The 72,089-nt window shown below is 32.7% G+C and overlaps 1 protein-coding gene and 1 pseudogene across 1 annotated transcript; both read right to left on the minus strand.

Moving 5' to 3' along the window:
* Positions 1-6,600: 6,600 nt before the first annotated feature.
* On the minus strand, positions 6,601-18,709 carry LOC114184646 (receptor-like protein 14). The gene is made up of 8 exons (XM_028071961.2): positions 18,239-18,709; positions 16,578-16,727; positions 16,411-16,491; positions 16,130-16,285; positions 15,954-16,028; positions 9,102-9,263; positions 8,906-8,980; positions 6,601-8,652 (listed from the first exon to the last, which is right to left on the minus strand). The coding sequence occupies exons 1-8, from the start codon at positions 18,702-18,704 to the stop codon at positions 6,695-6,697; spliced, it is 3,123 nt and encodes a 1,040-aa protein (XP_027927762.2). The 5' UTR covers positions 18,705-18,709; the 3' UTR covers positions 6,601-6,694.
* A 15,788-nt stretch (positions 18,710-34,497) lies between these two features.
* On the minus strand, positions 34,498-35,327 carry LOC146886436 (putative UDP-rhamnose:rhamnosyltransferase 1 pseudogene; annotated as a pseudogene).
* Positions 35,328-72,089: the final 36,762 nt, after the last annotated feature.

A 72,089-nucleotide genomic window follows, 5' to 3' on the forward strand; every position in this document is an offset into this window, starting at 1 on the left:
AATATTTTTAAAAAATTTAAATTGTAGATAATATATTTTAGGAATGGATAATGATACAATGCCTCAGTTTTTTGACCCGAATTTTACCCGCCTATGTGGCATGGGTTATTTTAATGATTTTTAAATATGAAAAGAGAACTGACGCGTGAGGTTATGAATGGTTTGTAGGTCACGCGCTCGCATAGGAAAACGGAGAAAAAACAAGTGAAGACTGTAGTTCTGGAAAAACAGAGAGTGCTGTTTTGGGAAAGGAAAAGAGATGCGGGCTTTGTGGCTGTTGCAGCTTCCTCCACAATCGCTGCTAATCGCTCCTGCAACTTCTTCCACAATTGCAAGCCCTAATTTTGGTGTTGTTCTTCTCCAAATCAAAGGTCACTTTGGTATGTTTTACTTCCCCGATTTCAATCCCGTATTTTTGTGTTGTTCTTCCCTAAATGAAACCCTATTGTCGTATGTTCTTGTTCCCCGATTGAAATGCCATTTTTATGTGTTGTTGTTCCCCAAATCGATGCTCTCTCAATCCTAAATGTTGTTGTGGAGTGTTAATTCGAAATGTGAACGGGTTTGTGTAAGCAAAAATGCTTCGAATGTACGAATGCTTTTGAAGAAGAAGAGTTTTGGCAGTCAAGGTCGGGTGGTACTTTCTATTATTTTTTCGTGCAATGTTTTTGGTTTAAGTTCTTTTAGCAATTTATTGATGTTGTTTGTTTGAAATTAAATTTCAAATTGTGCATGATCTTTGTCTTTCTAAGGAAGAAGTAGGTGTGTTAGTTGTGAAAGAAGCTTTATCAAAAGGTGATGGTGAGTGTGACAAAAGAAAGAGGAAAGAGTGTGTCTCTAGTGGAACCAAAAAAAAGGAGCAGCTTATGAGTTTAATTGAGCAGCAAGAACATGATATTCGTGAACTTGGTGGAGCCATTGTTAAGTTAAAATCAAGTTTGGATAGAGGAAAAATAAAAGAACTGAAGATGAATTTGTTTCTCCTATTAATTTGAATGAAGCGCATGTTCCAAGTGAAGCTGTAGAAGACAAAGATGTAACCAATAGCGATATGTATGTGCGTATAAGGAATGATCCATGGTAATGGTTCAAAAGTCGTGTAATCCAAACATCGTTCGCAGTTTATAGTCGAAAGAAGAAAAGGATACCAAAATAGTTGTTGGAGTTGCAGCAATATCTATGTATTTTGTTTTGTTTGATGGAAATGAAATATCATTTTCATTTGTGTAATTATAAGAATGTATAATTGTAATTCAAACGTATGAAACATGTAGTTGTGAACAATTTCTTTTGTTGTATTTTTGTACTATTATGGTGCAGTTAATGAATAATGACTTTTCGAGTCTTTATGGTGATTTGTACTGAATTTATTTAGCAAATAAATTTGGTAAGTCTGTGGCATAGAAACCACATATCAGAGAGACACTTATTGAATTTTAAGAAGACATGTCTTGTGGGAGATGTTAATAGGTTCTAGTTGAGATCTGAGTTATATTTGTATTGTAACAAGACACTTATGGAAGTAATTTTTAGATGCTTCACATGACTTGTGAATCATTGTTCAGTTGTTGTTACAGTATTAAGATAAAGAATTTATGTATTTGAAAAGTAAAAAATAAATAAAAAGTCTTGGTGGTCAACGAAATTTTTGCCATGTTCTTTGTACATAAATTACATATGAAAAAGACAGTTATTGTATTATAAAAAGACACTTATGGAAGTCATTTTTAGGTGGTTCGTATGACTTAGGAATTATTGTTTAATTGTTGTTACAGTATTAAGAACAAGAATTGATGTATTTCAAATAAAAAAAGCTAAATAAAAAAGTCTTGATCAATGAAATTTTTGACATGTGCTTTGTACATAAAGTACATATGAAAAAGGCAATTATGGTATTGTAAAAAGACACTTATGGAAGTCATTTTTAGGTGGTTCATATGACTTAGGAATTATTGTTTAATTGTTGTTACAGTATTAAGATCAACAATTGATGTATTTCAAATTAAAAAAAAAACTAAATAAAAAAGTCTTGGTCAACGAAATTTTTGACATGTTCTTTGTACATAAAGCACATATGAAAAGGACAATTATGGTATTGTAAAAAAACACTTATGGAAGTCAGTTTTAGGTGGTTCGTGTGACTTAGGAATGATTGTTTAATTGTTGTTACAGTATTAAGATCAACAATTGATGTATTTCAATTTAAAAGAAAAACTAAATAAAAAAGTCTTGGTCAATGAAATTTTTGACATGTTTTGTGTACATAAAGCACATATGAAAAAGGCAGTTATGGTATTGTAAAAAAATACTTATGGAAGTCATTTTTAGGTGGTTCATATGACTTGGGAATGCTTGTTTAATTGTTGTTACAGTATTAAGATCAACAATTGATGTATTTCAAATTAAAAAAAAAACTAAATAAAAAAGTCTTGGTCAATGAAAATTTTGACATGTTCTTTGTACATAAAACACATATGAAAAAGGCAGTTATGGTATTGTAAAAAAACACTTATGGAACTCATTTGTAGATGGTTCATATAAGTTGGGAATCATTGTTTAGTTGTTGTTACAGTATTAAGATCAAGAATTTATATATTTAAAATTTTAAGAAAAAATGAAAAATTCTTCTTGGTCAACGAAATTTTTGACGTGTTCTTTTTACATAAAGCACATATGAAAAAGGCAGTTATTGTATTATAAAAAAACACTTATGAAATTTATTTTTAGGTGGTTCATATGACTTGAGAATGATAGGCTGAATTATTGTGGCACCATAGTGGAGTGATTTAACAAACAAAAGCAATGGAATCCAAGAAAAGCAAATACTGCACAATATCTTGTTTTGCACTAACATGTTGTCTGTTCAAAAAATGTTCATAAACAACACACATATTGAATCCAAGAAAAGCAAATACTGCACAATATCCTGTTTTGCACTAACATGTTGCCTGTTCAAAAAATGTCCATAAACAACACACATATTGAATCTAATAAAAGCAAATACTGCACAAAATACATAATTTTGGTTTTTTGTTCATTGCGAAAAAGATCAAATGTCATTGACAGACAACAACCACATAACTTAGAATGTGTTTGTCAATGTGATCGGACTTCAATCATGACAGCGTCCTATCCACCAAAAAATGTGTTATGCATTCAACTTACAACCTCCATAAAGGAATATAATTTGTTACGTTGTGGTTGATGTAATAGAGTAAATAATTAACGAAATTGATATTATATTACTATATCATAATTGTGACGATGTTGCAGACATTTGAGTGTGTAACTCATTGGTTTGAAGTGAGGTTAATAAGGACATGAAACCTGAATTGGGAACACTTAAATTATGCATCATATTTAAAGAATAGTTAGCCAAATTTAGTGGAAGTAATACCCACATTAAACCACATACACAATGTTCAACCACATTCGCAAATTACTGTCAAAAATTAAACAATGACTTCAAGTGCAGAAAAATCATTCAACTATGGAATCAAAACCATACATTCACCTACATTCTACCAATAACCATTTCGGAACTAACCGCCTTCAAACAGGGGTTTTGGACGATAACCTACCGGCCAAAGATTCCTTGTGTGAATGGCCTTCAATGAACCAAGAACTACGCCACCAAGACTGTGGCCAAGTAATGCGCCAACGGTACCCACCAATTTTCAGCGAACCAACCGCGTCCGACAACCCAAACCACTCTCGAGAAGTCCGTTCTCCGCTTCGACTGCTACCCACACCAAATATCAACAACAACAACCTTTGTGGAAGAAGAGGCTTTTGGGGAAGAAAAAACTTTTGAGAAACAAAAAACTCCATGTTTGTGTAAGCTTGTGGAAGAAGAACGTTGCAGAAGAAGAAGAACGAGGGAAAATCGAACCAACTCAGTTTATTTTTTTAAAATGTTTCCCCAATTTCACACCGTGCACACCATTCAATTAGGTACCTTTCAGATAGAGTTGACTAACGCCGTTAATCAACGTGCCATGTGTCAATCTGTGGTTTTTTTGATTTTTTTAAAAAAAAATTTAATTTTTTTTTAATTTTTAATTTTTTTTAATTTGTTTTTTAAAAAAATTAAAAATGTCACGTGTCAAGTCCCTGTGTGTGACACGTGGCATTGTCAGTGCCACGTGGCATTGTAATGCCACGTGTCAGTGTCACTATCAGATGCCATTGTGATGATTTCGATTTAGTCCCATTTATGTTTTTTCATTTCAATTTAGTACCTACTTATGTGTATTTGATTCAATTTTGACCTAATAATTTTTAATAATTAAAATATTTTTTAATAAAATTAAAAGTAATTAAGTATAAAATTTTTAAAAAAATTAAGTATTTGATATTTATATTAAAATTTAGTGGTAAAAGTCATTTTATTAAGTCATTTTTAATAAAAAAAATAGCATAACATTCATACAAATAATAAATTTGGTCTGAAATTGAGAGAAACATTATAAATATTAGTACTTAATTTTGTAAAATTATTTATACTTAATTATTTTTAATCTTATAAAAAATGGATTACAAAAATATTTTAATTATTAAAAAAAAATTGAGACAAAATTGAATTAGATACACACATACTTAGGTACTAAATTGAAACAAAAAGACATATGTGTGGACTAAATCGAAATCAACACAATGACATCTAATAGTGACACTGACACGTGGCATTACAATGTCACGTGACACTGACAATGCCACGTGTCACACACAGGGACTTGACACGTGGCATTTTTATTTTTTTTAAAAAAAATTAAAAAAAAATTAAAAAATTAAAAAAAAATTAAAATTTTTTTAAACAAAAATAAAAAAAAACCACAGATTGACACGTGGCACGTTGACTAACGGCGTTAGTCAACTCTGTCTGAAAGGGACCTAATTGAAGCAATTTTCAAAAGTTGGGATGCAATTGACACTTTTTTAAAAGCGGGTACCAATTTGACACACTAGTACCAAACTGGGTACCTTACGATTAATTAAACCTAAATTTTATGTGTCACACTTATTTATGATTTTTTTTTCAGAGACTAATGTGAAATACAATACATTTTAAGAAATCAAATAGCGATTTACTTATTTAATAAGTAGGTTATTTTGAAGTCATTAGCAATTATAAAATACTAAGAATTTCCTTTTTCTAAGTATAAAAACCTTACAAGGTTAAAATACTTCGTTGGTCTTCGTTTTTGTCTAAAATCTCAATTTGATTTTCGTATTTTTATTAGTTTCAATTAAGTTAACATTTCTGTAAATTAATAACAATCAGTTCCTTTCTGTTAATATAGAACTAACATCGTTAAATAGGTGTCACGTGTCAGCTCCTCATTTTTTTTGAATTTTTTTAAAATTTTAAATTTTTTTAAAATTTTTTAAATTTTGTTTAAAAAATATATTTATGCCACATGTCACATTTGTAGTGTATCACGTGTCAATCTAATATGACAACACGTGTCAAATTATTGTATGAATCTCAATTTGGTCCTCATATTTGTTAATTTGATTTGATTTCAGTCCTAATTTTTTTTTTAATTCTTAATTTCATGTGCTCCAAATTTAATTTTTATATAAATGTAATGATGATATTTTTATTACAAGTGATATTTCTATTACATATTTTTAACAATATTTAATTTATTTAAATTTATATTTTACATTAAAATTTATTTAAATTTTATTTTAAAATTATAAATATATAGATTAATAAATTTATATTCGAAATTTTTGTATAAAATTATATATATCGACAATTTTTTAGATTTGGCTTAAAAATAATAATTTTATAAATTCAAATGTAAAATTTTAAAACAATTTTATAACAAACTAAAATAAATATATTTAAAATTTTAATATTAAATACAATTAATATTATTAAAATATTTAATATAAATATCAATTTTAATAAAAATAATCATAACATTATATAAAAGTAAAATTTAGTCTAAATTTGGAGCGCTTGAAATTGAAAATTTTAAAAAAAATTTGAGACTGAAATCAAATTAAATTAACAAATATGATAACCAAATTGAGATTCATACAATAATTGACACGTGTCACCATATTAGATTGACACGTGACACATGGCATAAATATATTTTTCAAAAAAACTTAAAAATAAAAAAAAATTAAAATTTAAAAATTTAAAAATTCAAAAAAACGAGGAGCTGACACGTGACACATACTTAATGGTGTTATGGTGTTAGTTCTATAATTGTTACTAATTTACAAAGATGTGAACCTAATTGAGACTAATAAAAAATACAAGAATAAAATTGAGATTTTGGTACAAAAAGAGGACCAACGGAGTATTTTAACCAACCTTACAATATCAATCTTAGTATTTTAAAGGCAAAATAAAGGATAACTAACAAAAGTCAAAAATCCAAATTCTTACCACAATTTAAAAAGAGGCAAAGACTTATCTTTATTTGCTAATAATGGTTTTCTTTTGTTTTAACAATCTTGAAATCAGAGGAACTTAATGAAACTCGCAAACTTAATGCAAGTGAGTTCTTCTATAAAAAAATGAAAAGTGGGCAAAGTTCTCACAGGAAAATATTATATTGTTGTTGTGTGATATATAAAACAACCACATGAAAACATCATAATAGACATTACCAGAATTTCAGGAAGTTAAAGAAAAGTCGAAAACAAACTACAATCTTCTCAAGCAGTATTGTTAAAATTGTAAACCATGAAGAAATTGACCAAAACATTTCTGAAGGCACACTTGGGCAAAATAAAACCACACTCTCCGCCAATGAGGATTCATCCAAAGGAGTGTCACCAACGCTGCGAGTGCCATGACATAAAATGTAGCAAAACTCCAATAGAAGGCATTGAAATCAATTTCAGAGTCTTCTTCTTCATCATCATGCAATAGAGTTGGAAGTGGTGGTGGTTTTGAACTGTCACTTTTACAGTTAGTCCAAGTAAGATATGGATTTCCTTTGTAGCTACTCCCATCAAAGGTACAAAACTGTCCCTTGTCAAGTGCTTTGCCTGATAAATTGTTGTAGGAAACATTGAAGACAGCCAAATAGTGCAAGTCCTGTAACTGAAAAGGGATTTGTCCACTTAGGTTGTTATATGAAATATCTAAACTCTCTATGTTTTCAAGCTTCTGGAAGCTCTCTGGGATGAGACCACTTAGATGGTTGTGAGATAAGTTGAGAGAATGAAGGCCATGCAGATCTCCTAATTGGTGTGGAATCTCTCCTGTCAATTCATTACATGACAAATCTAATTCTGACAATAATTGAAATCTATCACTTCTGTAGGAAAGATACAAATTTTTTGTTATGAGTTGCATTACTGCAAGATCAGGTCTAGGGCCAAACTTAGCCCTATCAGTAATATAAAAGGGAGTGGTAACATTTCCGAACGACATATTACTGAAGCAAGCAGGTATGGACCCACTGAAATTATTTTTGGAAAGGTCTAAGATATTGATAAGTTTTAATTGGCATATTTGACTGGAAATTTGGCCTTGCAAGTGATTACCTGCCAATAAAAGAAATTTTAAAGACCAAAGCTTGTATACACTATCAGGAATTGTTCCAGTAAACTTGTTTTCACTAAAATCAATGGCTGTTGCTTTAGAGCGGTTGCTCATGAATAATTCAGGTATCATGCCTGTAAAATTGTTTCCCTGCAGGAACAAGTATGCTGGCATTTTGAAGCAAGAGGGCAGGGAACCAGAGAACTTATTGTGAGATATGTCTAACATAAACAACTCATGTTGGCACCATTCATCTGTTATTGCTCCTTCAATGTTGTTCCTTGATGCAGTTAAGCCCGTAAGCCTAAGCTTTCTGATCGCACTCAATAGTGTTCCATTGAGTTGGTTATTGTCCATCATCAATGTTTGTAATGAGAAGCATCTGTTAAGAATGTGGTCAGGTACATTGCCAGAAAAGTTATTGCTCCCTAGAAACAATTCCACTAAGCTTGACATCTCTCCTATTGAAGCTGGAATAGGACCATCAAACTTATTGTTTGAGACATCCAAAGTCTCCAAACGGGGGAAGAAGAATCCAACGTTGTAGGGGAGATTGCCTAGCAATTTGTTGTTCGATATGGAAAACACTTTTGTTTGATCCATGCGATGATTTTGATCAAAGGGTAGTTCTAAAGGTCCAGTAAAAGAATTATGAAATAAATAGACCTCTTGTAAATTTGGGTTGTTCATGAGCAACAAGCTAGGAAACTTACCAACCAGGTTATTTCCTGATAGATCAAGGATTCTCAATCTACTTTGATTTGAAAGGAAAGTTGGAATTTTTGTTGGCAAATTTAACTCACAATCGCAAATTTGCAGTACTTCCAACTGAAATGATGCAACCCAAGGCGGATTTTCAGTTTCCACTTTCATATTGCCAATTAGTAATTCCTTAAGCTTTGAATGGTTGGCCAAAATGTTGAATTGGAATATACCCTCAAATCTATTGAATGCAATGCCAAGATGCTCGATAGATCTTAGTTGAGCAATAAAGGGTGTCACATTCCCACTCAAGAAGTTGAAGGTGAAATCAACGTAGCGAAGTGATGTCAAATTGCCAAGGCATGTATCCAAAGTTCCTCTTAAATTATTTAATGACAGATCAAGCATTTGAAGTTGCTTCATTTTACATAAACCTACATTCAAACATGTCAGGTTATGTTATTTAAAAGAAAAAAAAAAAACTAAGCATTCTTTACTATGTCCTTAAATTTATTTATTTTTACCACAACTACCTTAAATTATGAGTGATTTTTTACTGATTGATAATGCAACAAGTATATTTACTCAACTCTCATAATAATATTACACTTAAAGTATATGCTACCTAACTTACATAGATTGTGATGAACAAACAGAAAAAGAATCACATAGATGATACATGCTCACCTTGATTTGGTAAAATTCCATTAATATCTGCGTTACGTAGTCCAAGAAGTTCCAGTTTGCTTAGATCAGACAAAACTTCAGAAAAGAATAAAAGAGATTATTTAGGCACATTATTAGCTTATATATACTCTTAATTCATACTTCAAATGCAGCAATCAAAGTTAAAGAATTAAATAACCAAGTAGACTGAACATACCTTTTTCATCAAGATCCCCTTTGATTGGATTAAAACCTAGGTTCAAAGATCTGAGAGCGGGGAAAGCAGCTAAGGACTTAAATATTCCCTTGTCAAAATTATTGTCAGCTAAGTTCAATGTCTTCAACTTCTTTAATACATAGAACTCAATGCTATGGACATCTGAAATATTGTCTTAGTTTATTATAGGTATTAATTAAATTACATGACTATTGCAACTAGTAAAAGAAATGCAGTAAATTGTGTGTCCCTAAAGCAATAGTTTTTGAAATGTCTCCATATTTTCTATTGGTTTATGTGAACTAGCAATATAAATTGCTCTCTATATTGGTTTGCAAATAAATGGCCATTTTCTAATCAGCTTCCGTCCACATCCCGTTACCTATGATCAATGGATCACCCTACGGTTTGTTAAACTAAAAACAACGGTAAGCAAATAAAATTATGCATAAACTGTAGTTTCTAAATATAATTACGTTTGACTTAGCATTTGTATGGTACAAAACTATGGTTTTGATGGCTAAAAAGGCTAAATCTCTGTAACTTTTATGTACATTTATAGTTCAAGTTAATTTTATTTTAGCATTGTAAACAAATACTCAAACATGTCTATGGTTCTTTAGGAATGTTCATTGGGTTGAGTTACCCGATGATCCAACACAATTAGATTCGATTTATTTATGATCTTGAAAAACTTAACCTTTACCTAAATTAACATACTCTTACACAAGTTAAGTTACTCAAACTAACTTACTTTTATACGAGTTAGGTAATGGGTTTAGTAAAAATGATTTTAAACTCAACTCAAGATTCACTATTATACTTGTTTTACAATCGTAACTATCTACTACAAGAATGCGAGAATTTAGCTGCCAAAATGTGGCGTCGGCTAAATGTGCAAAGAGATTGGCGTTGACTTATACATCACAAGACAGACGTGAGAACAATTCAACAAATTGCGTGGGCTCAACGAACGCTATATGAGAAAATATGAAAATAAAAAAAAATTAAATATTCATCCAATTCAAAGGTAAATAAATTTAATTTAAAATTAAATATTTAATTATTATGGACGGATTAGCCGACCTAAAACTTTTGAAATGATAGTATTGTCGTATAGCCGACTCAATATGGCGCGAGATTTACATTTGAAACATATATGTTAAGTAAAGGTAGGAAAAATTCATTTCCCCCTTTCTCCCACTCTGCAAAGAACGCAGCTGGAACCCTGTCTCTCTCTTCCTTCTCTTGTGAAACACTATTGCAAAAACACAACTCCCCTTCCCCTTTGGAATTTCAAAGCTGGACGGCGATTGTGGGCACAAAGCCGACGAAAACTACAGTGGTGATTCCGATGAAGGGAAGCCATGTCTTCATATTGCGAAGGCTCCCAATTTCGTGCCCCATTAGTGCCATCCCAACTGGATTGGTGACTTCACCTGGTAAGGATTTATACCCATGCTTCCATTTATCATTGATATGAACTGAGAAACCCTAATGGGTGGTGAAATTTTTGTTGATGAGGACCCGAATGTTGATGTTGTTGTGTGGGTGGGCATGTTGGTTTGAGGTGAAGCTCCTTTGGTGGAACTGAATCCTTGAATCCAAAGGTGAGTTGTGTGATTTAGTATATTGGTAATTTGTATATTGTTTGATTTTAATGTGGTTTTATGATTCCAAAGGGGAAAGCGACAAGGTGTTCACATAGTTATGGAGTATAAGAGTGATTCCGAAGGCACAGTTATTTGGATGGAGGCTACTTTTGGATAAATTACTAACAAAGGATAAATTATCAATGAAGGAAGTCCAATTACAACACTCTTTGTGTGAGTTATGCCTAGATTGGGAAGAGAGTGCATCACACCTATTTTTCTCTTGTACAATGTCTCAAAAGGTGTGGAAAATGTGTGATAGCTGGATAAGGGTGAGCTCAGTGCATCACAACCAAGCTAGGATACACTTTCATATGAGTAGCTTGAACACTAGGCAAAACACAATGTGGAAAGGAATGGGGCTGGCTATAGTTGGGGAAATTTGGAGACATAGGAATGAGGTGATCTTTAAGCAAAAAAAAGTTGACACTGAAGAGATTTTTAGTCTTGCTCAAGTTAACGCTTAGGCTTGGTTGAAACATAAAATTCCTTCGGTAAAGTTTTCATATAGTGACTGGAACTTCGCTCCTATTGTGTGTTTAAAATCTCTATGATATGATTCTTTCTGTGTTTAAGTTGTCAAGTGAGCATGAAAAGGATTCCCATGTCTAAAGCAATGAGCTCTTCATCAGTGATTATGCACACTTCTTTGGTTACTCCGTAACAACCAAGAGAACATAGTTTCGGGAGCTCAACGAACCATGCATACCTGGTTTTGTATTCACTCTCTGTGTAATCTTGTAGACTGGCTGGGGAAGGTGCGATATGGGTGGCTAATCTTAAGATTCCTACCCAGTTTGACGTTAGGAAGGCATAGCTCTAGCAGTGAAAGTCCAATTAATTGTTTTGCCAGATTATTGTAGAAGCATAGTATGTTGTTGGCTCCTACTCAAACTCTATTTCCTTTCCAAGAATGTTGCTTAGATGTTGTTCGATTGCCCCTATGATATATATTTTATGCCAATGTCTAGGGGTGTCTTAGCTTTTGTACGTGAAAGTTTTATCATTGTTTTGACAGGTTTTGGAGATGCACTGCATCTTTCTCTCATCTTTTTGTAAATGGGTTAGAGCACCCCTCAAGTGCTCTATTATTAATTTAATTTAATTCTTTGCCGATAAAAAAAAAATGTGGTTTTATGATTGGATCAATTGATTTTGTTATTGGAACCGATGGGTCTTTGAACCAGTGTGTTAATGAATTGGTTGAAGCAGATTTTGGGATATGTCTCCAAACGGAATTTCCATTTTTTCAAAATTACAAGCATTTGCGTGGGCTAAGTTGACGCAAAATCGACGCTATCATGTGTGAGCTTGACCCATGCATCTTAAAATAATATATTTTTTCCTTCGTGTCGATCTAGTGGACAATAAGCACATAGTTACTATTTGTCATTCTTTGGCCCATGCAAAGAGCCTTTGCATTGGTGGCTTTAGTGTTCCTCACTTCACCGTTGGGAGACCGACGCCATCTTTATATTTTCATGGGCTTTGGCCTTGTAGCATCCCATTTTGGTCGATGCTATTTGTCAATATTCTTGTAGTGATCATAACCTAACATTCTCAAGCCGACATTGTGTTATCCTCATCGTCAATTGCCTCTAACATTCACCTTTACTACATCTTAATCCTAATGTCAAGCAAATAATCATAAACGCTTTGGTATTCTTGTCTTTTCCATTCACTTCTGTCATTTGGCTCTGCCACATCTCAACCTAACATCAAATAAATAGACCTAAACATTGTTTCTATGCTTTTTCTTCTTCACATCAACCAAGGGAAGCGCCTTGAGGCTAGCAGGCTTCAGGGTTAGACGACTTCAGGGTTAGACGAGGAGGTGCCTTGAGGCTTGCAGACACGTATGAGTCAAAGTATGTATAGTGTGGTAGCATTAGATGTTGTGAGCAATAGACACTATGGTCCATTGAGTTGTTTTAGTGCATGATGGTCACGTGGCGAAGGTGGTTTGCTGATGCGAGGGTTGTAGTGGAGTACTGAGTCATGGATAAGAGGACAAGTGGTCATGAGAGAGTTTGGAAACTAAATACGTGCAACTCTATGATCGATATGTTTTTGAAGACTCATGGTTAAGTAAAATATCTCTAACACTAAGTTGCATTACTCAATAATTATACTTTTCTCTAGAATATGGTCCTTGTAATTCTCTCTAGAGCTTATGGTGGAGCGCTCGTGTTTGTGGTGAGAAGGGTTTCATCTAAACCAATTGGAAGTGGAATTGTTAGTGGTTTTGAGTGTGGGAATTGCTTGCATGTAGTCAAAACATGCTTGCTTGTGTTTTCTTGTGGGGAAAACGAGTCTTTAGGTGTTAGAGATCTCATGGTGTATGCTCAAACTTTTACCTGAGGTTTTTCTTTGTGTAGACTAAGCTGGTGCAGTTGTACTCGTGTGGTCATGGTTATAGAGAAGTTGAGTCCTTATGAGGTATGATAATGGTAAGTTGTCTTGTTTGATTGATTGTTTGCTAATTGATTCTTGTGTGATTGTTCTATAATGAGATGTATTCCTTGAAACATGATGTTGATGATGATATGAAGCACATGCTTTAGGAAGTATAATAATGCTTATATTTGTTATATGCATATTGATGGAATGCATGTTGGATGAGGTGTGGTTGTTATGGTTCTGGACATACGTGTGTGACATGCTCTTGATCTTGGGTAATAGTGGTGGCTTTGGGTGGTTCACTCAAAACTCCTTGGTGGTGAGTGTAAGACCCAAGAAAAATAATTATATTTTCAAGAGTGGTAATTGGAAGTGAGGAGTATTATTTAAATTAATAAATAAATAATTTTATATAAGTGAAGTGTAGCATAGTTGGTTAAGTCTTAGTTATGGGTTGTTAGTCATGTGTTTGATTCTTGATGTGTGTATTTTGAGTGTTTATATTTTAAATATTATTTTTATAATTATTTTGGAAGTGTTTATGAGTGCAATTAGGGATGACAACGGGGTGGGGCAGGGACAGGTTTAAATATCCCATACCCATCCCTATCGAAAAAATTCATTCCCAGATCAAAATCCAACAGGTATTAATTTTAATTTTTATAAAATAATAAAAAATTACGATAAATGAAACATAATATTATCAAATATTCAATATTAAGAAAAAAGTTGTTTCTTCGATATCAAATATTTAGAAAGAAATTATAATTGTATACATTTCAAATTAGAATATGAAACAAAATGTCATGAGAATCAAAACATTTATTAAATTTGCAAACATTAGTGAAACATAGTTGATAAAATTTAAAAATATATAAAAGAAAAACAAATATTCAAATTAAAATATATTTTAAATATATGTTTACTTCAATTTTTTTAATTCTAATGAATCTTTTTTTTTATGCTAATAAAAGTTGTAATATATCATCAAAATTATGTAAAGAACAAAGATTAAACTAATAATAAAATTTTAGTATATATCTTATATCTTTTGAACTTCAATATATGTTGGATGGTGATAAAAAGAAATTCATGGCAATTACATTATATATTTATATTATAGTAAACAAAATTTATTTATACAATTATAGTGAAAAAATTACAGTATGATAATGAGTTAGAAAAAAAATTATATAAAATACATCAAAATAGTATTCTACATGATAAAAGTAAACAACAAATAAAAATATTAAAAAATTATCAAATGGGTGTCTTAGATACAATTGAATTATTTTCACTTTATTTTAAATAGTTTTTTTGATGGAGTAATTGAAATATCTTGATTTTCAATTCTCTTGTTTTGTTAAAACAAATTAATTTCCCTTTTAATGTAAAATTCTATTTTAAAAATATTTGGCTCGACCTTTGGATCAGAGCTCATTCGGCTCGACCTTCAACCTAGGTTTGGTTGTCTCGACCTTCGACGCAAGACAACTCGTCTGCACCTTGACCATAATTGACTCCACCCATCGTTCATCCCAGACTGAATTGGTTCGTCTTACAACGTCAAAAGTTGAGCTATGGCGGTTTGAGATTAATGGTCAAACTAAGTTTACTAGGGCAGAAGGTTAAGCCGAGTTGACTTGGGTGGAGTTGGCCCTAGCCAAAGGTCGAGATTAGACGACCCTAGCCAAAGGTTGAAACTAGTGGGTCTTGGCCAGAGATTGACACTAGTCAGCCCTAATCGAAGGTCGAGAAGAGTTGGTATGACCAAAGGTCGAGACAAGTTGGCCTTGGCCGAATATCAAGATGAGTCAAAGTTAGACGAAGGTTGAGAAGTTCGATACAATGTTGGTTTGTGTTGATGGTCAAGCATATCATACATGAATCGAAACGGAGATCCAAGTCGACCTGAGCAAAAGATCAAGCTGAGTCAACATAACTAAAGCTCAAGATGAATCAACCTTGGCTGAAGGTCGAGACAAGTCGATCATGTTCGATGTTCGAGATAGGTCACCACAAGCTGAAGGTCGAGTTGAGTAGGCCCACACTAAAGGGTACATTGAGTAGGCCCAAGCCGAAGGTCATGTCAAGTCACTCGAGACCAATGGGTCCAAGCTAAAGGTTGAGACATGTCAGTTTTGGCCAAAACTCAACCTAAGTCGAGATTAATCAACCCTGGTTGAAGTTTGAGATGATTTAGGACTAGCAAAACGTCAAGTCGAGTAGGCACATGTCGAAGGTTAAGCTGAGTAGGTCCAGGTCGAAAGTGGAGTCATGTAACCTAGAACGAAGGTCAAGCTCAACCAACCCGAACTGAAAGGTCGAGCTGAATCGAGTTAAGTTGAATGTCAAGTTGAATAGGCCAGACAAAAGGTCGAGAAAAGTTGCTTCGGACCATAAATAGAGACGAGTCAACTTTAGCAGAAGGTCGAATCAAGTCGACCCAGGTTCATAGTTGAGCCGAGTAAACCCGGATTTGATGTTGAGACTACTTGACCCGTGTTGAAGGTCAATACGAATTGACTTTTTGGACCTGCGCAAACTTCTTTCATTCTAACCAATAAAAAATTCCATTGGAATTTCAATTTCATTCTTTTTTTAATAAATTTCAAATTTTATTACCTTAATTATTTGAAAAAAATTTCAATTTCAATTTTCTTTTAATTTGTTCATCCAAACAAATTATTTCACTTTAAAAATTTTAAAATTCTTCTTGCTTTATCAAATACAAAATCAACTCAATGACTATCAAATCATCTGCAAATAACACCCTTAGCAGCAACAAACACGTACATACCTTCGGTTGGAACGTGGCTAACAAGACGATTCCCACTCAAATCCAGCATTTCCAAGTTTGGTAAAAGTGTCAATTCTTGGAAGAAGAAGAAAAAATAAAACAAATCTGAATACGCAAAGGTCTCAAAATGCTGAACATGCATTGATTAATAATTGCTTGCATTCAGAGTTTCGTACCTTTCATAGGAAAGGGGCCACCTATAAAATTAGCGGCCATTGTTAAATTCTTGATGGATGGGATAACACCCACCAATTCCATTATGCTCTCATTCAGATAATTGAAACTCAGATCTAATGTTCCCAACTTTTTCAATCTTGACATGCTTTGATAATCTGAAAGCTTTCAAAATTCACTTTAACGATAGATGAATAATAAATATAAGATACTAATATTATATCCTTTTTAAACCAGTTTCAATTTCATTAACTCATGTCCGCAACATAACACACACATGTACCTTGAGATGCGAGAAAGCTGCCATTGCCAATAAGATTCATGCTCAAATCCAACACTTCCAAGTTTGGTAAAAGTGACAATTCTTAGAAGAAACAAAAACATAGCAATTAGAATGTGCATAATCTCCAAGTGCGAAACATATAAGTACTTACATAGTTGCATCCATACCTTTCATAAAGGGTCCACGAATAGAATTACCACAAAGATTTAAATTCTTGATAGATGGAAGAGTACCCACAAGTTCCATTATGCTCTCATTGAAAGAATTGAAACTCAGATCTAATGTCTCTAACTTCTTTAACGTTAAATTGCCACCATCTGAAAGATATATATTCATCATTCACTATATTACTTCATCTTTGAGTTAAATAGGCTTAACTAATTAAGGGTCTAAGTTTTATTTTGTATTTGTTATAAACTTACTTTTTAGTTTTGTTCTAACCCTTTTGAACTTCAAAACATTAACATATATAAACATAAAGCTGTTAATTACGGGACTAAGCACATATTTATCTTACCATATAGTCACATGACAATTAACATTTTGTCATACAAGTTAAGAAAAACAATGGATCCATGACAATAAAGTTTTTTTGTGATTCAATTTTAATAAAATATATGTTTATTTATTTTTAGCTTTTATAAACATACTATTGTGAATCTAATATTTAAGAAGAGAAAAATTTTAAAAATGAAAAATAATTAAATATTTCATTCAAAAAATAAAAACGTCTACCGATACAATTTTTTAAGTTAAAATGTTCGTGAATATGAAATGGAGTGGGTATTAGCTTTGAAAATATATATTATAACAATTCTCACTAATTGTTTTGAGCAGAAATATCACGATTTTAACATTATATGAAACTGCGAAAGATGCCAATAAAGGATAGATATTTTGTTTCACAATTTGAGATTTAGGGAAGAAATGTTTAGATTGAAATGAACTTTCCTCAAATAGGCTTTAACTTATTTAAAATAATTAAGACTGACTTTTGCCTTCGATTTGTTCCGTTTCTTTTGAATGTTTAATATTTTTAATCTAAATTAACCTTATAAATTTTACTCATTTTTATTTATATTTATATAGTATATTATATTATATATATTTGATTAGTACGAGATTTTCAATTCATTTTCTCATTCTAAATACTAAATATATCAAACATGAATTAAATATTTATCGGTGATATATAGTAATTATTCAATAATTGTTTGCTATTTAAGTTAAATAAATCTTATTACAATAGATTCTCATATATCTTTAAAAAATTAATATTTAAACTTGACTCAATATGACAAACAAATTTATAAAATCAATGGTTATGACAGTTTCATTAATAAAAAATAAGTCATATGTAAATTTTTTTAATGAATATTTGTTGGTAATATCTATAAGTAAATTTTGTGTGAATTATTCATCGATAAAATTAGGTGTCAGTAATCTTTCGATAATGGATTACCGTGTGTCTACTTTTTTTTAGTGAACGTTGCACAATTATTATGGGATATAACTAATACTAATGATTGCTGAGATTTTCAAGTAAACACATGAAGTCGATACATAGAAGAAGTGAAGCTAAGAAGTTTTAAACCATGAGTTAACTCATATAAGACACTTTGCCTTTATGTCTAACAAAAAAAAAAACTTCAAACAATATATTAAAAACTTATATTCAAGTCCCTTATTAAGGAGTAGTTGAATACTCATCTCATCTCCCAAATTATATACCAACTCTTGTCAAGTATAGTTAAAGAATCCAACAACAATTACTTAAAAACAAAGAGCATAAAAGTAAATAAACACGCAAGATATAAGATCTCATTACCTTGATTCCGAAAGAATCCCAGAAAACAATTATTGGACAAAGCAAGACTTCTCAGTTCCCTCATGGGAAGGAACAATGAGCAGTTTAAGATGCGTGTTGGCTTTAAACAATATGGTCGCATTATCGGCAAATATGGTCCCATTTCACCAAATGGAAATTCAGCAGGTAGTATTTCACTTTCATTAGTTCTATGAAGATTTCCAAGTGCGAGATGAATGATGTGGCCAGAAGATGAACTGCATGTCACTCTTTCCCAGGAACAACAATTGCTCTTTGGGTCATTCAACCACGAAGGTAGCGCATATGACTCACTCGCATAACTAGCTTTGAAATCTAACAGTGCACTCTTCTCTTTTTCGAAACAACCATTTGTGCCTAACACATGACTCAAAACTACCATTGCTCCCAAGAACACCAACCACGCTTTCTTCCCACAAAACTCCATATGGAACACTGACTTCAACATTACTGCTTTACTATTTCTAATATCGTTTGCATATATAGCTTTTACCCTCTTAACATTTTGTGCAACTTGGAACTCGACATCTGGTTGCTACTCAACCATTGAATAAATTTAGCCAGATAAGCCCTAGAAAGATTCATGAGTGGATGGAAGTCTACTGCATGTCTCAAAAACCTGTCCGAGTGCCTGATTACCAATATAATCGTGTCTCCAAATTACTTTGAAAGATAAGTATTTGACCTTAAAGTTGTTTGTTCTTGACGATACTGTTACGTTTCAATACCGGTACCTCATGTCATGACGAAAATATATCAAATTAGATTCTAAATTGTTTGACTTCTGTTAACATATCCATATGATTACATTCGAACAATTTTTCTGCCGCTGGCGAGGTGGACCGGGTCTCAAGAGGGTCACACTCTAAAGTATGTGACTATGCAAAATTATTACACTACAACAAAATATCAAATTAATTTTGAAATATTAGTGTTCACTAACAGTACATCAATTCTGATTTATAACCAGAGGGGTTAAAATAACCTCAAGTAATTTATTTATAGGGTAAAGGTTTTTTAAATCCTTGAGAAGTGTTAGAGGTTTTTTAAATGAACCCCGGAAATTTGATTTCTTTCTACTTTTTCATAATTTTCGTTTTCTCACTTTTTTGGTGAAGTCCATTCTATTCTTTTCACGCGTGACCGAACACAATCATATTTTCTCAATACTTCATCTTTCAATCTCAGATAAAAAATTTATTTTCTTGTCTCTTAATAATCTCAGTAAAAAATCTTTAGTTTGCCCTCTCTCAATCGTAACTTCTCAAATGGAGCTTCCAATTTCTCTGCTTTTCCCTTTTCGAATGTTCATAGGTCAATTGCAACTTTGAATTGGTTATGGATTTCGATTTATTTTTCACTTTCATGTTAATTTCTTACTTTCCCTCTTTCATCCAAATCTATCTTGCGTTGTGTTTAGTGGCTTTAGTTTGTGGGTTGTAAGTTTGGTAGTTCGTGTTACTTCACAACTACCTCATGTGTCAGCAATTTCTTCACAGGTTTGCTACTTTACCTAATATAAAGTTATTACAACAATTGAACACTAGTTGTTCTGCGTAGTGAGGAGTACCAATGTGGTTTTAAGGCAATGAGGTTTCTTACAATGGAAGGGTAGTTGATGTTGGACATGAGATCAAAACTCGAATCCTCAAGACAACTGCAATTGTGAGATGCTAAGCGTTCTTCTTAATAGGGGTAGAGCGATTCAACGATAATTTTAGTTTGCATCACTTTTTAGGTAACTTAGTTCTTTTCACCTCACAATTTGCGGGCCCTACAATTTATAAATATCATGATTAGTGAATAAATTGTGTGCATGATGGAATAGATGAGTTATCTCAAGAGAAGGATCAAATGAGATCTTTAGAGGGTATTTGTACTTCCACAAGGCACCCAACAAGAAGGAGTTTCATAAAGAAACATGCAGCAAAGTCATAGATTTATCGTGCTCATTGATTAACAGAACAACATGACAAGTGGAATCATTATGCTCTATCAAGTAAATGTGACCTCCTTCTATTCTATTAGTTGATTAAGAAGGTTGTTTTTGTTGACTTCTGGTGTACAAGAAAATTTTGTACTACATTGAGAGAGAAGAGAAGAGAAGCAACTAAATGGAAATAAATGAACTATAAGGGATTGTATACTTTATGCTTTGGATTTATGAATGGCTAAAATTGTAAATTTTGTTTTTTTTTATCTTTTTATAAATGTTATAGGAAAATTATAAATACATAAAAATTAAAACCTTTTCCTTTTATGATTTTACATTTATTTTAGGATTTATGTATTATTCAAAAACATGTAACAAAACATAAGATGGGTTTGAAACCCTATGACAAAATATTGAAAGTTGATTGTTGACATATGGTTCTAACAATATGTGATTTTGTAAGCCTCCAATAAGTTGTGCTAATACCAGGGGTTGCTAAAAACCCCCAGTAATTTCTTATCTATTTTGGCTCTTGTAGGGAAAAAGGGAACCCCGAATAAAGTCATTAGTGGGGGTTAAAACTTCCAGAAACGCCAAAAATAACTCTGCTAAAAATAATTATTTTTCTTGCGTAATATGTGATTTTAGTTGAATGGTTTCTTGATTTTCACGCAATACAAAAAGTTAAGTTCCTTTTAAAAAAAAGTTAGAAAAGAAATATAAAATTACTTATAAATGATTTAGTTAATAGAGTCACAACAATCAATTCTATGTTGACATTAATTATTTTTAATTTTTTTTAGTAAATAAATATTTGTATTATCATATTAACATTGATCTAATTTTTTTTATCAACAAAAATTGATATATAAATAAAAGAATGAGACATCACAGATACCTCAACCCATGTACAATATTAATAAAAACATAAGAGATGAGAATTTGAAACCTATGAATACTAGATCAACATATAAATAAAAGAAATAATACTTAAGTCCCCTACTAGACAAATCAAGAATTGAGATGCATATCTATTTATACAATTATATCATGGGGTCAACTCCAACCAAGATAGAATTAACATTCTTGATGTAATATCCAATAAATTTACAAAACAAATTGAGGCCAATTAAACTTCCCCAGAGCATCTTTCTCGGTAAAGTCAACAAGAGATGGTTTCTTTTTTAGTGTAAATTATTTTTTATGATTCCAAGACATAGTCACACTAATGCAGTTTAGGCCGATTCAATCGCCCTATATGTCTCAATTCTAACGTAAATGAGGCATATTAAAACACGGTGGCCTTTTTGCAATTTAATTGAACTTTAATGCCTCAGTTGTGATAATTCCCAAGGAAGAATCCATTTTATGCTTCAGATCATTCACAACTAAAGCCTAATGTCTCCCAAATTTTCAAAATTCCCGCTATTTTGAATTATTTTAAGAGTTTTATGCTTCAGTTCCCCTAAAACAAAAGAGAAAAAAAACATAGTTTGCTTCCATTTCCGGCCACCCAATGCCATTAAGTTGGTCTAATTTACAAAAATGACATTGTTTTTTTAATTATTTTATGAGTTGAACGGTCTCGATTCTGGAAGAACCGAGGCAGAATAGGAGAATATGCTTCGGGTGTTATTATAACCGAGGCATATTAAGGTTTAGGCCTCGGTTTTCAAAATAACTGAGGCAATAAGATCTCTCTAAGGTAAAAAAAATCCCAAATCAGATGCAGAATTGACCATTGTTCAGCATCTTCTTCCTTCTTCCTCGCAATGAGAGAATGTCATTGTAGAGTCACCTACACCTTTCGTCCTTCCACCACTAGTACGCCATTGAACGAGCCATTGCAGCGTCGCGCCTAATGCCGCCATTCTGCCCAACCCCTTTGCACGATATATTTTTGCATTTTACTTCATTTTTGTTTTGCATCTATTCTTAAGTTTTCAATTTTAAATTTGTGATTATGTTGATTTATGATGAATTTGGGTTTGTATTTTGTTAGAAATTGAGTTTGTATTTTTTTTTCTTGTAAAGAGGAGATTGTTGTTAATGGAAAATACTTTGCTATTAAAAATGGGATTGATGATAATAAAATATGCAAAATAGTTTGCTTTCTTTTTGAAATTATGCAAAATTATGATATATGTAAAATTATGAACTTTGCTTGCTTTTCCAAATTTCATAAGTTAGTTTAGATTCTAGTATTGAGTACACATTGATGAGTCATTATTTTCCCTTATTTCATTATCTTGTTGTGCCCACCTTGATGGTTGTTTAGTGCTTAATTGTCTTTTGTTAGTGCATTTTCTTCAATTGGGCTTCATTGAGCCATTATTCCAAATTTTGAGTAATTTGACATTAATTGGTCTAAGTTTTATTTCTAATTATTTTTAGGTACTCTATGAAGAAAATTTTGGAGCTTTAATGCTAATCATAAGGTTAAAAGAGAGTGGACATGTAATTTCCACATCATTGTCACGTCTGCGCTATGTCAATGAGCCTGTCCACTTCATTGGGCCAACACTTTTAGCCCATAGAGACATTTTTGTAATTCTGCTAACTAGAATCACATTTTTGTAAATTTGTGCATTTGTGGTGATGTGACCACGTGAAGGGTTTAGGGTTTTGTAACCAGCACATTCATTTTTCATTTTCATCTCCTTTTTGCATTTTTGGAGAGGTTGGAATAGCCACTGATGGCAGCCACCCTATTTTCACGTTTTGGTGTATTTGGATAACACCCATGTTAGGGTTTTACATTCTGGTTTGATAATTTACATTGTAATTCAATTTTTCCTTATTTATGATGTCTTTTGATTATGGTTTATGCAATAACTCGAGTTCCATGGAGAACTAATTTGGAGTATTGATTCTTTGATGATAATGTGATGAAATCTTGAGATTTTGTGCATATTTTTCGTTGTTTATGTTGCTCTTCATCATTTTAATCGGTGGTTTGTTACTAGATACAAATTTTGAGCATGCTTAATGTTTGAGTTTTTGTTCTTGCATTGAAACAGACTTGAATTCGTGCTTAATGATTTTAGGTGTTGTTTCTAGATGCTCTCACATATGCTTAATTAGTGGGTACTGTTAAATGATGTGATGAAATCGTATTAATCCTCGCTTAGTGGTTTAATTATGAGTTCACAAGAGTTTTTGGACAGTGCATGTAATTTTGGTGATCTATGATAGGTGAATTTACATTCGAATCAGAGAATTAATGCGTTTTTATCAAATCTACAATTATGTATTAACTTTTTGTTGAAATTATGAATCTGCCAACCCCTCCCCCTGTCTTTGTGTTGAATTGCATATGAAAAACTCTTTGAATGAAAGGTTTGGTCATTGGGAGACGACCTGGGGTTATCACCTAAGTGCTACATTTAACTATTCTATTTGGTCGGGTACGATTAGAGTTTACTTTAAACTTTTGTTAGTGTTTGTTTAGATGGTTGCATTTGTGATACCTCTGTGTTCGACTATTGTTGCATTATTGTGGGATTATGGGTACGTTTGTATTCTCCTCCATTTCACTCACATATCACGCTCCTAGGGTCTTAATTTTACTAAGCCTATATTTTTTAATATATTATTTATTTATTGCATGTTAGATACATGGACTGAATTACATGCTAAAGTAAATGTATGTTGTTGTGTGTTTATTTAATTATATGCTTAAATTAAATTGATTTTTTTTGTTTGATCTGAGATTGTTGTTGCATGGAGTTAGACTTAGTTTCCCATTTGAAATTGAATACAAAAATGATTTACTTATCTCCAAGTTTTTTTTTTCGAAAGAATATGTACTTTTTTTAAAAGGAGAAAGTACTTATAATTTAAATGTATTCAATCTTGAATTGCCCGGTTTGACAGTTTAAGAAAATTAATAATTTTTTAGTAGTTTATTAGAGCATATATATTTTAATTTACATATCTTAATTTTCATGAATATTTGTCATATGTGTTTTGTATTGATCTTCAGGTGCATATTTGATTGTGGTTGATAATCACTTTCATTTCATGTAACCTAAAGACCAATGCGAAATTTTGACAAAACTTCGTGAAATTTTGGACATATTTATTAAAGTTAATATGTATCAATAAACTAAAGACAATGGATCTTCTTGATTGGGATAGAGTTACACCTTGAGTACAAAAGTGAGGTGATCATTCAATTAAAGATTACTAAATTGTTAATACAATCTCAGTATATATATATATATATATATATATATATATATATATATATGGATCGACATTGGATTAATTCACCACGCATCAATGTTGAATATGAGAAAGTAATAGAAGAATTTATACAATGTTGCACAACGTAATTAGGGTAGAAGTGATGATGGAGTGAAGTTTAATTGTTCGTGTGTAAACTATTTGAATGAGAGAAAGTTGAATGCAACAAAAATTAAGGAACATCTTATCTGTGATGGTTTCCTTCGAAGTTATACACATGTAAAATTAAGAATCACTTTGTGCTAAGTTATGATCTTCCATAGTTGTCCTTTAAAAAATAACATTAACATTGACTATGACAGGTAGAAGCAAAAAATATGAGTTATTCGACTTCAGAAGTACCAGGGGATGACGCAGACGACGCTCATCCATGTGACCTATATGTTCTGCATAGTATAGAGAGGACACTAGTGGCTCGTGGAACAATATTTGAGGTAGCCATTGTTCTTCATGGTGTGGAGCTAACGGGCGATGGGGTTAAGGTCATGGTAGAAGAAGTTCTTGTACCAGATGGTTTAGTTCTTGTGCCAATAGATAAGGTATATACTGTGGCACAAGCATTTCAGTCTTTCCACGTCTGGCCTAGAGATTTGGTTAGTTCTATTTCAGACCCCTCGGTATGGACTATTAAACCACCATACAATACTCAACTTTTAAGTTTACATGTTATTTATGGTCATAATCAAATTATTTTATCTATGAAATAATATTCGCTTGAGGTGGAAAGTCCTAAACCTATGAAGATTCCAATACCTTTGGACGATCCTATTGCTACATTACACCAGCTTGCTGACATCATAAGAAATAAGCTGATTGCGGTTCCATGAGATTCTGATGTATCGAGGAGACACATTGACATCCCATTGGACTTGCATAAGTAAGATGTTTTAAAGCTTGCGTCGGGGAGCAAAGAACTGAATATTACCCTTATTTAGTTATGGATGATGTTTTAAATCAAGACACAATGCCTTATCAGATTTAATACTTTTTTTTTTTAATTTTTAAAACTATTTTACCTCGGTTCTAACTACGACCGAGGCATAATGGCCTCTCAAATTTATTATTTTACAATTTTTATTGTTATTCTGCCTCAATTCTTCTCCCAACCGAGGTAATAGGTCCTTTAGCTTTTTATTTTTTATTTTTAAACGGTATTATACTTGTGTTCTATAGAACCAAAACATTTTGCCTCAATTTTCAATCGAGGTAGAAATAACTACCACTTTTTATCTTGTCCTGAAATACTTTGGTTGCGGAACCAAGGCCAGATAACCAAAATAATCGCAACCAAAATCCTTTACTACACTAGCACCTCCTTTACAATATGATTTCCTATAACGTCGATCTAATGTTGGGTGCTAATAGAGTTGGCATAACTAGCTCTATGACGACACTAACTATTTTAAATTTTTTTAATAAAGTTTAAAATATTTATGTTAGTGTTAGACAGTCATTTTAACTAAGTCAACCTCAACACATATAAATATTAAAAAATAAAAGTTAGTATTTATTTGTTCACACTAATCTTATTTATTTGTAGTATTTACATTCATTTAAGTTATTATCCACTAAGCCTGATACTAGTTTTATTCATATTATTATTATTATTATTATTATTATTATTATTATTATTATTTATTTATTTAAGTTAGTATTTGTTAGATCGACACTAAAATAATATATCTTTTATATTTTTTTCTCTTAGCTTATGCTATATTATATTTCAATCTATGTATTTTCATGACAATGAATATGAATCTTGGATTATTTTTAATTTAGAGACCTAGATTTAAATATGATGAATTTTCTCACTCACAATTTTCCTGTCTCACATTTTATATAAATCTTCATAGACTTATCTCCTTTATCCATCACACTCATCTCATCAACTCACACTCGTCTTTGTCATCTATATTTGTTTCCTTCGTTCACACACACCTCATTTCCAATCTCATTCATCTCTCTCATTCACATTCACCTTTTTTATCCATACTCATCTCCTTCATTTACCACAATTTTTTTTCTATATTTTGTTTGTATTTCATTTTGTCAAATATGCGAAAGTTATACCAAGAGCTTTCTTAAATTAGTGTCATTAGCATCCGCTAAATCAACACGAATTAAATAGATTTTAAAATTGAAAACCATTAACGTTTAACCAATGTAAACTGCTTTAATTAAAAATTAATTTAAAGATGATTGATGAATTAATGTCAACCTTTAAAAGGTGGGGTTAATGAATAATTTGATGCTATTGAATAATTAGCATAAGCTTTTACTTATTTTTTTTAATAGTTTTAGATCACTAAATATCTATCGTTTCACTTAATCTTTATATAGCTGTTTTCAATAAAAAAAAACATTAGAATTTTATTCAACTAGAAGAAATACGATATATGGATTGTTTTTGCTTAAATTAACCATCTTAACATTTTTAATTTGACCATAATGAAATGTATAAAACAACCTAGACTTCAATAAAACAATAAATTTCAACGAACCAACATGATTTTTTAAGTTCATGAAAATTTTATTTTGTGTCTCCCTTTTTATAAATGGATTTGAAAAGAAATGTACAAACAAATATAAATTGGTTTAAAAAAATAACATAAATTAAGAGCAAGAAGAACACATGAAAAATTTACTAAAGATCCAACTAATAAGAAAACACTGAAAAATAATCATTCAATAACATAAACAAAGAAAACCAAATGTAAATAGGAAGAAATAATAATTACGAATGTGCACTATACTACAAAAAAATATATTTATTAGTAGCAATTGTTTTCAGGGGTTAAATGTATCGCTAGAAACATTTTGAATTTCTGTTAGTTTCTTTTAACCGCAAGAAATATTTTCAATTTCTATCGGTTTCTTCTGAGCGTAGAATTGCTTTATATTTATTATTACTATAATCTCCTTTCAATGTCGTGGTTCATTCCTTCCTTTTTTTGCTTTTAGTGTCCTTCTCGCTTCTGGTTCGTTTTTACTTCACACACTCTTGTTTTCATGTCACGCTCAAAGTTACCCTTTCTTATGAATTTTAACGTAGATCTAGGTTTCAAATCGATGAAGGTGGATGTGGTGAATGTGAAACCCGATCAATTTCTGATCTCGATTGCAATAAACGAAATGTCCAAGATCAGATCGTCGACACTTAATTTCTTTCCATGACGACCACCGCCTTCTCGGTGAGGAACTCGTTGTCATGTTTTAGGTTACCCAAGGTGGACTTTCACTTGAAGATTTCGATTAAGGACGAGCCATTACAAGACGGCTGCTTATGGCGGCATAGTTGTCAAGGATTAACATCTTTTCTCTAATAAACGAGCATTTTGGTGCAGCGTTGCAGTATGAATTTGATAAGGACTTCTCGAACGAGCATTCTGGTACATTCTAGCTCTCATTGTTAGGAACGAACCCATTGTCTTAAGGTTTTGGGTTGAGAGTGGTGTCAGTGTCTTATATGGTTGGGCTCAGGTCTCATTGGTGTTGATCTCCACAAGTGAAACCCCCTTTGTAAAACCTAATAAGTGGTATCAGCTTTCATTGGAGGGGTACCAATGTGGTTGTAAAACCTAATAAGTGGTATCAGCTTCCATTGGAGGGGTACCAATGTGGTTGTAAAACCTAATAAGTGGTATCAGCTTCCGTTGGAGGGGTACCAATGTGGTTGAAGGGACTCACTCCCACATTGACCAGAATTGAGAAAGTAGAGCACCATATAAGCATTGACCAGAATTGAGAAAGTAGAGCACCATATAAGGATCAAGGCCCATAAACCCATTGCCTTAAGGTTGGTTGGGCTCAGGTCTCATTGGTGTTGATCTCCCCAAGTGAAACCCCCTCTGTAAAACCTAATACTCACATGTGCTCTTTATTTTCCATATTACTACTTTATTTTTCAATTTATAGTAGTTTTGGAATTGGTATGATATATATGCACCTATATATGTTTTATCTAGTACTTCTAAGGTGATTTTGGGTGCCTTATTCTGTCATCTAGTAATGCAACTTTAAAATACTGATTTATTTTTCCTTAATCAATAGGATCAGAGGTTATCTCTTGCTTTGATTTTGTTATATGAGTTTAATAAAGGGCTTTTTTATAACGTGCAACTTTTTTTATTGTGTCCATAGACTCCATCAACACTTCTCTTATTTTAATAGAAATAATCAAAGTAGTTCCATCAGTTACCTATCACTAAGGCTTAATCCAAAATGAAAACGAGCCGTGAGAAGTTCAATTGATTAAGAACATTGTTCTGTGATAAAATAGAATCGTAGAATTGGAAGAAAAGATAACATTATCTTAGCTGGCACAAATATGTGATTCTGAAGTTACCAACGACCCTTTTTGCCAATGGTTACTTTTATATTCTCATTTTGTTTTATATTCTCAATGCATGATGTGTTAAGTCCTTATTGGTTATAATGACTTAACTATAATATATAAACTATAATATAGTATATTCTTATTATTAAAGAGAATTGGTAGAGCACACAATCCTTTTATTTCTATTTTTAAAACTTTTCCTGCACTTTTGCTAATATGAAGGGTCTTAGATCCCCTGGTTTTTGTAAGTACCTCGTTGAGATGCACTCTAAGCTTAGAAATCAATTTCTAATCGTTTAGTAAAAATGATATAGTCTTCCATGTTATTTGAGTCTTTATTCTTTGATTAGTGTTCCCATTAGTAAAATTCCTAATCCTAACCCTGGATCATAAATGTTATAAACAGGCATACACAAATGAATTGGAGAATAAAGTCTCGTGTCTAGAAGAGAAAAATGGAATGATGAGGAAACAACAAGTTAGTTTCTGTTTTGTTTGAAGGTCTACTTTAATTACTCTGTTTAGATAAAATGATTTTAGAAAAGTAAGTTAAGGTATGGATGAGATATAGCTAAACACTATTATGGAGTGCTACATGGCCAAGGGAGGTTGAAACTCTGGCAAGGCAGTTTCTGCGCAATCCGTACAAGGTTAATGCAATAGTTATTTCACTCTTATTTTTTCTATTATCTATATTTATGGATATCTAAATTTGTATTTTCTATTTCTTCAATGAAAATAATAATTTTGTGTTATGAATTGACTTAATTAGATGTTATTTGGTTGATTATTAATCAGTGCATTATCATGATCTTATAGGTAATTATCAGGTCACTGAACCATAATACTTTATTAATTATTAAGTATGTTGTGGACTCACCAAACCAAAATAATTATTAATTAATTATTAGTTATCGTACATTTTCTTCTCTTCATCCCTATATTTAAAAGAAAAATTGAACTTTGTCTCCATGGTCAAAAAGAGGGAATACTTTAAAAGCTCTTTTGCTTTTGTTGTTCCTGTGACAGAAAATACGGCCGTGATGAAACACTATAGACTTCACTAGTCATGCTTTGGCACTTCATAGAGATGATCACTACTTGGCTGAGCCAGCATTGGACACTATGAAAAGAATGAAGGTAAAATTATTAGGTTATCACCACGCTCTCAATAGTGGATTTGTCTTATTTGAAAGTTTCTTCTATTCCATTTGGTTCCCATTAGAATTTTTATGGTTGAATTATGCCTAAATGACTTTGTAAGACAATATCAAAGTCTATCTTAGATGTATTAAAATGGCCACTTATTATGTTATGCGTGTTCCAAGAATGCAATGGTATTGTAAGATTGAATTAAGCCTAAACTATTTTGTAAGAAAAAAAAATCCAATAGTATAAGTTTAGAGTCATGTGTTATCATCATAAAAAAATGCCATGTCGAAAAATTTACCAAAATTGTATTGCTTGTATGTTGAAATGTATTCAATTTACTATGATTAGGACATCATCTTCCAAATGACAGAGTTGCCATGCAAGTGGGTAGCACATGTTTTATCTGGTGAGGTCCTATTACCAAATGAGAAGGACATGATGGCTTATGTTAAGGAATACTATATTTAAATAAAAAAAAATGGATTTCCCAAACCCATGACTCATTACTCGCATTTAAAAAAGTATTTCTCTCTCTTTATCTTTTTCGGTAATATTTGTGGGATGAATGCTGGAAGATCTTTAAGCATTCACATGCATGTTTGTTTTAGTAGTTTTGAAAAGTAATCCATGTAGTCTGGTAATATTTCTTCTTCTTCTTGGGATGAATGCTTGAAGATCTTTAAGCATTCACATGCGTATTTGTTTTAGCAGTTTTGAAAAGTAATCCATGTAGTCTGGTAATATTTCTTCTTCTTCTTCTTCTTTTCATTCTCCTTCTTCTCATTCTCCTTCTCCTCCTTCCCCTTCTCCTTCTCTTTCTCCTCCTCCTTCTCCTCCTCTTCCTTCTTCTTCTTCTCCTTCATAATGGCGAGTAGCTATAACTTTATCCTCGACGGATGCTTTCCGGATATTGCATAGCTGTCCAATCCATTTTCCTTTTGTTATTTCCATTATTTTGGAAAATTCATTTGGATAGATTCATGAGAGGTCTATTCTGTAACAATCATCCTTATTTTCAAAATATGGATGATCGTCAACTTCATCTTCTTCTTCTGAGGAATCCAACGACGATAGAGCCTGCAAATAATGTAACTTTTATGTCAGCTTTGGATTTTCCTTTTAGTTTCAAGCGGAGTCCTGACAGAGCTTTGCTCTTCTTCTGAGGAGTAGCTAAGTTGAGGGATTTATTCTTCCATGTTCTAAACTTCTCTTCAAGATATTGGACTTGGAACTTCTTCCACCAGAAAACCTTCATTTTGAGACATAAAGTTTTTGGGAAAGGAGCCGGCTTGTGCTAATGTAATTCATAGATGTGCTGGCATAGCCAACTTACACTCATTTCGGCATAAAAATTTAAGAGTTTTTCAGAAACATAAGTTAAACATCCTAAGAGTCATTGTAGCTTATTCTTATGTTTTATTTCATTAGGAAACTTACTAGCAACTTTGATACTTCTTGTGATAGGGGTTACCTTTCCTTGGTAAATTTCATGACCCAAAAATCTTATTTTTGTTTGTGCCAAATTCATGTTCTTTGCAAATAACACCAACTCGTTTTGTTTCATTATTTTCTTAAATAAATTCAGGTGTTTTATATGTTTATCCCAAGACTCTGAGAAAATTAACACATCGTCTAGATATACCACAATAACATCATTGTTTGGGCTTAAAATATTATTCATGATATTTTGAAATTCTGCTAGGGCGTTTTTTAATCCCATAGGCATAATATTCCATTCATAGTGCCCAAAAGGCACGACAAATGCGGTTTTATATTTATCCTGCTCTTTTAATTTTATCTGATAGTATCCTGATTTCATATCAAATTTAGAAAAAATTATTGCTTTATATAATCTTTTTATTAATTCTTCTTGCTTATCTGGTAGTGGGCGGGTATCTTATCCATTTTAAAACATTATTTAGAGGTTTTTAATTAATTACCATTCGAGGTTCACCTCTTTCTCTTTCGTTTGCATTATTTACATAAAAAGCCGCACAATTCCAAGGTGATTTACTCTTTCTAATTAAGCCTTTCTCCATAAATTGATTTATTTCCTTTCAGCAGTGTTCAAGAGTTTGTTGATTCATTTGTACTGGTTTTGCTTTTGTGGGTATCATTTTATCATTAAATATTTCTTCATAAGGTAGGTCTACCTGAAAGCTATTCCGGTGCCAAAAAGCGGTTGGTACCTCGACACATACTTCTTTTTTAAAGTTATTTTCTATTTCTAGTATTTTATCTTTATTTTTTATTATCTCTTTTTCTATTCGTTCATAATCTATTTCCTTTTGTATCAATTTTATCTGGTCTTCTTTATTTTTTATAATACTTAGAAAATTTTCTTCTTCTAATTCTTTTATATTTTTTATTTCCTTAAATTTTATAGGTTTAATAAATTTAAATATATTATTACGTGTTTTTATTCCTTCTTCGTGAAAGGATAGATTTGGGTTAAAAAGGGTGTCCCTAAAATTATTTCTTCAGAGATATCTTTAGTTAGAATAAAATTATTTATATAACATTTTCCTTTGTTACAAATACTTGCATTTGATAGTTTATATTCTACCTTAAGATTAGAATTGTTAGCGGTGAATAATTTCTGGAGAGTTTTTTCATAATATTGTGTGGAAATTAATCCTTCTCTAATGCAATTTAAATCAACTCCTGAATCTACTAGTGTTGTATATTGTTTATGAAAAGTATTTCCTATTTTTAACGCAATTTTTATTTGCCATTTCTACTGAAAAGTTTTTATTTGACTTATCTGTTGTTCAAGATTATCATCTTCGTCTGATTCTTCGCTTTCCTCTATATCTTTTATCATTCGTAATTCTTCTTTTAGAATTTTTACTTCTTCATATAGGTCGTTTAAATTAGGTTTTTTATGAGATATTTTCGCCTGTTTTAGTGTTTTTGCAAAATCATAACTCTTAAAGGGTCTCGAAGGTCCGGGAGTTTTTTCGATTATTTCTTTTGAGGATTCTTTTAATATCAAATCTTTTATCTTATTAAGCCATTTAAATTTTTCTTCTTCATCACTGATCATTTCTACCATTTTTAGGGCTAGTTTTGTTTCAGCTTTTATAACATTAATTTGAAAAATACATTCTGTAAAATCGTAGTTTTCATCACCTTCAAAAATTGACATATTATTTTCATCATCCATATAGTGATTTTCTTCTTCCTGACTAGAACCAGATTCATCTTCGGACGAATTTAATAATATTTTTGATATTTGTTCTTTAAGTTCTTCACTCATCTCTAATGCATTTATCTTTTCTTTTACACGACAATCTTTCTTCATGTGTCCCACCTTTCCACATTTAAAGCAAACCATTTTACTCTTTTCTTTTATCGGGGTTGATTCTTTTGTTTCCTTCCAATTTCTTCGATTATTTCGTTTGTCTTCGATTATTTCGTTTGTGACTAGGATTTCTTGAGGTTTGTATTTTTTTCTTTTGGATGGCTTTTCTTTTCTCTAAAAAAGGAGCTTGCTGTTTTTCGTAACCATATTGTGAACAAAATTCTCCTAATTCTTTTATTCCTTGATCTTGACTCTTTTTGATTTTGTTTTCGATTTTCATGTTGTTACATAGGGTTACACCTGTATTCTTTACCACAGATATTATTCGTCCATATGTTATTTCTCTTAAGATTAAATCAGGGTATTCTATCTGTAGGTTTTCTTTTACTTTGTTTGCGAAGACTAAGGGCGGTCCCGCAATAAAGCGTTCTTTCCAAAAATCTTCTTTGCAATCTTCTCTTGATAATACCATAGTCATAAAATTATCAGCGTACCATCTAAAATCTCCTAGAGTGGGACACCTCAAGTTATGTAGTAATATGGTTGTTCTTTCATTAAAGAGTTTTGGATCTCCTACAAAATTATGTATTATGGCAATTATTAAAGTTTCAACCATTACAGGAATTTGTTGGCCATCTTCTGTTTTTACACAGGTGGGTATATAGCTTTTATTTTCACTTGTTGAGTAATTATCCCACCATCCTTTTAATATTCCCGTAAAACCTACTACTATTAGTTTTAGGGTTTGTTCTTCCAAATGCTTTACACTATAGGCCGAAGCGGTCATGGTCATTTCATTGGTTTTTCTCATGATTTGATGGTCGGTCATCCCATCAATATTCCATTTGGTAATTCGATTTCCATCAAAAGCGGATAGATGTTCTAATTCCCATTCTTCATGCTGAATATTGAGAAGGGTTGGTCTTCTATAAAAATTTCTAGTTGTAGGGAAAGGTCCCACCTTTTCAGTTTTCTTTTTATTAGTAATCCTATTTACTTCTTTTTACGCGTCTTCTTCAAACCAGTGTTGATGGGTCCTTTGAGTCGTGTGGCAATGGAGAAAGAGAAACAGCCACCGATGAGTACGGTTCGCTTTTTAGTTGGCAATCTCTTTGGTTGGTAAGCTCTGTGGAGAAGATGAAACTGTTAAATTGGCTTTGGAGATGCTGGAGGATATCCCTGAGGAGAAGAGGGGGCGTGCGATAAAGCCGTTTATAGCGGTTGTTCGGGCATTGTGTAGGATTAAGGAAGTTGATAAAGCCAAGGAGTTATTGGTGAAGATGATTAAGCCAAGGTGGCAATAAACCAACTGGAATCACTGATTTACTATATATACTTTCCAACAATTTGAGAGACTCAACTTCAATCTCCCTGCAGGTTCTTATAGCAATAGCTTGAGCATTATTAGTAGTTTCAAGGACTCGAAACACGTCTGAAACCCCCGATTCATTTGTCTCATAATGTTCATCAGGAAAAGCTTTTTGCGCAGACACACGTGCTTTATTAGTATAATGATCTAAGAGAAAATAATAGACAGTAGATGCACTAAAAGTAGAGAAATAGATGCAGGGGATTCCAAGCTCAGAACATATTGGAGGCAACCAATAGGGTGCAAAGTCGTATATTACCCAATGGGGTTTGTATCTCTCCAGAAACTTGGTCAAAGGTTGTTGAAGACCATCAAAAGCCTATTTGAGGTATGGAATGAGGTGGTAAGGAACGTCCACTGTGGCCTCTGCATTTTCTGGGAGTTTGTCAACACGGGGCGGTGGCAGTTCTATCAGATCCACCAAATGTTGCAAGTTTTCAGGCACTTTGGGTAGGCCATGGATATTTCTAGGTGTGGAAACGAAAGAAATTTTGTGACCCTTTTGAGCTATGAGTTTGGCAAGCTAAAAAAAGGGGCCTAAGTTTCCAAATACTAACCATGGAAACACCACAATGTGAAGCTTCTCACGCTGCTCCGCCATGGATATGCTTCAGATTAAGAATGAATGTGTGGCTTGAAGTTCTTTACCTTGGGTTATCATGAATGGTTGTTTATTAGGATTTGTGTACTTTTGTTTGTTTCCTGCTTGTAACATCTTGCAATCAGTGACTGACCCACGGACAACATCGAAACTTCTCTTTTTAAAATTACTCAATTTGATAAAAAAGAAAATAGTAATCTTCTCAAAGAAAGCCGAGAATCTTGGATTTTCTTTAGGCAAAACTCCATCTGCCACAAAATCCTTATCATCTTTCAACACCCTTCCAGATATCATGAGAACCTAAGAAAGCTCCTACACATCACGGAGGAGGCAAACCAAAAGAGAGAAAACGAAGGAGGAGACCTGCTACCAATGCCAATGAGGTGTGCCTGTAGTGGGTGTTGCGGTGGTTGTATGTGGTGGCCATAGATTTTGAGGAAGAAGGAATCATGGCAGTGCCAGTGATGGAGCGGTGCGCGCGGAAGAAATCCTCACACGTTACCAAAAAAATAACCATATCCAAAATTTTTTTGAGTCCACTGAAAATGGGATCCTCATGTGCCATTCTGTTTGACAGGTGTCACATGAAATTAACGGAGTTTAAAATTGAGGACTAATTCTATCCAATTCAAAATGTCATGGACTAAAATAGTGCAAACGTTAGGTGAGAGACTAAAACAAAAAATTAGCAATAGTTGAGGGACGAAAAACATAATTAACCCTTAATTTATCCAGACAGTTTTGTTCGAACCATCTAAAATAAGGTATATTTTCTCCTACTAATTCTAAGAATTCAAAATATTCATTCCTATAATTTCTTAATTCTTGTTGGGAGAAATTACTAAAAAACCAATCTCTATTTTCTCTATTTTCTTCCTTGAGAAATTCTCGTTTTAGTTCTTCTTTATTTACTTAAAAAACTTATATAATATTTAGTTGACGAAAATCAGATTTAGTCGGAGATTCTTGTGATCTAGCATAATTGTATTGCATTTGTTCTGGGTTTAATTCGTATTCAAGAGTAGGAATAGTTGGATCTTGTCTTATTCCTTTGAGGGATAATCCTCTACTTAATGGTAAGCTAAAACGATCTATAGAAGGTCTAACTAAACCAAATTCAGGATTTCTTAGTGAACTACTTCTTAATGGAGCAAAGGCAACTTCAACTGCTCATGAGGGGAATTCCCGGATTGTCTCTACTTTAGTAGGATTGGGATTCTCGAGAGCAATAATATCTTCTAATCTCCATTTTAACACGCTACTTATTTCTTGGTGATTTAGAGTTCGTGGAACAGAAGCATTTACCTTTTCTGGATTTACTAAAAGGAGTTTTGTTTTGTCTTTTGGAGACATTAACAAAGCTTCAGGGGCCAATTGGGTTTTCATAACTTTATAATATAATCGATATATTACGGTTAATTGTATTGTACGAGGATTCCAATCCCCTTCTTTCACTTTTACATCAAGAATTATGTTATAATTGGTGTCATGGAAGCTTTTAAGAGATATTGAATAATTAGGGTAGTTATTTATATATAATGGACCTTCACATAAATTCGTTTCGAAAATCGCAAAGATTTGATCACTTAGTTGTTTTGGTCGATTATCTCTTAGTATAGCAAAAACTGGGGTATCAATTCCATTTCTAAATAGAGGTTTTATTACTATCCGGATTGAGCCTATATGAAGATATTTATATTCTTTTATATGTTCCGTAATTAATTGTCTTGAAATTAAGGGAATGGACTCTTGAATGTTCTTGATATCTATTTCTTTTTCAATAGTTTTTATTATATATTCTCCTTTAAAGAAATCCATTAGTTTGGTTTTATACATAGAAGATATTTCCAGTTTTGGTATAGACCATTTATTGAGCCTCGATTCTATTTTTAGGATTCTAAGTTCATGGTGAATTATGTGAGAATTTTCTTCATTACTAGACTCTCCTTCTTCCATTTTCTCTTTCTCTTTTGAAAGCATTTTAATAACTTAGACATCTCTAAGATGAAAATAGTGGGACCACCTGGGCTTACCAACGGTTTTGATTGTCAACACCTATGGACTTACTAACTGGGAACACCTTTCCGGCTGACCAACGCTATTTTCTTCTTATAAATGTTTTTAAGTTATTATCCTTCTTTCGTGCAGAATCAACAAAACAACAAAATTATAATCTAGTAATGAAAAATATAAACACTTAAAACACCAATCCCCTATTCCCCCGGTAAAACAGAGCCATCTGGCTCTGATACCAGTTGATACCAATCCCCTATTCTTCCATTTTCTTCTTCCTCTTCTTCTTCTTCCTCTCCCTATTCTTCTTCTTCTTCTTCTTCCTCTTATTCTTCTTCTTCTTCTTCCTCTTCCTCTTTATCTACAAAATTAATTATAAATATGAATAGGGAAGTCATTTTGTACCTTTCAAATGGATACATCCCTCTATATTGCACTGATCCACCCAACAATGCTTCATGGGGGAGATAAATATGTAGATGTTCCATGGAATCAAACAATACATGAGAGAATATTCTCTCTAATTTATAAAGAATAATTGGAATATTTTCCTCCATTCTACTTAGGGATTCCTCTTTTAATGTTGTAGAGCATAAATCTTTGAAAAATGGCTAATTTTAGTAAGAAGATTTAAAACATGAATGAGCAAATCATTAAATGCATTAGGAAGTAATATCTCCATGAATACATGACAATCATGACTTTTCATTCCATTTTTAACATCAACACATCTAGCCAAGTTGGAACTATAACCATTCGACATCTTAAGTTTCTTTATCCACCGACAAACTAACTTAGCTTCATTTGTGGTTAAAGTGTAACTCGCTTTAGGCTTTAATATTTTCCCATTATCTTGAACCTTCAACTCCAAGTCTTTTTTCTATGTTCATTACATCAAGATTATGCCTTAACCAAATATCTTTCCAATATGGAAGATTCAAAAAAATGTTTATTTTTTTTCCAATTATGTCACTCTCCATATCCATATATCCTTGTAACACCATTTTTGGTGAATTTTGGAAAATCTTTCACTCTTTTCTCCAAACTTGTAATGGTGTCAACCTAGGAGGTGGCCCATCTGTTTCAACTTGGCCTTTTTGAAAGACTTTAATATTTCTCCTAAAGTGATGGTCACACTAATACAAAAAAGCCTTATAACGTCACTCCTATAATGCCAACCGTAAAAAAGCCCAACGTTAAAAATGACCGGTAACATTTTTTTAAATTATGGGACTTTTTTAACGTCTACCCTATGAAACCCCAACATTATTTAAAAAACGACATTGGCCCACTCACCCCCCGACGTCACTTAACGTCTGACCATAGCCAGCCCCGATGTTAATTAACGTCGACCCACACACTCCCGATGTTAAACTTTAAATATCATTGCGTGAAACACAAAAACCCTACATTATTTCCTTGCGCCACCACTGATTTTGAATTTGTTCCCCATCGGCGACCACCATTCTTACCTCTTCCAAGTGAGTTTATAACGTTTTCCACCACCAAACTTGTTGGAATTTGATTGTGCAATGATTTTAGGCGTTTTGAACCAAATATTTTGCGTTTTCATCCCCATTTGTAGTGTTTTGAGATTCGTCCCACTTGATTTTTGTCCCCATTTGGCCAGCAGTGTGCGGAGACCCTAACCTCTCTCTCCAAGTTCCTCTTTTAATTCGGCAAAAGATGTTAGTTTTTCATTTGCTTGTTATCTCTTGTTTATTATATGTCACCAGTGTAATAAGGGCTTTTGGCCCCAGTTATTTTCGGCATTCTGCCTCGGTTTTAGAACCGAGGCATATTGGGGTGAGGCCAAAAGGGGGTGCCTTTTGGCCTCGGTTATCACCCGAGGCGTAAAAATACTTTTCTGCTTCGGTTGCCGAGGGACCGGAACCATAGGTTCAACAATATTTTTTTTAATTAAAAATTTCGCAGAGCCTTTGGCCTCGGTTATGGTAAGAACCGAGGCCATATACCCCGTCACTACCCATCAGCAACCATCCATCATCAACAAACCCATTCTCAACAAACCCATTCTCTTCATATTCACCCACTTTCCACTTTCCAGTTCATGAAAAAAGATTTAACAGAAACCAACAATATTACAAACGAATCATGTGTGTATATCAGATATCTAACAGTTCAAAATATTACCCACTTTCCACAACAACAGTTCAAAATAAAACAAAAACACATAACAAATGAAAAACTAGTATTTCATAAAACCCTGCAAGAACTATAACTGAGATTCATCAGGGAGAGCGAAAGTTGGAGTAATCGCGAAGAGCTTCTTGCGGCGAAGACAACTGGGGCTCGTGAGATTGACTGGGGAAGTGAAGCATGGAACCCCATTTTCCTGGTTTGGGGAATGATCATCAAAACAAAACACGACATTCACACGCTCCTCTTTCTCACTGCACTCATCTTTTTCCTTTCCACAACCACCTCCCCTGCAGACAACACAAACTTGATCTACAAGGGTTGCGCGGACCAGAAACTGCAAGAACCCTACTCGCAGAATCTCAAACCCCTGTTATCGTCCTTGGTGGCAGAGTCTGCGCAAAAGGGTTTCGCCGCAACTACGCAGAACGGGCTCACTGGTGCGTACCAATGCCGAGGAGACCTCACCGGCTCCGACTGCCACCGCGTCACGCTCAACGCTGTCTGGACCTGCAACCGCACGCGAGCCAGATTCGAACGGTCCTCAACGCCTGCCTGCACCCGTGTCCGTGACCACCACCATGCCATCCGCGCGGCGGCGCGGGATGCAGACGGTGAAGGAGGAAGAAAGGGAAAGTGAAGGAAGGGCTTCACGGAGAAAGAGAAAGTGGAATTGCAGAGGCGGCGCGGGGAGGAAGAAGGCTTTGTGAATTTTGAACCCTAAATAAACCCTATGGCTTCGGTTGTTAGAGGAACTGAAGCAATTGACCCCCTTTTGGCACCGGGTCTCCTTGGACCGAGGCCTATACCCCTGATTTCCAGCCACTTTTTGGCTTCGGGTCCTACTGGACCGAGGCCTATACCCCTCTTTGGCACCAGTTTTGAGCGAACCGGGGCCTATACCGCTCTTTGGCTTCGAGTATTTGGAGAACCGAGGCCTAAAACTTGGCTCTAATTGCAAAAATGCCACCGCACCATTATATGCTTCGGTTTTTGGCCAACCGAGGCATATAAGGCGAGGTAAAATGGTAATTCTGCACTAGTGTGTGTATAATTGCTTATATTTTTTTATTTCCCATTATAGTTTTAATCTTAGACTATTTTTGTTTTGTTAGTTTTTTTTGCCTATTTCATTTTTTATTTAAAATTTTATATTAATATTTGTAAAATTGCATGTTTAAATAATTCTAATTGTTTTTGATTTTTCAATATTATTATTGCATTAATTGTTATTTTATATATGTAGATTTATTATACTTTTAGTATACAGTGAGCGAGACTTAGTTCCCGTTTGAAATTTAGTACAAATGATTAAATTTGTAATTGGTTGTATTAAATCTTGAATTGTCCGATCAGATAGTTTGAAAAATTATTTTTCATAATTTGCTACAACGTGTACATTGGGGTTTATGCATAAATTTCATAAAATTTCGATTGAGGCTAATTTGTGTTATTCTTTGGATGCATACTTGATTGTGATCATGACTGATCACTTTCATTTCGTGTACTTTGGAGACCAATGCGAAATGCTGTTGAAATTTTTTGAAATTTATGATGTTTGATTTCTTTGTATATGTGTTAGCAAATTATGAAAAATAATTTTTTCGAATGGGTAGTGCCTCACCTTGTGAGAGATACAAGTTTAAGATTCATGGAGTTTTTTACGAACATAGTATAGATTGAAGTTGGATGAATGAGCGTCGCATAAGTGAAGAGTATGAAAAGAGGGTTTATGAGTTTTTGCAATATGCTCAAGAATACGCAATCTCAAGTAAGGGGACATATTTTTGTCCTTGTGTTCGTTGTCTTAATCAAATAGGTAACGACTTAGGCACAATGCGTGATCATCTATTCATCTTTGGTATAATGAGGAGTTATACACTTTGGACTTGGCATGGAGAAGTATTAGACAAGCCTACGATGTCACGAGGGACATAGTATGTAGACGACTGGATGAATGATCTTTTAGAAGAAATGGTACGTGATGTTGGGAAGGAGAATTTTGGAAAAGCTCATTTATATGATTCTCTTAAGTTCGATTCAGAGAAAGAGTTGTACATAGGATACACTAACTTTACGCGACTGTCAGCAACTTTGAAATTATTCTGTTTAAAAGCAAGGAATGGATGAACCTATCATGCGCCTTAATAACATAGGGCCTTTCTCACAAATTTTAGTTTTACTATAGGAAGAAATTCTTTTGAAAGAGAAGGGGGAGATGAGTGTTCATTTTCAACATCATTACTCTTCTTTAAGATCATGGTTCTCTTGGTTGGGCAATTCAAAGCAATGTGCTTATAACTTAAACAATTAAAAATTTAATGGAACTTGATCTTGGAGAAGTGGAATGGGGAATGTGATCACTTGGCAACTTACTTTTACTTGGTGGTTCTTGGTGAGAGTTAGAAGGGAATTTATCATGTTTCTTTTTATTCTTTCCCTTCCATGAGTGACTAAAGTAGTGGTTGGGTGACTAACTCTTCTATGCCCTTCTTTTTCTTTTCAATTGAATTTCAATCCCAAGGACAAGTGTGAAAACATTTTCAAGAGTGGAGTACTGATACAACTCTACTTGGTCTTGTATGTCTCTCCGAAAACCACACACAAATCTTTTTATTTTGTCTTTGTTAGTTTCTTTTATTTCAAACCTACGAATTTTATACTCTAATTCTTTAAAATAATCATTCACACTCATAGGACCTTGGTGAAGCCTTTGGAGCTTCAAAAGAAGTTCATTCCTCTAGGAGGGAGGAACAAATCTAGCGCGCATAAGTGGCCCTTGGTCATAATTCTTACAAACTTTATGTCACCAAGTGTTGGCATACTCTAAAAATCCTAAAACTACTAGATCAACTTGTGCTTGATCCTTTACATGATTTTCATTGAAAATTTGCTCAACTGTAGCTTCCCAATAAAGGAAGATTTTGGGATCACTTCCACCATAGAATTTAGGAATCTTTTGAGTTTTCTTCTTTTGTAATTGGTTGCACCTAGAATGCCCTCTTTTCCTAGCCTCTCTTTCTTGCTCTCCAGCTTCAAGCCTTTGTATATGCTCTTGGATTCTTAGGTCACTTTACTCCTTATCTTTTCTCAATTGTTCAAAGGACTTCGTCCAAGACAACTCCAAATCCCGAAGCAATGTCATCAATGTATTATTTTTGTTTGGAGTAGCTGCATTTGATGAACTTACCATGATTTCTACAACAAAACACTCAAAGTTGAGACAAAATAAATGGATTAGGGTTTAGATCACACTCCCAAAGTAATAAGGCAAGACTAGCACTCAAAATCCAGCAAAGGAGTGAAGAAAACACTTTTAAAAGCTTGTTCAAAACATTTCAAATGCAAGACAAGTGATTCAACCACAACACCCAAGAGTTTTAAGAAAAGAAAACTACTATGACAAAACAAAGAGGACCTAGTGATAAGCAAGAAAAGAACAAAAGCTTGGAAAGCTAAACTCTAAGACGGGAAAATTATGTGACAAAACTTTAACAAGACAAAAACAAGAAAAGCAAATGTTTAAAGACTCTATGGAAAATACTTCAACATGCACTATCAAGTCTCAAGTCATGCATACACCAAGAAAGATCATAACCAAGTTAAAGCATGAAATTAATTAGCCAATATCACACAATTCTAAAGCATTAAAACTAGTAGCATAACACCTAGTGAAAAACACACTTTTAGTTCACCAAGGAGCAAGGTTGCTCTCGATTTTTAGGCAAAATTTGGTGCAAAATTTTCTTCTTTCACAACTAGTTTCATAAAATGGTGAGAAAGAGTTTTAGATGGCTTGGACACTTAGTTCCTCAAGTTTTTGGCTAAAATCAATTTCATGGAGCATACATCAAGCAAGACATAAAGTTAATGCAATATTCAAATACTTGGAATAACAAGAACAAGAAAACTTCAAGTTAACGTATGACATATGACTCAAGCAAAAGTTAGGCACATACAAAGACTCAATCAACATGACATACACAAAGAAACAAACATGTAGCTATCATGCATTTAAACTCATGGATTTGAGGGTCAATGACTAAGCATCCAAAGACATGTTATCCAACCACATTTAGGAGCTTAAAGAGGTGCACAAACTGTAGCCAAACTGCCACACATAAGCTGAAAATGCTAATTCACATATTCTTGGCAGATCTGACCTTTGGTCACTAATTTGATCATAACTCTCTCCATAGAACTCCAAATGTGTTGGTTATCTTTTTCTGAAAACTAGACTTAAAGAGCTTTCTTTTGACATAAATAACGTAATTTTTAGACCACTAAGCTATTGCAGTTTAATGTTTTAAAATTGTCATGTTTTCTACTGGAACTATTTTTGGTGTAATGGAAGTGGATTTAAACCATACCAAGATAGCTACAGTAAACAAGGTTAGCACATGAAAAAAACCATATTCAAGGACCACCAAAGCTCTAGATACCAAATGATGAAGGATTATCTTGTTTCCTTTCCTTTTAGATTTACAAATACGGTGAGGAGTTGTTTAAGAAAACCCAAAGAAGATTCCCACCGGACATTAAGATAGCAAGCTATCTAGATGTAAAGGTTCACTTCTAAGGGTTTTAGAGCGAGGAAAAGGTGGATTGATTCAAGAGAAAAAACAAGATGATGAACATAACATAAAACCGAATTGAAACAAGATAAATAAACTAGAAAATATAAAGCAAAAAAGATGGGAATGGTGGAAAGTAGCATGCCACTCATAGGAGGGGCATAAGCCTAGCCAACCCTAAAGATGAGTGATGAAGCCGCCACTTGCAAGCAAGATAAGGCAAAGGAGAGCCTTCACTCCTTGGAGAAGAAGCTCTCACAAAAATGGTTGAGACACAAGAGTGTTTTTACTTCAAAATGTTCAACCCTTTTACTCTAAAAGACGAAGATTTATACTTAATAAATCCAATGAACCCTATAAAACAACATCAACAAGAATCCAATTGTCCATATGTTGCTCCAATGAACCCTAAATTTGACATCATCAACAAGTAATTTATACTTTTTCTCTCCCTCTAACAACTTGTGCACATCCCACGCCACTATGGCCAACTATTATCAAGTGTCATACTTCTCTTGTATGAGAGAAAATGTGAGACATGAAACTATCCTTTCAGCCTCTTTTGAACAATTTCAAGCATGTGAGGAAACAAAGATATTTTTCATGTAAATACATTATACAATTAAATGAATCATATTCTCCTTATGCACACACATACATCACATATATAATGCAATCATGAGAATTATATAAACTTATATGAAAAACCAAATATTCACATACTACCTCGGAGGAGAATAATGGATGAGCTTAATGATAAGTTGTAGGTGTTAACTACAAGTCTCGATGTAGAAGATTTATTGGTACTACAAACATCTAAACTATTCTTCTTGGTTGATATTTTCTTCATCTTCATGTTGTCTACAGAAAATAAGATAAACACATCAAATTCAACAATGAAGGATTGTAATTTAAAATGAATTAGTAAAACGACTTCACAATTGAAAAGAAAAACCTTGCTAGTTGTATATTTCCATCCTCGTTAGAAAATAATATTTCTAGGTTTTTTTGTTCAAATGGCTTAGATTCATGAAAATTGTCAACATCATATTCACCCATATTGTATAAGTCTCTAGGCTTTAGATATACAGATATGCATCAATTTTTATTCAACTCATCGTCTACATAATACACCATTTGAGCTTCTAATGCCTTAATGTATGGCTCATCATCATCATTATGACCAATATGGATTAAGCGTGCAAAACTTACTAATGTAAATCTATTTTCATCACTCATAATCCCTCTAGAAGTAGTTGTATTAATCCATTTACATTTGAATAAACTAATTGAGAATCGACCATAGTAGTTTATCTTAATTATGTCTACCAATCGACCATAATATGACACACCTTCAAATTGCATTTAATTATCACTACTCCACTATTTTCTGTTTTAAGCCATATATCACACTTCAATATACGAAATTTGAACCCATTAACATTATAAGCATTATATCGCTTTGCACAATCAATTAGACCCATGGATAGGAACTTTAAATCACCTGAATCGATACCAAATGATTCATTCCTTATCTAAAGCACAAAAAATAAAAATCATATAAAATGTAATATACACATTAATTAAAGATTTCTAGAGAAAACATACATACACGAAGTGAAAACCACTCAACAAATTCTCTATGAACCCTTTTGTTTATCATAGAGGATGATCATGTGCTACTTCTTAGTTGTCTTCGTATAGTGTTTCTATATTCCTTATGTGAAACATGTAAATTATCTAATTTTATAGGAAAACCAATTATATAAAACTACCTTGCTCTATAAATACTTACTGTAGAAATGGGTCAACTCTAGGGTAATTTGTTAGCACATGATGATGTGCTTGTAGCTTTTCCTTCGTAGATAGAGTGAAATGAGTAAAACTACCAACTGGTTTTCTGACTAGTGGGAACAATGTAATTACATTAAAAGACACATTATCAGATTCATCATCAACATGTTGTAATCGATTGAATATAATTTCAATTTCATCTAAATATCTAGAACATAAAGTTAAAGACTTTTCAGCCTGTATCCTACAACTATTGACATTTTTGCTTGTGCTTTATTATGAACAAACGACTTAAGTTTTCCTAGATACCTCTTAGTGGGATACATCCATTAGTATTGGATGGGTCCTCCAAGCTTGGCATCTTCTACTACATGCACAATGAAATGAACCATAACTATAAAAAAGGAAGGAGGATATAATATCTCCATATGACACAATGTGAGGACAATTCTACTTTGTAGTTGTCCAAGTTCATCCATTTTTAAATTTTTATTACACAATTGTTTAACAAACTAACAAATCAATCAAAATTAAGAAAAAATATTTAGAAATTGTATTTCTCATTGCCAAAGGTAGAAGTTGCTCCATCAAAACAAGTGAGTCATGACTTTTCAATCTTCCAAGCTTACGTTGTTTGAAATCAATGCATCTACTAATGTTACTAGCCATTTGGAACTGTTATGTTGTTCAAGTTTTGAGCAATATATCTTTATTTGCATTTGTCAATGTATATATATTAGGGAGATATCTACCACTCTCATCAAGCCAAAGATAAAGTCTAATACCCCAAAGTTGTAAATCTTTTTGTGCTTTTAGATTGTCTTTACATCTATTTAAACTATCACCCAACATTATAGACAACACATTATCACTTCCATTTTTTTCCGATATACGTAACATCCAAATATTGAAGCAATAAGTTATCTACCTAGTAAGAAAGTTAAAAAAATTTACTCTTTTTTTGGCTATTGTTGAGTTTCTAAGTTGGCATGATTAACTCCCATTGTCTTTTGCATATTCTTCAAGTATTCACTAGTGCAGATTGGGGTTTTTAACTCACCTTATAGGCCTCGGTTACTGCGGGACCAAAGCCTATAAGGAGGCGGTGGCATTTTTAAAATTTTTCTAACCTTTTTACCTCGGGTCCTATTTCAACCGAAGCATATAACTTGTTTTATGCTTCGGTTCTCCATCAACCGAAGCCTATAACCCGTCAGTGGCCCCCAATATTACAAAATTGGCACTGACAGCAGATGATTTGGCCTTGGGTGGCAAAAGACCGAGGCCTATAATAGATGATTTGGCCTTGGGTGGAAAAGGACCAAGGCCTATAACACTTTATGCCTCGTGTGTTTATAGAACCGAGGTTATATCGTTTATTTAGGTTCCCAAATCGTGCGAACCCATCACTGTTCATCTTCTCTCTCACGAACGCAAAGCTTTGCTCTCTGCCACTATCGCGCCTCCGTCCACGAAGCTAGCATCGCCGGTCTTGCTCCGCCACCGCCACTGTCGCCCTCCGCCACCATCGCGCCCTCGTTGCGCCTTTTGTTGCGCCCTTCGTCGCACCTCCGTCGCCCCACTTCGCCACGGTCCACTACAGCCACCACTTGGCGACAAACGTTGCACTGCTGCTCCGTGCCACTGCTCCGACGAGTATCTTGCGCCTCCTTCACCATTTCCAGCCATCGTCGCACCGCCAATTCTCCCCGGGGTAAATTCAAAACGCGTTATTTTTTTTTCGTTTTGTATATTTTTTTATGATTTAGGTAATTGTTTTGTATTTTGTTGAGGTTTTTGGTTGATTTTTGCGTTATTCTTTTGCTATTTTTATGATCTCTTATTTATTTTATTGTCTCTTATAACTCTTGAAGACCTCAGTATCGTGGGTGTGCATCATCTTCCATTGTCATTCAATTTTCACGCTCCCAGGTTCCTAATTCTATTATTTTGTAAGATTTTGTTGTCTATTATGTATTAGTAATATGTTATATATATGTTGTTTATTATTTACTTAAATATTTGTTTGATTTGTGAGTTAGCCTTAGTTTCCCGTTTGAGATTTAATACGAAAATTATGTATTGTCCCCGAGTTTTCATTTTGAAAAAACTATAGTTTTTTTAAATTAGATATAAGGGGATATAATTATATTAATTTAAATGTATTGAATTTTGAATTGTCTGATTGAACAGTTTAAGAAGATTAATCACTTTCTAGTAATTTATCAGTACATAATTAATATATATATATATATACATATATTAAAATTCATGAATATTTGTGAATTGGGTTTTGTATTGATCTTCGAGTGCATATTTGATTGTGGTTTATAATCACTTTCATTTCGTGTATCCTGAAGGCCAATGCGAAATGCTGGCAAAATTTCGTGAAATTTAATATATGTATTTTAAGAGTAATATGTACCAATAAAATAAAGAAAGTGAATATTCTTAAATGGGATAGGGTCACACCTTGATTATGACGTGAACATTGATTCAAAGATTACTGAAATTGTTCACGCAATTTTAGTATGGATCGAGATTGGATTAATTTACCACGTATCAGCGTTGAGCATAAGAATGGAGTAGAGGAATTTATAAGATTTGTGCAACGTTATGAGGGGAGAAGTGATGATGAGGTGAAGTTCAGATGTCCTTGTGTCAACTATTTGAATGAAAGAAAATTGAATGTAACTCAAGTTAGGGAACATCTTATTTGTGATGGTTTCCTTAGAAGTTATACAATATGGACATGACACGGCGAATTAATACACATTCCAACTGTTTCTCGGACCGAATATCTTGCTGATTCCTCCATGAAAGAGCGATGGAAAGAGCGACGGGAAGACCGGTGTGAAGAGCGAGTAGAAGAAGACAATATGGAGGACATGATACGGGATGTTGGCGCAGAAGATTTTGCACAAGCGCATGTGTATGAGACAATGTTTGCTGATGCAAAAACTCCATTGTATGTTGGTTCAACTAAGTTCACGCATCAGCGGTTTTAAGACTTATGAATTTGAAAACGACCAATGGTTGGATAGATAAAAGCTTCACAGAATTGCTCGTACTCTTGATTGAAATGCTTCCTGAAGGAAATACTCTACCCACTCAAAACTATGATGCCAAGAAAATTCTTTGTTCGATGGGTATGGAGTATAAAAGGATACATGCATGTCCTAATGAGTGCATATTATACAGAAAAGAATTTGAAGATTTGAAAAAATGTCCAAAGTGTGTGTCATCATGGCACAAGCAGAAAAGAAATAGTAAAGATAATGGTCAAATAGAGAAGGAAGGATCTGCTTTGAAAGTAGTCTGGTACCTTCCAATCGTGCCCAGACTTAAGCGTTTGTTTGCAAATCCTAAAGACGCTAAAAACCTTAGATGACATGCAACTGAGAGAAGATGTGACGGACTCCTTCGTCATCCAGCTGATTCAATGCAATGGAAAAATATTGATCAGGAATTTCCCAAGTTCGGTGAAGAATGTAGAAATATTCGTTTTGGCTTAGCTATCGATGGAATGAATCCATTTGGTAATTTAAGTACAAACCACAGTTTTTGGCCCGTTATATTATTCATTTACAACTTATCTCCTGGACTCTGCATGAAGAGAAAATACATGATGTTGTCTATGATGATATCAGGTCCAAAACAACCTGGAAATGACATAGATGTATATCTCAATCCTCTAGATGAAGACTTGAAGTTGTTATGGTTGATGGTGTTGAAGTATTTGATGTTGTTGCTTCTGAAACTTTCATGATGCATGCAATGTTATTTTGCACCATTAATTAACTTCTAGTTGAAGACTTGAAGTTGTTATGGGTTGATGGTGTTGAAGTATTTGATGTTGTTGCTTTTGAAACTTTCATGATGCATGCAATGTTATTTTGCACCATTAATGACTTTCCAGCTTATGGTAATTTGTCAGGGTACAATGTCAAGGGTCATAAAGCATGTCCTATATGTGAAGAAAACACAGCATCTCATCAGTTGAAAAAATCAATATTCTTTGACCTTCCATATTGGTCGAAGTTAGAAGTTAAGCATTGCATAGATGTCATGCATGTAGAGAAGAATGTGTGTGATAGCTTGATTGGTACACTACTTAACATTCAGGGAAAGACAAAAGATGGAGTACATGCTCGTTTGGATTTTGTTGAAATGAAGAGCCGAGAAGACTTGACACCAAGGGAGGTTGGTAGGCGTACTTATTTGCCCCCTGCATGTTACACTATGTCCAGACAAGAGAAGATAAGTTTTTGCTTATGTTTAAAGAGTGTCAAGGTACCTCAAGGATACTCTTCAAATATTCAGAGTTTAGTGTTGATGCAAGACTTGAAGCTTGTTGGCCTAAAGTCTCACGATTGTCACATCTTAATGCAACAATTGTTACCTGTAGCTATTTGTGGAATTTTACCCAAAAATGTTAGACAAACTATAACACCTTTGTGTGCATTCTTCTCTTCAATTTGTAGCAAAGTCATTGATCCTTTAAAGTTAGGTGAACTTCAAGCCGAAATTGTTATCATCTTGTGTCAGCTAGAGATGTTTTTCCTTCCATCATTTTTTAACATCATGGTACATTTACTTGTTCATTTGGTGAGAGAAATCAAGTTTTGTGGACCAGTATACTTAAGATGGATGTATCCCATTGAACGTTACATGAAGATTTTGAAAGGGTATGTAAAAAATCAATATCGTCCAGAAGCTTCAATGATCAAAAGATATATTGCTGAAAAAAATGTCGAGTTTTGTTCAGATTACATGGCAAAAGTAAAACCGATAGGAGTTCCTCATAGATCATGGTTGAACAAATGTTCTATAAGTAACAACATCCAAGGTGTGAGTGTGCTTACCAAAGATCGCGAAGAGTTGATGCAAGCACACCTATACACATTGAACAACACAAATGAGGTAATGCCTTACTTATCTGGACACAAAGTCATTGTGAAAGAGAACAATCCAAGACAATCAAAGAAATGGCATTTGATGGAGCATAATAGAACATTCATGCCTTGGTTTAAATCTGAGGTTTTGAAAGATTCGCAATGCTCTGAGACTTTGATGTGGTTAGCAAATGGGTTGAAATTTGATGTCATTTGTTGTATAGGTTATGAAATCAATAATTGCACATTCTATACAAAGTCTCTAGATGATAAAAGCACAGTACAAAATCGTAGAGTCAGTCTTGAAGCTGAGTCGCTACAATTTTCTACATCTAAAGATCAAAATCTCGTAGTAAGATCAATGACATACTATGGTGTAATACAAGAGATATGGGAGGTTGATTATACCATGTTTACTATTCCACTATTCAAATGTAAGTGGATTGTCAATAATAGTGGTGTCAAAATAGATGAATGAAGAATGACTCTAGTGGATTTTCGAAAGGTGGGTTATCGAGACGAGCCATTTATCATGGCACAACAAGCATCTCAGGTTTTCTATGTTAAAGATCCTGCGTCTGAAGAGAATATGAGTGATCTTAATATTGCTGTCACCCACCCATTTAGAAGAACGATAAATGTTAATGAAATCCATCTAGTTAATGATGTACATGCAATTCGAGACAATCACGATGAAGGAATATACATATGACTAATCAATAACTTTATGTATGAATTTCATATTCTTGTTAAAATTTAGGTGTTTTGTTAAATAATGTTTTATATATTATTTTATATGTTGCTTATTAATGTTTTTTATGTTTTCATTTCACAAATACATGGCTGAACATTATACTTCATCAGAGGATGAAACACCTACTAAGAGACCCACCAGAGGAGCCACTAGGTTGAGAGAGCTCTTAATTAGAAGAGCTAAAGGTCAAAAAACACATGTTGATATTAACGTCGACACTGGTGAGCCTAGTGGTCGTTCTAAGGACATCTTCAAAAGCTATTTAGGAATGTTGGCACAAGAGAGAATATCAATCCCTACGCCATCTTTTGATCATGTCACTGAAGTTGATCGGGAAATGATATGGCAAGATTTATTGGTAACTAATATTAATGTTATTAACGTTATACTTTGATTTTGTTGATAATATGATAAATATTGTTGATGACATTTTCTATATTGCAGCTAACATTTGATATTCCAAATGTGGCGACGCTTAAACAAAAATGTTTGTCATCGGTGGCTGAGAAATTTCATGGTTTTAAGACCAAGTTGACGTCTAGATATGTCTTTGGACATAAAAAGAATGAAAATTCATTGTTGAAATACACTTGGATTGATGAAGACACATGGCGTCAGTTTCTTGAGCTTCGGACATCTGAGGGATGACAGGTATGTTTATTTGAAATCATCAATAGCACAATTGATAATTATGCAAAATTTTAACTAATTCATAAAGTGGGTTTTATATGTTACAGGTAAAGAGGAAAACGACTCAAAGCATAAGTTCCCAAAATAAAAACCCGCACATATTATCTCGTGGTGGGTATGGAAAACTTGAAGAGAAGATAATGACAAAAAAGAAAAAATCTAGGCCCCCACCTTCTGAGGGTGAAGATATTGAGCCTCCTTCACCACCATCACGTCATCAAAAGTAGAAGTTAGCCCGTTTACGCTCATCGGGCAACTACACTTCTGAATCTGTACGAGAAATCTCTGAGAAAATTGTAAAATACAATTCTTATCTAAATAGCTCGTTCATGTTTTATATTGTATTTTTTTATATAATTTTTCTTTACATTATAGGATTCGTTGGTTGAGCAGACCTCCCAAAGAGGATTCATTCTAGAAGGTCGTCATGACATACTTGCTGCTGCAATTGGACGACTTGAGCACCCTGGACGTGTGCGTGGTGCTGGATCAGGAGTCGGCATACGCCAATTTTTTGGTTCCTCCTCTCATTATTCTTCATGCAGTCATGGTGCTGATTATGACTGAAGGAAATGATCACGACGCAGGTGAGAGAAGAACTAATGTGCCAATTTGAGCATTATGGCATTCATTTGCTAGTGGATCATCTGCCAGAACTAGACCCATTTGTGCCTCCCACGGGTAAATTTGTTTTCTATAAGTTATGAATTGAATAAATGATATTTAATAAAGTAATTGAATAACATTAATAAATCGTTGACTCTAACAAGTAGAAGCGGAAAGGGGAGTTGTTCAGCTCCACCCGGGGATGACATGGATGACACTCATCCATGTCAGCTATATATTTGGGATGGTACAAAGAAGGCACTAGTGGCTCGTGGAAAAGTATTTGAGGCAGCTACAGTTCTTCATGGCATGGAGTTATCAGAGGATGAGGTTAAGGTCACGGTAGAGGAGGTTCTCATGCCATTTGCTTTAGGTCATGTGCCAACAGATGAGGTGTATATTGTGGCATAGGCATTCTAGTGTTTCCTCGCCTGGCCTAGAGATTTGGTTGTTACTAACCCCCCAGTACAGACTCTTAAACCCACAAATATACTACATTTTTAAGTTTACATCTTTATTATATTCAAATTTAAATTATATTCCATTTTAACTGAAATTGCATCAATATAGGAAAAACCTCAATCAAAGAAGATTCTTCTCTCTTTGGACGATCCTCTTGGTGCATTGCTCCAACTTGCAGAAATCATAGCTAATAAGCCGATGCAGGTTCCTTGGGATGCTAACATTTTTGGGAGAGATCTTGACATCCCACTTTACTTGCATTCCCAAGATGTCTTGGAGCTTGCACGGGGACAAGAAGGACTTAATATTACCATTATTCAGTTATGGATGATGTAAGTCTTTTAGTCATTATATATAGTTATTTGATTATTTATCTATTTACTTATATCAAATCAATTTTTGGTTTAGGTATCTGTCTGGTGTCACTGAAACAATGGGGCTGAATGATCTATATGGGTTTATAGACCCCCAACTCACCCATGAAGGCAATAAGTTTGATGACATCCAAGCATATGTGACCAATGCTTTCAACATGGAAAAGAAATTTATTTTGTCCCTTATGTTGCTGGGTAAGTCATTTTTGTTAACTTATGAATATAATCAGTCATTTTAATGCATAACAATGAATTTATTTTCTTATCAGGCGTCATTAGCAGTTACTTGTGTTTTCCCTAAGGGAGAACCTTGCTGTGTGGTTTTGCTCTTTGCATCGCCCTCCCCTCAACCATCTTAGACAAGTGATAGATTGGTAAGAACCTCAATATCAATCTTATGAATATGACATGTTATATAAAAATATCCTAACTTACTCCCTATATCATAGTTACATAACATGTTAGGGAGATCAACGGCTAAGGCAAAAGGTCTTGTATGGTGTTCTTTCCAGGTTTGATATTTCTATCCATATCTTTATAATTGTTTGCTTGATTTTCTTCCTTAATTAATTGTAACGTTGTTGATATAATGTAGTGTAATAGACAAACCGGCTCATATGAGTGCAATTACTATATAATGCAATGGATGACAACCACTGGGTGTGCTCGTATTACAACAGATTGGGAAACAATAATATATATTTGAATTAAAACAAATACTTTGCAATATTTCATTTTTATATACTAACTTAACTTAATATATTATTTTGTAGACATTCAAGAGTCCTGTCGCAATTCCCGCAAAGTCCATAAAGTTTGGTAGGATAGCATGTGCCAAATATATAATTGAAATGTACAATAGTATTGATTAGGACATGTATCTGGATTGTAAATGATTTGTAATTGTCTTTTAAATGAATTTGAATTGTGGATGTGTTATAAATATTCTGTTCTGGTCTGTGCTGGGTGCTGAACAAAATTTGCAGGTTTAAATGTGGGAATAACACCAAAACAGAAACTGCATTTAGAAAAAACACCATATTAGGCCTCAGTTCATACCAGAACCGAGGCAAAAAGGTGAGCGAAGTTGCACATATGGCCTCGAGTCAAACCAAAATCGAGGCCAAAAGGTGAGCGAAGTTGCATATATGGCCTCGAGTCACACTAAAACCGAGGCCAAAAGGTGAGCAAATTTTTTAAAAAATTAAAAATAAGTTGCACATATGGCTTCGGTTAGGCCTGAACAGAAGCAGAAAGCTGGTGCTCTATGGCCTCGGGTACGTTGGAACCGAGGCAGAAGAGTGCTCTATGGCTTCGGTTCACAACCGAGGCCAAAAGCGATCCTCCTTTGGCCTTGCCCCAATATGGTTCGATCCGGGAACCGGTGCAGAATATGAAAAATAACCGCTGCCAAAGCCCCTTCCTACACTGGTGAATGGTTCTTTCCCAAATTCAACATTAAGATCTTTAAATTGTTGTAACACATTATATTACGAGATCGCCAAAGGTGGATTTCTATTTTTTATAGTTCCACAAAATCTCATTCAAGCCAATATAAAACTATGTCATCCATCTAACCAACGATGATGACTCATGAAACAAATTTTATCACCTTTAATAAGTTTCTTAAGAGTTGTGTCAAAATTATATCTAGGACTTGCCAACCCAGTATGTGTGTTCCATCCAGATAAGGTTCCAAGAACCGTAAAATCACTAATAGTCCACAATATTGCATGCATATAAAACACTTCATTTCCATATGAACCAAAAGTTTTGATTCCAAGCCTCCACAACTCTTTCAACTCTTCTATTAGTGGTTGTAAATATAGATCAATATAATTTCTTGGAGCATGAATGAACTTTGTTTCATACACATCCAAGGCGAAAGGTTGTATGGTACGTAAAAACTAGGCAAATACTTTGGCTAGTGCTTAGATAGACAAATGGATTAAAACCATTTGTAGCCAAACCAAATCTCACATTTCGAGGGTCTAAGGCAAATTGAAGATGCTTAAAGTCAAATGCCTGCCATGCTTTAGAATCTCTTGGATGCCTTAAGATGACTTCATTTGTGCTTCTCGATGCATGCCATCATATATGCTAAGTTATTTTGGAGGACATAAACATCCTCTTCATAGGAAAATACCTCAAAACATTTGCAACAATCTTTTTTCTTTTACTACTTGTAACACCAATTGTACCTTTTCTTTTCCTTCCATCTATACGTTTTACATTTCTTAGAAAAGTTCATATTTGCTTCTTCTCCAAAGTACAACATGGAACCATTCTTACTTGCATCAATTCCAGTGTAATGAAGACCAAGCTTGTCAATGATTTTCTTTGACTTAGAATTAGCGTGGAATTTTAGTATGTTCAAAGAAATCTGCTAACAACTCTAATATCATGGACATTTGATGTCATACAACTTGATCAAGAATGAAAATTTAGAATATTTATCACACCCATGATATAAACTCTCTTAACCATCCACTACAAAAAATGTTGTAATTATCGACCGAATATTACTGACGAAAATAAACCTGTCAATAAATAAAATTTACCTAAAAATTTTAAACTTTTAATTACCGACGGATAAATTCATCAGAAATATAAAATTTATTTATCGAAGGATATATCCGTCAAACAATTTGTCGATAATTAATCCATTAAAATAAAAAATAATTAAAACGTAACAATAAAGAAAAAAAAACTTCAAAAAAAATATAAAATATAGAAAAGTACTTTATTATTGAAAAATATTTAATCAACCTCAAGAAAAATATAACATATAAAAAAATATTTATTCTAAATATTTTTTATAATATAAGATTTTTATCATTAGTTTAAATTATTATTTTTAAAATTTTTATGTTAATTAACTAATTTATTCGTTTAATTTTATTAATAGAAATAATTTTAATCATAAAAAAATATTTATTCTAAATTTTCTTTTAAATATTTTCACTATAATTATTGAAATTTTATTATTTTTTAATTGATGTGCTAATTAATTAATTAATTTATTTATTTTAATATTATTGTGCAACAGAACTTTAATTATAGGAAAAAATTATTTTAAATTAATTAGATTTTTATTATTCTTAATTATTGATATTTTTAAAAAATTTAATTTATTTATTAATTAATTAAAATCTATAAAAATAATATTTTATAAGAAAAAACTATGCTCATGTTGTCGTGGTAAACTGGATTTAACTTTATGATTGAGTGAACTAGTATAAAAACTATCCAATTCTCTTCCCTCATCTTACTCACTTTAAAATCTCAAGAAAATTAAGCATATCAATCTTTGTTGTGTTGGCATGCTTTTGTATCTAATCTGGTAGTATAATCTTGTTAGAAATACTGTTTGGAATGAATGTTGTGTGGAAAAGTATGTTGTTTAAGTGAATTTCGTGAAATCTACATTCTGCATGATTTCCTAGTATTTTAGCCAATTGTTTTGAAATTTTAATTTGTTGATTCATAAGTATATGAATAGATTAACCTACTATTTTTATTTTTGACTGTTTTAATTTGCATTCGAATTTTGTGGTCTAATTTATTCAAAGAAAATGGGTCTTTTGCTTTCGAAAAGTTTTATATAGCCAATTCAACCCCCCTCCCCCCTCCCTCGCCCTTCTTGGCTTAAACCACCATTTAATTACTGACAATTGGTATCCAGAGCAAGGTTCTTGAAAGTTATTCAAGTTTGATCTTAAATCTTTTTGAAATGGCTGAAAACAAGCTTCCTTTTGCAAAAGGTGCTTCTATTCATAGGCCACCTATGTTTAGTGGTATTAACTATCAGTTTTGGAAAATTATAATGAAATTTTTCATTGAATCAATAGACTAAGGTAATTAGGATGCATTTGTGAATGGACCTTACACTCACATTGTCAACCATCTCATAGGTTTGGGCAAAGAATTTGACAAAGAGGAGCTAAACATCAAAGTGCTAAAGCGCCTTCATAGAAGTTGGTAATCTAATGTGTCTGCCATCTTAGAATCAAAGGATATATCCATCATCACCACAACTGCACTGTTTGGCAAGCTAAGGGAACATGAAATTCATATGCTAAGGCTAAGTGAGCTTAAGTCAAGTCAGAAAGAGGTAAAAAACATAGCCTTAAAGACTAGCTCTAAAAGAAGTGATGAAAACCATAGCTTTGAAGACTAGCTGTAAAAGAAGTGATGAAATCGATGAAGAGATGGCTAAATCAAGTGACAATGAGAACTTGAATCTACTACTCAAGAGGTTTGGAAAATATCTCAAGAGGAAGTGCAACAAAGGTAATCAAAAGAGATATAGTTCTAAACGGAATGATTCAAGTAATACTCCAAATTTCTCTTGTTATAACTATGGAAAGCAAGGACATATCAAGTTTGAATGTCCTAAGATTAACAAAGAGAATGAGAAGGTTGGTGATAAGAAAAAGGAGAAAAAGGCCAAGGAAAGACGTGCCTACAAAGCTTGGGAAGACAATGATAATTCAAGAAATAGCTCATCAAGAGATTAGAGTAATAAAGCAAACTTGTGCCTCATGGCTGAATATGAGTCATCTTCATCAAGCCAAGTGAGTTCCCTATCATCAAAAGACAAGAATGACTATAAGAAATTATTGCATGACTTTGAAGAGTTACATAATAAAGCTAACAAAATTGTTTCATAAATAACCTATTAAAAGGACTAAACAGTTTGATAGAAAACAAAGTTAATCAGGTAGAATCAGAAATAGCCTAATTAAAAACTGATTTCGAACATCTAGACATGATTAATAGTAATTCAACCTGATGTTTTGAAAATCAACTGGCTACAAAACCTTGTGAAAGCTGAACTATTTTGAAAAATAGTTTCTTTAAGAAGTGATCATGGTTGAGAATTTTAAAATGAAAAGTTTGAACTTTTTTGTGAAAAACATAGTATCAAACATAACTTTTCAGCTCCTAGAACTCCACAACAAAATGGAGTAGTTGGAAGAAAGAATGGATAAAGTACTTTTCGGCTGATGTAGTCAACATAGCTTCTTATGTTTTAAATTGTGTGTTGATTAGGCCAATTTTAAAGAAAACCCTTTATGAGCTTTTCAAAGGGAGAATGCATGTTTTAAATCATCTAAAAGTTTTTGGTTGTAAATGTTTCATTTTAAATAATGGCAAAGAGCAACTTGGCATGTTTTATTCAAAAGCAAATGAAGGTATATTTCTTGGTTAGGCTTAAATAGCAATGCATATAGGGCATATAACAAAAGGCTAATGATTGTTGAAGAATTTGTGCATGTGGTATTTGATGAAACTAACTTAATGCTGCAAGATCAAAGGTATAAGAATACAGATGATGAAGATATGCTCATGGAAAAGCAACATGCAGCAGTAAATCAATCTACTGAAAAGGAAAATCAATCGATTGAAAAAGCTACAAACAACAACTTACCCAAGAAGTGGATTGAACCTAAAGTACTATCACAAGACAACATCATTGGTGATATTAGTTAGGGAGTATCCACTAGGAGTAAGCTCACTTATTGTGAACATGTTGTGTTTGTGTCTCAAATTAAAACCTAAAATTGTGAATGATGCTTTAGGTGATAGTAATTGGGTTGTATGTAAGATGAACTAAATCAATTCATTAAAAATGAAGTATGGTCTCTAGCTCCTATAACTAATGATATGAATGTCATTGGTACTAAATGGGTGTTTAGAAATAAAATGGATGAAGATGGTATCATAGTTAGGAACAAAGCTAGGCTAGTTGCTAAAGGGTATAATCAAGAGGAAAATATTGATTTTCATGAAATATATGCACTTGTAGCTAAATCAGAAGATATGAGATTAGTTTTGGCATATGCTTGCATGTGTAATTTCAAACTTTCTCAAATGGATGTGAAAAGGACATTCTTGAATGATTTCTTAAATGAAGAAGAGTATGTATCGCAACCCCCTAGTTTTGAAGATCACCTCTATCCTAATCATGTTTTCAAATTGAAAATGGCTTTGTATGGTTTGAAACAAGCACCATGATAATGGTATGAATGGCTAAGCAATTTTATTTTATCAAAAGCATATGCTAGAGGTGTTTTTGATAAAACACTCTTCATTAGAAAACATGCAAATGATGTTATACTTGTTCAAGTGTATGTTGATGATATAATCTTAGGTCAAATAATAACTCCAAGTGTGAAGAGTTTTTTGTAGCTATGTAGGGTGAATTTAAAATGTCTATGATGGGTGAGATAACCTACTTCTTAGAGCTACAAGTAAAGCAACTCAAGCAAGGGACATTTTTAAGCCATTCAAAATACTATTTTGACTTGCTGAAAAAGTTCAAAATAGAGGATTGCAAAAAGGTTGCCACTCCAATTGCCACTAATTGTCTTCTAGATGCAGATAAGGTTGGGCAGCAAGTTCATTCAACCAAATATAGAGCTTTGATTGGTTCTTTGATCTATCTTAAAACAAGTAGGGCTATACATTCAATTTAGTGTATGCTTGCGTGCAAGGTTTCAATCTAATCCAAAGGAGTCACACTTTAAAGCTGCAAAGAGGATTCTCAAGTATGTGAAAGGGAGAACGAATGTTGGATTATGGTATCCTAATGATTCTAACATAAGTCTTAGTGGTTTTTCATATTTTGACTAAGCAGTGTTCAAATTGGATAAGAAAAACACAAGTGATGCATGTCACCTACTTGACTCAAGCCTAATTTCATGGAATGGTAAGAAGCAAACATGTGTAACACTCTCTACTATTGAAGTTGAATACATAGTAGCTGGACATGGATGTGCACAAACAATTTGGCTAAAGCATCAACTCAGGATTATGGGTTAATGCTAGAGAAGGTACCTTTATATTGTGACAGTATAGGTGCAATCAACCTAAGTAAAAATCCAATTCAACATTCTAAAACTGAACACATTAAAACCAAGAATTATTTCATAAGAGATCATGTTCAAAAGGATGAAACTAAAATCAAGTTTGTGGAAACAGAAAAACCAATTCATAAAACGTGAACTTCCAGTATTTCAATTTGTTGAATATGTGAAATCAACACAGATTTCACTTAAACTATGCATAACGTGTGCTCTAGCATTGTTGTAATATGCTAATTCTCACAAAACAGCACATAGATTTCACTTAAACTATCATAGCATGAATTTTGTGTGATCTAAATTTTTTAGTTTATTAAATTTGCAAAAAAAAAAACACATAAATTTCAGTTAAAGTTGACACTACTGATCGAGGTTGTACCCGACCAAATAGAACAGTTAAATGTAATACTCAATAGTTAAACTAAGGTCGTCTCCCAATGACCAAACCTATCATTCAAAGTTTTTCAGATTTCCATTCAACACAAAAGAGGGGGTGTTGGCAGATTCACAATTTCAACACAAAATTAATACGTAATTGTAGATTTGATAAAAACACATTGATTCTTTGATTCGAATGTAAATCCATTTATCACAGATCACAAAAATTTCATACACTGTTCAGAAACTCTTGTGAACTCGTAATTAAACCACTAAGCGAGTATTAACACGATTTCATCACATCATCTAACCGTACCCACTAATTAAGCATCTATGAGAGCATCCAGACAACACCTAAAATCATTAAGCACGAATTCAAGTTTGTTTCAATGCAAGAAGGAAAAGTCAAACATTAAGCATGCCCAAAATTCGTATCTTATAACAAACCACCAATTAAAATGATGAAAAGTAGCATAAACAACGAAAAATATGCACAAAATCATAAGATTTCGTCACATTCTCATCAAAGAATCAATACTCCAAATTGGGGAACTCGAGTTATTGCATAAACCTGAATCTAAAGACATCATAAACAAGGAAAAATTGAATTGCAATGTAAATTATCAAACCAGAATGTAAAACCTTACCAAGGGTGTTGTCCAAATGCACCAAAACGTGAAAATAGGGTGGCTGCCATCAATGGTTCTTCCAAAGCTCTCAAAAAATGCAAAAAGGAGATGAAAAATGAAAAATGAGTGTGCTGGTTACAAAACCCTAAACCCCTCACATGGTCACATCACCATAGATGCACAAATTTACAAAAATGCCATTTTGGTTAGTAGAATTAAAAAAATGTCACTATGGGCTTAAAATGTTGGCCTTATGACGTGGACAGGCTCATTGACATGGCGTAGTCGTGGCAATGATATGGAAGTCATGTGGCAACTCTCTCTTGACCTTATGATTAGCATCCAAACTCCAAAATTTGCTTCACAAAGAACCTAAAAATAATTAGAGACAAAATTTAGACCAATTAATGCAAAATTACTCAAAATTTGGAATGGCCCAATGAAGCCCAATTGAGGAAATACACTAACAAAAGACAATTAAGCACTAAACAAGCATCAAGATGGACACAAAAAGGTAATGAAATAAGGGAAAATAATGACTTATCAACTATACTCAATTCATCTTACTTGGTGCATTTTTAATCGACTGAGTTTGTATTTTTATGTGTTGTTTTCACTTATGTTGATGTGGATATGCTCCAATTGCATTCAATTGATTGACCTAGTCAAATTACTCGTCACATGACTTTGTTTGGACTGTAGTAGTAGTAAATAACAGCTAGTGCATTAACTAAAACCAACTTTTCATATTGCATTGTCCATAAAACACTTTTATTGCATGATTTCCAATGTGCATGCATCTGTTGTGAATTATTTTGAGTTGATAGCACATAGAATGCCTGGGAAACATCATGCTTTATGATCAGATATTTATTTAAATGCATTTAATTGGTTTTGATTAATTGACTTCATTGAATTCAAAATATCTATGCAAATTAATTGACTCATTGTTAAAATAAACATTATGATTCTATAAATACATTCATAAGCATCATGCATTTGTACTCATATTTGCTATTAAGAGCCAGACCTAGATACATCATGCCTCGCAGACAAAGAAATGCCCCTTCTGATGAGGAGAACTCCACTCCACCTACTTCATTCTCTCTCATTACCTTAAATCATGGAAGGCTTGAATCTTGGTTCAAAGGGCATGAAGATAGGAACCAAACATTCTTGGTTGAGATCACTAGGAAGCAAATCATAAACCCTAAGATGTTACGTTTGTCATGGCTCAGTGTAGAGAACTTTGACACCCTCTAACAAACACCTCAAGTCTAAAAAACTGAAGACTTTCCTTGAATTCTCGGGCAAGATCTAACCAGACTTGGTGAAAGCCTTCTATGCCAACCTAAAGTTTAGAAATGGCATCCTAAAATCAAGTTTGAAGGGTGTTGACATGGAGATCACAAGGCAAACATGGAAGGACATGGTTGGGCTAAGGCAAATGGGTGTTCGAGTTCGCAAAGGAGAAACTACTATAGTGGATGAATTCAACAAGGTGCAATATTTCAACCAATGTGTGCGCAATCCAAGTGAGCAAACCCACAATTTCCATGTGGGAAGGCTTCTTGTGGAGGAAAGGTTACTATCCACGGTGGTAACCAAAATTATCATGTTTAGAGGGAGATATCATTCAACCTTTAATGAAGGTGACTTGGTGGTGATGAAGGCCAAAATGGTGTGGTTGTTGACTGCACATACACCATCTGTGACCATATGACGAAGGCCAAGAGGCTCACTGATTTCAAGCTACCATATGTAGTTCCTAACTCCAAGTTCATTGAGCATTTTAGTGTTGATGTGGAAGGAGAACTTGAGGAGTCCACTAGCCTGTTGAACCACGTGTCTACACTCAATATGCACAAGATGAAATTCACAAAGATAGGCAACATATGGTTGGTTGAAGGAGAAGTAGCAGCTGCAAACATTGAAGTTGGAGCCAATGATCATGAGGTTGGAACAAATGGAGCAAACAAAGGTGAAGATGATGCCTCTAATCCACAACCAATGGCAATTGAGATCTATCACCCTCTAGAGAACACTAGACCTGCATATTCGCAATTTGAAAGGATGGTTCTCAACCAACTTCAAGATTTGAACATGTCATAAAATGCACACAATGCACACTGCACTACACATTTTCAAGACTTGGATGATCATATCCACAATGTTCATGACCTCCTCTCCAATGTCTACAACAGAGACAACCTTAAGGATGAGTGAAGGGGATGGCTCATAGGTCGTGCATTGCATGTTGGTGCTGCATTTGTGTGTTTGTCTCTCTATTTCTAGTATTTTAATTTGTTGTTTTTCGATTTCAATTGACCAACTATATCAATCTCAACTTTAATTTGTCATTTTCCTTTGTATTTTATTTCTGTTGTGTTTGTATCCAATATCAGATGCTTCCGTAGTCCCTATGTTATTTCATTAATGAAAATTTACTCTTTCCAAATTGATATGTGCCTTATTGTAATTTGATGAATCCATATGGGAGAAAAATGAGTAAAATTGAGTTAAATGAGTAAAAATGGAAAACCTAGAACTAAACACCTATTGGAACTTAATAATACTGCAAAATCGATAAGAAATATGAAGTTAATTCACATTATCAGTGATAGGGGGAGCATGTGCATATGTGATATGTATGCATGATTGTGTGCTTTTTGCTTATTTGTGTATTTATGTATTGGTATTGTGTGTGCAAAAATTGTTTTAGCTTTCTCTATGGATCTTAGCTCATCAATTCAACTCGAGGATGTTGGCTTCACTAAATCAAGGGGAGATTGTCAGCACAAGTAACCTTGGTGCAAAGATTCGATAAAGCAAAGTGCATGAAGATCACATGTGGTTGATGAAGATCCATTTGATGATCATGTTTCTATAGTGTTAAATATGGAAATAAAGTGTAGAATATGATATTTACATGTTGTACCATATTCCTAGGCTATATTACATAGGTATGAATGTATTCAATCAGTTGAATTATTTTTCAATCGACTGATTTCACTAAAGTCAAGCGAAATCAACAAATTGTACAGACAAATCAAGCTGTTGAATTCACTTAAGACCAAACTATATAAGATGTCTCTTAGAGAGTTGAGGCACGATTTTGAGTTTTTGAGTGCGAAAAATAGTCACTCATCTCTGAAAATATATCTCTCTCTAAACCAAACAGCTACAAGTGGTAGATTGAAGATCTTGGTTGATATTGGAGGTATTTTGGATTAGTATAAGCTTGGAGAACTCAAGTTTAGTTGGCTAGGGAGAACCAACATCATGTTTTGTAGTTCTTATGCCTCTTATTATGTTCCTAGCGTGATTCCAAGTCTATAAGAGTGTTTCTTACACGTTTGTAGTGTGTGAGTAAAAATTCTCTCTATTTTTATTGTTCAAAAATGTAATCTTGGTTTATAGTTTCTAATCTTGGTGTAATCTGGTAGTATAATCTTGTTAGAAATACTATTTGGAATGAATCTTGCGTGAGAAAGTATGTTGTTTGAGTGAAATTCGTGAAATCTGCAATTTTGCATAATTTCCTAGTATTTTAGCCCATTGTTTTGAAATTTTAATGTGCTGATTCATAAGTATATGAACATATTTTGACTGATTGAAATTTTATTGTCCTACCGCTTTTGCTCGGAATTTTGTGGTCTAATTGATTCAAAGAAAAGTGGTCTTCTGCTTTCAAAAATTTTTATATAACCAATTCAACCCGCCTCCTTCTAAGCTTAAACCACCATTTCATTACTAACACATAGGGCCAATATAGGATTCTGGTTTTACTCCAATTGGTCTTTCTCTTTTAATACAATTGTTATATCCTCATTTCCTCCAATTGACATGAAATTGAAACTAGAAAGCAACATTGTCTTTACTCATTATGAAATCAACATAGTTTGTTGATAAGATTGAAAGTTAATGGAATAAGGGTGAGCAATTTACTTAGCCCTTAGAGGCACCAAGAAAAAGAAAGAGAAAAAGTTTGGAGTCAAATTAAAATTTATGAAAAAAAAAACTAAGAATAATATTATTGGGTTTCTTAAAAAATCTTGATATTGATAATTGGCATTATCACATTTTATTTTATTTATTTTTATGTTTAATTATTATTTTATTTTTGGATTTTAATTAATACTTAAGGTTTTATTCAATAAAAGTGGAAAAGATAAACAATTGGGTTATATTTTGAAAATAAGTGAAAATATCAAAGATTTAGGAAGAATATGAATCGAATGGGTGGAATATTGACTAATCAAAGGTTATCAATAATATCAGTAATCCACAAAGTTGGTTACTCAAGTTCAAGTTAGAATGATTGAAGATTAATTCATGAAGATATAAGTTTGAAAAGACGAAAAAGATAAATCCAATATGGAATTCATGTACAAAATCAAGTACAAAGTTGCAGGTCAAATGAGATTTTGCACTATTCACACGGCTGATCACCACTCGCCCAACGAGCTGTGCGTTTCTAAAAATCTATAAATTGGGGGCCTAATAGAGGTCAACACACACTTGGAGAGAAATAAGCTTGGTCTAAATACTTTTGACGGTGGAAGAGCATTCTAAAGGCTGAAGGTGTAAGACCTGGGAAATTCAAATAATTAAATAAATAATTATTTAATAAAGATGGGTAGTGGGAGTCTTTAAGGCATTTAATGTTGACTTTTATGATGAGGAAAAGTACTAGCTCAAGTGGTTAAGAGTACTTGATTGTGTTAAAAAGATTTGGGTTCGAAAACATGAATTGGTTGAATGGTTGGTAGATCAAAGTTTTAGCGGGATTTCCAGGTCAGGTGAGCTGTCATTTCTTGTTTTATTAGGATTATCATGATTCTTCTTTTTGGCTTGACTTTTTGACTTGACGTGATGTTTAGAGTTTTTTTCTATATACCACACACTTATTATTATTATTATTATTATTATTATTATTATTATTCTTATTATTATTATTATTATTATTTTATTTTATAATTATTTTATAATTATTTTTATAATTATGTTTATTTTACTTTATTATTATTGTTATTATTATCATTGTTTTATTTTATTGATAATTTTATTATCATTATTATTGTTTTATTATTATTACTTTATTTTATCATTATTATTATTATTATTATTATTATTATTTTATTATTATTGTTTTATTTTATTAGTATTACTATTTTATTATTGTTGTTTTAATTTATTAGTATTATTATTTTATTATTATTATTGTTTCATTTCATTTTATTATTATTTTTATTATTTTTATTTTTATTTTTAAAATTTCGTTTATTATGATTATTATTATAATAATAATAATAATTATTATTATTATTATTATTATTTTATTTTATAATTATTTTTATAATTATGTTTATTTTACTTTATTATTATTGTTATTATTATCATTGTTTTGTTTTATTGATAATTTTATTATCATTATTATTGTTTTATTATTATTATTTTATTTTATTATTATTATTTTATTATTATTGTTTTATTTTATTAGTATTACTATTTTATTATTATTGTTTTAATTTATTAGTATTACTGTTTTATTATTATTGTTTCATTTTATTTTATTATTATTATTATTATTATTATTATTATTTTTAAAACTTCGTTTATTATGATTATTATTATAATTATTATTATTATTATTATTTATATTATTATTATTATTATTATTTTAGTTTAGTTTATAATTACTTTTATAATTATTTTATTTTATTTCTCTTACTATGATTTTATTATTTTTTTTAATATTATCATTTTTATTTTATTTATGTTTTTATTATTATTACTGTTTCATTTTATTTTATTATTATTTTCATTATTTTTATTTTTATTTTTAAAATTTCGTTTATTATGATTATTATTATAATTATTATTATTATTTAAATTATTATTATTATTTATTATTAATATTATTTATTATTATTATTATTATTTATTATTAATATTATTTATTATTATTATTATTATTTATTTTATTTTAGTTTAGTTTATAATTACTTTTATAATTATTTTATTTTATTTTAATTTACTATGATTTTATTAGTTTTGTTATTATTATCAGTTTTTATTTTATTTATGTTTTTATTATCATTATTATTGTTTTATTTGATTATTATTATCATTATTTTATCTTATTAGTATTATCGTTTCATTTTATTTTATTATTATTTTCATTATTTTTATTTTTATTTTATTGTTTCGTTTTATTATTATTATTATTATTATTATTATTATTATTATCATTTTTGTTGTTGTTTTTATTGCATTATTACAATTTATTGCTCGTGCGATATTTTAGGCCAATTGTTTTGTGTTCTTCATAGTTCGTATATTGTTTGGTTGTCTAGGATTGTATGTTGGGTATAACACTTTGTTTTGATGGTTTTATGTGGATTTACTGTGATTCTCCAGGATGTATGAAAGCAAGGATATGGTTGTGTTTGATGTATGACCATCTGATATTGTGTAGTTGAGCTCAACTTAATGATATGAAAGTGTGTTTACTTGTCATGGATGCACATTTTGCGTGAACTGAGTCTCTTGCGTAAATAGGTTCATTGGAACCTATTCTAGAGTGCCAAATAACAGTAAATTACTAGTTTGTGTAGAGTCTGGCAAAACGGTGTAAACTGCTAGGAGATAGGCTACAAAGTGAACTCTAGAGTAAAACCAGAGAGTTGGTGCTTGGCGACGTAAGTGGTCCCGCTAAGTGATGTGTCGTAGAATTGGGCCTGGACCAAAATTCAGTGAGTTGGTGCCTAGCGGCACCAAGTGTTCCGCCAGGTGACTTGGAGCGCAAGTTTGCCTACCAACAGGGTGAGTGGCATTAGGCGATTTCGGTTGTAGAGTTGGACTGCGTGGAGGGTTGTACATAACTTTGGATGGAGGTCTTGATGCGATGCTTTGCTAGGGGCCTAGTTACGAGTGTAACTTGTATTGGGGTAAGACGTGGCCACTTGAGGTTGTAGCCTGGTGATTGTGGAAGTCTAGTGGAGTGTGCGAGATTGTGGCTCGTACGGATGGGTTTCGAAAGATTGCCCTCCTTGGTGTTATCCGAAGAGTTTGGTAGTCTTGGGACAAATACGAATTGCGGTTCATATTGGGAAACTCTACTTGGTGTTGCAGATTGTGAGCGTGACAAATTTAATCCCGCGTGTGCACTATTATGTGATGGCCTGTAGTCGGAGGGGCGTGTAGATGCTCATGGCAGCAAAGATTGATCAATGTAATCATCAAAGTGTGTAGAACCAAGAGGCGTCCAGAGGAATATGTGAATGTTGGGTTGACAATTGGGTTTCACGTTAGAGTAATGGGTTTAAGAATCAATACTTTATTGTATATTGCATTTCTCTTTATTTGAGCTCACCCTATCTGGGTGTTTGGCGATGATCATGTAACTCATTACATGGGAGCATATGTTGATGCAGGTGACCCTGTGGATGCTTAGAGCCGAAAAGGGGGTCAACTTGGGGACATTTTCATGGATTTATACGCTATGGATTTTCATATTAAATTTGTAATCATTTTACATTAACTATTTGGATAATTGTAAGCGTGGAACGCATTTATGGATTTGATCTTTTGGCGCATATAAACTAAAGTTTTACTTTTCTCTCGTTTTTGGGAAAGTATTTTATTAATAAAGTTTAATAGTATTTCAATTTGTTTTGTTTCTTTAAATAAGTAATATTCAGCTAGGATGCTATAGGAGGCATTCCATTTCATCATCATTTTTGTGTTCAATATGTATAGGAGTAACTAACTCCCTCATTCACGGGGGTTGGGTTTAATGCATTCTTAATTTTATGTGAAATCCTCATTATAATTCTTTTCCATAATCTCTTATGTTACGTTCTTGTTTTAACTACATAGTCTATGAATTTTGCACATACGGGAGTCCCTACTAGTCCGAAAGACAGTCTTAGGAAACCTAGATTATTGTGCATATGTAGAAGTATCGGCTGATCTGAAAGATAGAGTGGGAAACCCGAGTAGGATGAAACAACTATTGATTTCACATGCTAGACAAAGATGTGGTCATTGGTCATTCTTAAGCATTAACATATGTTCATTATTGCAAATGCAATAGTAAAAATTACTAGATATAGAGTTCTTATTATTTTAGTTTAAGTTTGTCTATGACGAAATCGAGCCATATTACAAACGATGTGAGTGTGAGAGAGGAAATTGAATTATATTGTTTGTTGTTTTTTACTTTGAATGGAATCGTGAAACCCAATCTCGATGAAGCTTTTATTTGATATTTTTTCTAAATCAAGCTATTTATTTACATTGTGCCAATTCCTTTTATTCTTTACAATTTAATTCTAATTTGTTTTTTACCTAAACCAAAAATGTTTTGTTCTTTGTAACTTTATTAGTAACTAACCAATTAATTTAAACCACATTAGTATACATGGGAACAATATTTGGACTTGTCCACTATATTACTTGTGCGATTTGGTACACTTGCAAAACACGTAACAAGTTTTTGGCGCTATTGTCAGGGAGTATAGTTTGTAATATGTATTTATTGTTCTACACTATTTAACGAGCTCCTTCTAGTTTTTTTTAGGTTAAAAACCTTTTTGGTCCCAATTTTCGTTAAGTTTCGTCAAGTAAGTCCTAATTTTGGTTTTGTGTTCAAATAGGTCACAATTTTCGTTAATTTTGTTCAATTGGGTACTTTTTTGCTAACACCGTTTAAATCATTAACGACCATGAATAGTGACTGCCACGTGTCACTTCATGGTTTTTTTGAATTTATTTTTATTTTTTATTTTTTTTTAAATGTCCATGTGCCAACCCAATAACATGCCATGTGTCAAAGTCAATGTTCTATATTTAATTTGGTGCCTATATTTGTTATTTTTGTTCAATTTAGTTCCAATTTTGTTTAAAATTAACCAATTTTGTTTAAAATTGACCAATTTTATCCCTATCGAAGATGTGACCAAATTTAATTTTTATATCAAAGTTATAATGATGTGAATTTTAATATATTATATAAAAATATTTAATAAAAATGTGAATTTAAATATAAAAATTAAATTTGATTTCAATTTGGAGATGAACCAAATTCATTCATGACAACAAAAATTGGGACTAAATTGAACAAAAATAACAAATATAGGGACCAAATTGAATATAGAACATTGACTTTGACACGTGGCATGTTGCTGGGTTGACATGTGAACATTTAAAAAAATTCAAAAAATAAATAAAAAAATTCAAAAAAACCACGAAGTGATACGTGGCAGTCATGTTCATGTCCGTCAATGATTTAAATGATGTTAGCAAAAAAGGACCAAATTGAACAAAATTAACAAAAATTAGGACCTATTTGAACATAAAACCAAAATTAGGACTTATTTGACAAAACTTGATGAAAATTGGGACCAAAAAGGTATTTTAACCTTTTCTTTATATATATATATATATATATATATATATATATATATATATATATATATATATATATATATATATATATATATATATTACTTAGCATCTCTTATATCGATGCTTATGTTAAATAAAATAACATTTTGTAATGTCGGCTTCATTATCTATTATATTTTATTTATTAGTTAATTTTTATCTTCTTTTAGAGTACATTCAGCCAACTCTTTAATTAATATTTTCTATTTATTTCCTCTACTCGTCGTCGGCTAGACTGGATTATATTAATATAAAAATTATTTTGTAGCGTTGGTTTAGCTTGCACAACTTTAATTTTATTATTTTTTATTTATTAGTTCAATTTCGTACATTTAGAGTGTGTTTGACCGATTATATTCTTTAGATTTTATTTTGTGTCGTATTGGAGTCGACTTGAATGATGCTAATAACGTTTCTTTTATGGCTAATGCTATTTAATGCAAGCTAATATACCCGGCTTTTCTTTTTTCCTCTTAATTTATCAATGAAAAAATGTATAAGTATTTCGGTAATCTGTGACCAAGTATAAGTTGTTGGCTATTTCCTTTGTACAAGTAAACCTCTATATACACATTTAAAATTTTTGGAAGTCCTATATCGACTAAAGATAAGATAATTTCATAGTACATAAGTGGATACAAAACTCACCTTATAAACCGGTTTTGTGGGGTTAAGTTAGGCTTAAAGTCCACTTCTTAACATGGTATCATAGTCAGGTTATTTGTTACGAACTTTGGTCTTGTAAACAAACAAAATTTATTGTAAAAGAAATAACACAATCAAGAGAATGAGTTAGACAACTAATGGATAATAAGTTAAAGAGGTATCCAAGGACAAAGAACATTATCAATGGTTAAAGATGAAAAAAGATTAAGAGTACCAACCCCAAGAGATAAGACACTAGATCCACTAGTCATCGTAACTGTAGATAAATTATCCGAAGAGGGTACAGAAGAAAACAAAGATTTGTTACGAGTAATGTGATATATGGCACCAAGTTAAGAAATTAAGGTCCAAGAGAAAAAGGTTGAGTTAGGCCAAAACAAGATATACATGTGCATGCAATAGAAGTTGTGAAGTTATAGTTTTGACGATTCTCATACCATTTGAGAAATTCATTGAAAATAACAAATTGGCTAGAAGAGGTGGCAAAAGAAGCCATAGAGAGAGAGAAAAATCCATAAAAGGCAAGGTTATCCAATCAAGGCAACAGTCACAAATCTTGCTAGGATAGACTTT

This window comes from Vigna unguiculata, chromosome 5 (genome assembly GCF_037176805.1).
Source record: "Vigna unguiculata cultivar grain cowpea cultivar isolate G323 ecotype 2 chromosome 5, ASM3717680v1, whole genome shotgun sequence".
Lineage (NCBI taxonomy): Eukaryota > Viridiplantae > Streptophyta > Magnoliopsida > Fabales > Fabaceae > Vigna > Vigna unguiculata.

Excerpts from the sequence above, each read along its gene's own strand:
- LOC114184646 (XM_028071961.2), bottom strand. The coding sequence starts at position 18,704 with ATGTTGAAGTCAGTGTTCCATATGGAGTTTTGTGGGAAGAAAGCGTGG. Across the intron at positions 16,492-16,577 it reads TCGTGGACCCTTTATGAAAG|AATTGTCACTTTTACCAAAC; the intron begins GTATGGATGCAA and ends GTTTCTTCTAAG. Across the intron at positions 16,286-16,410 it reads CAGCTTTCTCGCATCTCAAG|ATTATCAAAGCATGTCAAGA; the intron begins GTACATGTGTGT and ends GAAAGCTTTCAG.